Source organism: Dreissena polymorpha, chromosome 8, assembly GCF_020536995.1.
Source record: "Dreissena polymorpha isolate Duluth1 chromosome 8, UMN_Dpol_1.0, whole genome shotgun sequence".
NCBI classification, from domain to species: domain Eukaryota; kingdom Metazoa; phylum Mollusca; class Bivalvia; order Myida; family Dreissenidae; genus Dreissena; species Dreissena polymorpha.
In genome coordinates, this window is record NC_068362.1 from 9,693,548 (window position 1) to 9,759,162 (window position 65,615).

Genomic DNA, 65,615 nt, shown 5'->3' on the forward strand with positions numbered 1-65,615 from the left:
TCCGATGTCTTTAAAAACATTATCATTATAACTTATTTTATAATATTGCTGTTTTTAATTTATTTATCTGTTTTAGCCGGCGTGAAAACCTGCTGTATATTGTCCATGTTTGGTCATTTATCCTTCTATTACTCTTCCGCTCTAACTTGTTCAATGATTTCCTCATTTTTTTTCTCAAAGCAATCAAATTTGATGCAATTTCATTTATTCATTTATCAAGGGTGTATATATCACATTTAATTTATTGTTTAAATTGTGCGTTAATAAAGAATTAAAAGTTGTTTTGCCTAAGTGATACTGAAATACATTTAAAAGGCATTTTGACATTTATTTCACTGTTGTGATGATTTTCTGATTAAAACAATGATATTTATAATAACATCACAAATCACTCTCAAATTTATTGCACTCATACATTAAACCTAAAATCTCAGAAAAGAGAAACACACCAAATTATTAAGGACAATGTTGTTTGAAATCAAAATTGAGTGAAATAAGGCTTGCTAAATCGTCGCAACTCTTACTTATTTAAAGCAGGAACATGTTGCATGCTACATTTTTTGATAATGATCTTTGCAATGTGGCATTCTTAAATATAGATATGTGTAACGAGACCGAATGTTGCATTGTCCAATACTATATTTAAATAGGTGTGTTAACGTAGCGTGTTAACTCAGCCAAATGATTGTGTTAAAATGCCGCGACATTACTTTTTCTAGCAAATAAAAAATCAGGAATGGGAAATGTGTCTTTACGTATGTATCTTTATATGGGAAGTACCGTTGATACGATTCTGTGAAGCCGTTTACAGCTCGTTTGCATTACTATTCAGTATTTCATGTATTTCAATTAAATGTCAATTTTCATGCTGTCCTCGTACATTGCTAGCAACAACATGATGGCTAAACCGAAAAGGAGTCCGAGGTTTTCGGTCACAAACATTTTAACGGTCGGCGTTTTCTTGTAGATTTCCTTACATTCTGGTATCTGAAAAGCACAGCATCCCATAATTGACTACGATTTTCAACAAAAAAAAAACGATCGTGACATCAACAAGGATTTCAAACGTCTTATTATTTCAAATTTGGTTTTGCTACACTTTTTGTATTGCTCGTTCTTGTTAAAGGCTTCTGTTAAACGTGCTATTTAATGGCGCTGTATTTCTTATTATCCATGAAATAGTCACACACAATAACGCTTATTTTTGTGTATTTATCTGACGTAACAGTCAATACATATGATGTGAATGCATGAAAATTGTATTGATGACGTGATAAACATAAAATTAAGTCAGGCAAGTAAACAAGGTAGATGATTTATAAACACGACTTTATAATGTTTAAAAATTTGATCCATTCAATGCTTCTGAAAGAGATACGAATACCATTGCTATTTAATATAATGTATATGACACTTGTCGAGGAAAGTAGTAGCAAAGACTCACTGTCAATGTTCCTGAACTAGTTAAAAAATATAGACCAAGTAAAAAATGACCATTGATGTCACATCTTTAATTTATAGTTATAAGGCATACTCGAGGAAATGCGGTTAGCTGAAATACGGCGAGAGTCCGAAAAGAGTGCTCTAAGCAATGGTCGCTAAATATGATGACATTTAAGCAATACTTCATCGTTAGAATTAATATGTGCACGTTTGCGAATTAAGTAAAATTGTTTTTATTTGTTCAATATTATAGCAAATCATCAAACTCACTAAGATGGTCAAGGCGACCTACAGAAACATATCGGCATTTTGATTGAAATAATTGAAATAATAGTGGAAATCATTATAGCTAAATATCCTTGAATTCTGAACAATAGACATTAGAAGTGTAGTTTGTATTGATATAAAAAGAGACCTCGTAAAGAGCTCAATATTAAGTATATATGTGTATGCATAATGAAAAAAGCACAAAAGCATACTCACTAAGTCGGTCAAAGCGACATAGAGAAACATGCCGGCACCCACGGAGAATATCCATTTAGACGTCTCCTCCTGTGCCCCTAATGCCAGTCCGATATAGAGGCCTGCAAATGCCGTCAGGCTCGATAGGAAGTTCAGTACCAACGCCTTCTTGATTGACATACCCGTGGATATGAGAACAGCAAAGTCACCTGTCAAAATATGTTAGCCTCGTTTCTGGGAAAACTGGGCATAATTCATGTTCGTCATGTGTCATCAAAGATAAGCAGCGACGTAATATTTTGACTGAAATAGGTTTAAGTTTAGATGATACTTCATAGGAATGATTATTTCCATAAAAGCGGAAAGTGCAGTCCCCAAAGGCTAAACGGGGACGACTCTTAACGCTCATGAATTAAGTCCAGTGTTCCAACAATGAAATGAGGGAGGCTGAAAGTATCGCTGTGCTCCAATACGAAATATTGATTGATATGTGAATGCATACAAAAGGCGTGCACAAGATTAATGCACGGTGAATTAACGTTTGCTGTTACTTACGCGGAACATTAAATAAAGGCCGCCGGATAAATATATGTTTACCGAATATATCTATATATAACGGAACTATTTTGACACTTGTGATTATTATCTTCAGATAAAACTAAACAATATACTACAAGGTTCAAACTTGTATGGCTTTTCTATTGAAATTCCAGTTGAAAGAAGCTAAACGTAGCAGTTTATGTATATTTAATTATTTTTAAACCTAGCGTATTGGTCAACATAAATAGAACGCTGTATTGCACTTGAATTTAAGTCATTATCAATGCTAGTTCGGGCCCATCTAACTAGTGTGTTAACTCCTGACAGTGCGGAGTTAAAGATGTTAGGAAAAAGATCAGTTAGTGAAGGTTAACTGCATACGTGAATGTTCTGATGTATCCGAGGAAACTTTTGCGATGGAAATAAAAATAAAGCCTCATCATTCGGATGTGTGCCCTATTATTTGTAGTAAATAAAATGGATTCTACTGATGTTTTTACTACTTCAGTTATCAATTTAAAATAGACTAAATATGTACTCTTTCCCTCAGCTGCGACTTTATGATTGTATTGGTTACTTCAATATGCAAAGTATTCGATATTGGTACAAAACAGAAGTATGTGTAACGCCTTATTACACAGCACATTAATTGATACCGAGATACCTTTTAGCAAAGATTTCAACAAGATCGACACTTAGCTTTGGAAGTAATATTGAATTATAATGCATTTTACGTAAACTAAACTGAGCAAACCTAGTTCGTGTGGCACCTCGTGACAAAGCACGGTGATGGAGATGGAGAGACCTTTGGTGAAGGTCACAGCATAAGCAGCACCAATGGCGAGACCGTCCGCAAAGTTGTGGATGCCATCACCGATGATTATCATCCACGCAAGAGCTTTAATGTCTGGAAAAGTGTTTTTTTTAGATGTACTTTATTTTATTTTATTTTTTCATCTAAGCGTTTAATCAGTACTGAATATAAACACGTATACCGCTTACTGATAACAGGAATGGAAAAGCAAAAGAAATTGTTTCAAAACCGAATTCATTTATACAGCCCAGTCAAAAAGTACCCGTGTAGACAATCGCTCTTTCAAATGAGCCAGTCTGACCCGTTTGCCTGACGAATCTTTCAAACATTTACATAAAGAGAAACAAAAGACCGTATAAATAAGAAGATAGTTTCCCTTACTAGATGGCGTGTCATGCACACTGATTCGGTCGCTAGCATTCGAATTTGCGGCACTGACAGAGTTACAGCGTGGGTCATCTAGGCTGCTTGTGCGACCGCAGGCTTGTGGTTGGCCTTGATGTGTTTGGTTTGTCTGCTTCGCAGAAAGCACAGGATTGTGGTGAGTTACGGAGCGTTGTGAGCCGTCTCGCTCGAGGTTGTTAAGCTTGTTGCGCTGTGAGAAACAGAAACAAAATACCATGGTTACGTCTTTTACATGTCCCTTTCAAGCATTTGATTTATTACACAACAGTGCTGTTGCATCGTTTAATGACCTCTTACTTAATCTTACTTTATGGCGTTGTATTTGCAATATATAGTTTACAACAAAGTGTAGTTGATGAGATTAAACTGTATCAATAAAAACTAATGTTTTATAATAAAGAATATTACAATTTTCATTAATTCAATATCAATATATCATACACATCGAAATAAATATTATTTATTTAAATATTGCACATTTGAAATAAGTTCCAAAACAAGTACATATAAATTATTTCCCAAATTTTAAACAAAGAGATCAATAATGCACATACAAGGGCGTGTTTAACAGATGTGTTGTGTTTTTTTTTCATTTAAACAATGGTGCCAATTAGTTAGTATTGCTTTTAATTGAATGTGTTTTAGTTTTAGTTTTCTTATACCCCTATCCTCAGAACGGTTAACTTAAAAATGCTCCGGTTTAATGCTTTGGTATTTCCAAAAAGTTTTATTGCATGTTTTGAGGTTTTAGTGTCTCCAGATCCGTTGTTAATAAAGATAGCTTCGTCTTTACAAGTGGCTTTTTATATCAACACATTTGGATAATACCTGTGATTGTTCGTGTGTTTTGTTCATTATAATTTAAAAGTAATTCGATACAGATAGCAAACAAGCATGATGAGAGTGGACAGCAATATTGGACGACATTTTTTTTTAAACTTTCGCATATTTGCAAATTGTTCATTACTATAACACTATTTGATCAGGCTACAACACTTTATTCCACCGAACGAGATCGCCACCGAATTTGAAGTGTTTTACACTTTAAACATGAAATCATCATTCATAGTATCAAATGCTTTTTCAAAAAAGAAGAAATAATAACAGACCGGCTATATATTTGTTTTCATGTTACTCTTATATTTCCAAGTTGACATTACATTCTACCGAATACAGCTTCCTTTTCTTGAAGTCTAAATTTAGACAAAAAAATCGGCATCCGTCTTGTTCAAAGAGATGTATCCTAATTTTTTATGGAATAATAAAGAGTATGAAAATTTGGTTTGATTGGTAAGTTGCCAGTGATGAAATAATAGTTTATTGTTAGTAACACAACTTTGCAATGCGAATACCAGATTGCTTCTCCATTATTTCAGTCGCACATTAAATCAATACGTTTTTTAGTGCATGCCCAACAAAATACGTACTCACCACAGTTAGGTTCTTAGTGTTGATATCATTCACTGGATTTACGCTCTTCAACACGATCTGTAATTGTTGTATACATGGTATAAATTGAAATATCACGTTTAAGGACATGTTTTTCTTTTGTATAATTCAAAGTTCTTTTAAAATAAGTGTTTCGATTTAGAGTCGTCGCTTCAAAGAGTTAATACGAATACAACCCTAACGTAGTTACAAACGTGATAAGGAAATGATTGACTTGTGGCTTAAACCTTGTAAAATCTCATTTCAAAATCTATTACCCAGTGATCAGGGCTAAAATGTAAAACGCCTTTGAACGCACATCACGAGTATGCATATATGTGTAACAGTGCGAACCACGTGGTCAAAAGATTTATATTTAGTTTTAAAATAGACGCAAGTAACAAATTGTATAACCCCAATTACGAGGGTTTAACGAAATACATTTTTTAAATATGACCGGGTTAATAAATTGATATATATATATATATATATATATATATATATATATATATATATATATATATATATATTCAATAGTTGATGAATACTATCCAATAATATTTATATTACGGACTAATGTACATTAATTCACAAAATTGAATTAATACGACCACTCGTTCAAATGTACATGTACCCCGGATGCCAATTCTCACCGATACCCCATGACAATAATCTTGTTATGTATAACCATGTCCTCGTTATTATAGTAGCTTTTCCAAAAAATACATTTTTAAAGTGTTGCATATATAAAAATGATCACATTATTGTTCATGATTCACTTCATTATTTCTTCATTCAGTTTATTCAGTTTATTTTTGGAACGAAATCACCACTCCTTAACAGCTTTTGTACGAAACAAATTGTTTAGTAATACAATTTCAAAAATGTTTACCTGTTGTTCTGCAACTGTACCGTTCTGGTCAGAGTGACTATGCTCGTGCTTTGTTGACAACATGAGCTCCAAGATAAAGAAGGCATAGATACTAGCCAAGAAGGCACACATTTTCTTGAGAGGCGCGGAAAGTAGCTCATCATGTTCACCATCATTTTCCTCCTCTTTCTCTTCTGCGAGTATCTATAATGGCAATAGTGATTGCTTGTTTGCCAAACGATATACCACGTCATCAAAGGTGCAAGGCGGAAATTACCACATCAGAAAAAACTCACTAAAATAGCACAACATAACCATATGCACGAATATTACAACTCATAAGTTTTGTTTTTGTCTTGCACTCTTACACTTTTTATATCATGTAAATATGAAAAACACATACCGGTAGGTTTATTTACATATGGCAATATGTATTTTAACAAGAAAGATTTTCACTATCTAACGGATGGTAATGAAGCTTGAATCTAGTAAGAAAGGTTATTAAATTTAGTTTAATTTCTCAGGAACTACAAATGTCTCACAGCTCGTGCCTGTTAAGGGTTTTAATTGAACTGACCTCGGGTAGTAAATGCAAACCAGCATCTGCAACAAGGCAACCAACGGCGAGGGACAGCATAAAGGCCATGAGATAGGCGCGGATGTTGACCCTCGTCAGTTTCATGAAAACGGCACCGAACATGCTGAACAGACTGATGACAAGTGTGGAAAGAGATCCGAAAATGTAGCCTAAAATTGGTAGAGAAAAACAGGTCGCTATATATATATGTGCATTAGGTTAAGGTGTCAATGACGAAAACATTAACGCTTTTTACAGTAAACTTGTTCAGCACAACACTTAGTGTTGTCCATCAATTCATGCAGATATGTATTTGAAGCAAATGGTTCAACCAGTTACTGAACTAATAGCTCTGAAACCGAAGATCTGTTCGGAAGAAACCAAGTACTGGCCCAGCGCTGGAAACGGACTCTATATTCGACGAAGTAATCCAACACAATGTTCAAACTTAAAAGACAATGTCGTCTTCTAGCATCATTTCATTTATCGTGAAATGTTTTCTTTCTTTGGATCGTAACACCCCAAATCGCTAACAATCTTTTTATCAGATGTAGATAACGCAAGCATGTGCACAATGTTGTGGGATGACCCGTTTGAGGCTCATGCGACTTTTGGATGGCCAAGAGGAGGCGTAGTAGAAGTAAACAAAGATTCAAGTATCAGACCTATCGGATATATGTCATTAAAAAAAATCAGATATAATCCTTTAGAATGTTTGATGTCATGACACTGCTCTTACTTACTATTTGCTTTTGATTTTGTCGAAGTATTGTTTGATAATGTTTCATTTGAAATCGTCGTTTTAGACACTGAAAATGTCGGTATTGTAGCAGGTGTCGTGAGATGAGGCTCGGTGGAAAGTCTCCAGCAATCTGTAGCACCGTGTATAAGTTGGTCCAGAATGGCGGGACACATGTCCAGGAACAATCCCATGGAAACAGAATCTGTGTGCTGGTTATGGTGATTGCCGGTGTATATATCCATTAACGAGCGACCATTGTAACAGTTCTGTAAGTTGACAAATTATATTAAGGCATGACTGTAGAAACAAACCTTTATGCTTTCACATTAAATTTAAAAAGAAAATCCTTAATCAAATCTGTTTCCGCAAGAATTGTGTTATGAAACGTGTAAACATTTCCCCAAAGGATTATGTTTTACTGTGTCTCTAGTATCCGTTCATAGGTATGCCTCAAAATATTATAGAAAGAAAAACGATTCTCGAATATTTTTTTATTTTAGTAATATACTATTACAAAATCGACCTGATCTACACTCTGTTCATGCATACCCGAATTACAACATCGTTTCTGTCAGGTTTAACATCATCATGCAAGAACTGATTGCTATGGGTACCACCGTGATTACTACTACCACCAGTGGATGGCCATTGTGGACCATGAGCTGACGGGTGATCGCGATCGCCATCGATGTCTTTCTTAGCTTGCAGTATTTTCATTGATGGATGATATTTGGATATGCTTTCGTCCCTCGCGAGCAAATATTTTGTTGATGGAAATTCTTGCATAGAAAACATAGCCCGCCTTAATGCGTTACTGCGTTTTAGACTGTCTCCTTTAGTCAGCGTAGCGGCGTTGTGTAGGATTCTGTCTATTACTGAAACTACAAGTAGGCAGTGCTGCTTATGGCAGTGCTGCTTATGGAAATATGAAATAAATCAGAATTACTTTATTTAATAAGCATGTTTTTTTCGCCCAACTTCGATGTGTCAATCTTCCATGTACACAGTTATACAGCACACAACGTTAACTTTGGGCACCGATTTCAGACGTGTTAAAGGATATATTCGTAAATCTTGTTATTGAACTAAAGATTGTTCAAATGTATTTCAATAACGTGAGATATTTGCAAATTTAAAGTTATAAACCGTATGATTACATTCTGTCCAACCCGTTTGTAATCCCCTGAAACCCCGTTGATCCTGCAACCTGTTATTTCTATGAAATTGCTCATTTTTGTTATTATATGATATTCTTATAACAGTTTAACGACATAAACTTAATTATAGAGCATTAATGTAAATAAGTACATCGCAGTCGGAATTGAGGCGTTTTTTATCATAGTCCTTTCAAGGGCTTATGTCTAATTTTTTTTTTTTTTTTTTTTTTAAGATTTTTTTTTATTCAATATCATACATACAATGTAAAAATGTATATGATCATACAACATAGTGATTGTACAAAGCAATAAAGTTCAGACATGTTATACAAGATATGCTAATATAATTTATATTTTTTAGAGAGAAAAGAAAAGAACAACAGAGGAATAGTTATGAAAAATGATGAGTTGTGTAAAGGCGGAAGAAAGCATACTGGGCTTGTGTGTTTTGTGTTTGTCTACATTTTTTATTAGTTTTTATTCGCGACATATAGATCGATTGACCTCAGTTGATATTTGTTTGGCTTGTACACACTTCAAATCATTAAGGAGCCAAGCTCTGTAGAAACGTGGTTTAATGTACGTAAAATGTCGACCAATATTAGCCTGTAAAGTCCGCAAAGCTAATCAGGGACGACAATTTCTTGGATATCTGGAGTTTTCCTAAGAAGAAACTTCCTTTAAACAAAAAAATACCATAAAAGCTGAAAGTATCGACCCTGATCATCCATAGCGGGCTGCACAGGCTGATCTGGAAAGATACTTTACGCACATACATTAAACCCACTTTTCACAGAATGCAGCTCAAATGTAAGTAAACTGGCACAATACTATGGTCATGTAAGCCGCTCCGTCGTTGCAGCGTGGAATACGAATCGTGCAGAAAATCCATGGGACATAAGTCACTGTTGTTGATAAAGTTTAATCCTGAAAAATGATGCCTTATCAGACAAACTATTATATAACGAAACAAGACAAGCGTTTTTTTCGAGATAAGTATGTTGTTGGATATAATCTAGAAAAGTATGTGCTTAGAAACAAGAAAGCATTTGTAAGTTTGTTGAGTGAATCTATTTAACAAAAATAATACAAACAACGACGTAAATACGATGTACAGACTTTGAAGCAGGTACATTAATATTATTAGTTGACAGTGGTTAAAGAATGTGTTGTCAGTTTCATTTAAGACCTTTATATGTATAGGGTATATTTGTTATCGCAATTTCACTTGATACAGAATTAGCCAAATCTTTTTTTTAAGAGCAAAATAAATAAATGATGTACACGATATAGACATGACAATGATACGAAGATCTGTCAGCGCTGGAATAATATTATATCATGATGGCTTACGAGCAAAAGTCTCCAAAATTGTGTCTGCCAAAGTTTTACCTTCTAAAATTTTATGGACGACCAAGACCACCGCGTTACCCAAATCCGCGTGCGCTCCTCTGTTCAAATTCGTCGCCTCTGATACATGTCTGTCGCGTAAACACTGTAAATATATTAAGTTTTTTTTCTCGAAGAATGCAAACCACACACGTGATATTAGCAAGTTTTCAATGATGACGATGATGACAATGATGACAATGAAGATGATGAAGAAGATGATGATGATGACGACGACTATGATGACAATGATGACAATGATGATAATGATGATGATGACGATGAAGAAGAAGAAGATGAAGATGATGATGACGACGACTTTGATGATGATGCTGATGATGATGATGATGACGACGACTTTGATGATGATGATGATGATGATGATGATGATGATGATGATGATGATGATGATGATGATGATGATGATAATGATGATGATGATGATGATAATGATGATGATGATGATGACGACGATGATGATGATGATGATGATGATGATGATGATGATGATGATGATGATGATGATGATGATGATGATGATGATGATGATGATATGATGATGATGATGATGATGATGATGATGATGATGATGATGATGATGATGATGATGATGATGATGATGATGATGATGATGATGATAATGATGACGAAGAAGAAGAAGACGATGAAGATGATGATCATCATCATTATTATAACCACTTTACATACTAATAATCGATTTGCATATGCTTCCGTTTCGAAAACTATATTCAGCGAAGAAGCCCCTCCATGCCCATTCGAAAAGGATGCATCCCTACGATAGTGTCTTCGAACCGACGTCATCAACATATTGACATCATCGAATTCATCCGAAGACGTCCAGTTTGCATTGCATATGTGTTCCGGGAATAAGGCGCTCGTCAGCGTCAGTTTACAAAACATCTTCAAATATTCTGGCGACCGTAGAATATCCTTAAACTTACAGTCACTGTGTTTGCAAACTTGTTCCACAATGGCGTGCTCTACCTGCAACGAAAAACATGTTCGCGTTATCTTTACACGATACATTAGATTCAAACTCCATCATCGGTAGTCGAACGGCAATCTATTGTTGTTTTTATTTAACAGAACATAACAATTTAGCCAATAGCGCGAAGCTTTTTTTAGCGAATAAAGTGTCATTGTTTCGATCAGCGTTTGCAAAATCCGAAATTCTAAACCACGATAAATAACATACTGCCTTTCACAAAAGATCAAAGGGGACAAGTTTCGATGACTACTGAAACCACCTGTCCCTCATAGTATGGGCACAATAATGCAACAATGCGATAATGACACAGCGTTATGATTCCTACCGGATTATTCAATAAAATATAACTACTCGTTATTTCGTTTAAAAAGCCTTTTTAATATATAATAGTTTATGACGATGAATAAAGTATAGCATATTCATCGGAAGAGAAAGAATAACCGTAAATGATAACACGCGTTTACACTGAACTCAACGCATATACGGCATATTATCACCGGAACGGGCGACAATTTTGATGAAAACGTTTGCGCATGCGGGTAATAAAATCATATATTCGCTCTTGTAATAATATAACGCATCTCCACAGCGAATTAAAAAAAGAAAGACATTTTCCTTATGCTACAAGCAATCTCATCAAATACCACGTCCTCACCCTATCTAGATGATTTGAATTGTCAGAGCGAGCATCGGCCCCACCGCCATGCCTGCCGCACGGGATTTCAGAGCGAAGCGTGTTCAGTCTTGCGAATACGATTTTTAGAAAGCTTTTTAATGCCTGTGGGTCCTCCAGCGACTCCGATGAAAACTTGTCGCTGACCCAACTCTGGAAGTTCCTCAACACGGGGTGCGTGTGCTCGTGATCTTAAAGTGGTACAAGATAAGTATTGATGCAAAGCATCAAAGGGCGTCGGGAATTTCAGTGTAAAAGGCACTCAATGAAGTTACATGGAACGATTTTTTTTCTTCTGTAAATATTTATATATTGGCCGATAATTTAAAACAAAATAGAAAAAGAGACTGGTATAACCATTATCTATGATTTTGTGTAATAGCCCCCAAATAACTATTATCTATGATGTTGTGTTATAACCCCAAAATAACCATTATCTATGATTTTGTGTTGTAACCCCTAAATATTTCATAGTTCATTTGTATTTACATTGGTTTCCTTTTTTTACTGGCATCTGTGTGCAGTTTTCATTAATGGAACAGAACTGTGTAGGTTTTAAAAAATCTGCTTCATCTTGTAAGCGTTATTTCATAGTTTTCTCAACTTCAATGGGAGATGATTCTGAACTAATTCTTACGTTGCTCATTTACGATAGGGGTTGAGTACTCATTGATATGAAAACACTGTACAAGTTTTAATGTGTTTACGAACCCGCCACCCTCTCACACATATATTTCATGGGCATAATAAAAACAAAAAAATTGTTACAATAAAACAGCATATTTATTAAAACTAAAATGTCTACATCAAAACAAAAAGTTAACATAGAACACAAATAAAATAATTTGATTCTACTGGGGCTCGAACCTTGGGCCTCTCACATGTGAAGCGAGCGTGTAACCACTACACTACGGAACCGCTTGAAAAAGCATCTTCTAACTAAAATATTAATAAGCTATTAATAGTCGGTTTAAATGTAAACCCGGAAGATTAAACGCTGTATAGTGAGCGGGGTAAAAGGTCCATACCAAAGGGTCCACACCACTGGCAAGATACGGGTCAGGCCTGCGGCCTTCTATATGTGCTTCTTCAAAAAACAAACTGTGGGAGGACTTGATAGTAATGAGACTGAGGTGCTGTGATGGTGCTCCTCATTGATAAGCGGCTGCTTCCTTTATCAAGATTCATTATTACAATTGATAATACGTGTCGCGCTTCGCGCTCTATAGCGCCTTTATTAGTAACTAGGTGGTTGCTAGGATAGTGGAACAAAGAAGTTTTGTTTTTATACAAAACCAGAAAGTTTCACCGGTTTGCGTATTTGCCCAGTCCCTGTGATCTTTTATTATTGCCCAGTCCTTGTGATCAGTAATTAATTAAAAGAATTAGCTTTGCATTATTGGCAATAAATGTTGTAGTAAATGTAAAAGGCACAAATGCAGCACTTATTTACACTAATTTACACAAAAATCACCACTATGCAAGATATTCTGACTACAAAAATATATGCATTTATCCATAAAATAACTTCTCCTCCCATAAGCGAAAAAAACATATTACATACTAGTCGCCGCTATTCAGTGCGACGCCAATAAGAAGTGTGTTTCAGTTCACTCATTGTCGTTGAATGTAAATTAGCCTCGCACTTTTAAAACGGGGCTTCATGCATGTTAGGACAGACTAATCAAGGAGGACACTTTGCACCTAGACTGTATTTTCGGTAACTTCCTTTTCACGAAAAATGTCATTAAAGTGGAAAGTATCGTCCCTGGTTATCCAGTGCGTACTGCGCAGGATTATCTACGACGAAACTTTACGCACATGCATTAAGCCCCTGTTTTCCAGATCGAGGCTAAATTAATTCAACGTTTGGTCGACATATTTTCATATCTGAATATCACAGGTTTTTAATCGTCGAATTAAAAATACATCATTTTGATTCTATCACATCTGACATAACAATTGAAATAAAAGCTATATTTTACTGTGCTGTGCTAAGGTTCTGTTCTGAGTGTTTTCATCATTCATAAGCAATGTTAAATCTAAATGTAATTCTAACGTGACATTCGCACATTTAGATACAAACTAGATAATATGTGAGGTTTTAAATTACCCTTGATTTACCCCCTATTAGTTATTAGGCAAGAAATTATGACCTACTTGAATCACTTCGTAATTATAAAACGCTAATTGTGTTCCTTGTGAAGAGGAAGATTAAGAGCATATTTTTCTGTGCTATGGTATTAGATTTTAACAACGAATAACAAAATCTAAACGGACCTGAAGACACGTCCTCTATGCGGCAGACAACGAGAAGCATCATCAGATATTCCAACCCTGGGCTTTGCATGGCTCCAAAATGAAATCTTCTCAACCTACATTAAAAAAATAAATGAGCCGTGCTCTGTGTAAAGGCGGTTTAATGCATGTGCGTAAAGTGTCGTCCAAGATTAGCTTGTGCAATCCGTACTTGCTAATCAGGGACGATCCTTTCCGCCTTAACTGGATTTGTGCTACAAAGAGACTCTCTTTAAACGAAAAAGATCATAAAAGCGGAAAGTGTCGTCCCTGATTAGCAAGTTCGGACTGCACAGGCAAATATTGGACGACACTTTACGCACATGCATTAAACCCTTTTTTCACAGAACACAGCCCATATCTAAATAGTAAACTATCACATTTTTGACAGTATATTGATAATTCATATACATAATGTCACGATGCAAATCTTTTTCGGTTTCAAAAGCATACCTGAATAATCTCTGGGGTTTTAGTATGTGTGTTTAGGTTTGTGCCAAGCTGATCACATATAGAATTTACACATACAAGTTTTACATTAAAAACGTGCTTAACCCTTAAAGCGCTGGAGCTGAATTTTAAAGGCCTTTGCAAACAGTTTGGATCCAGATGAGACGCCACACAACGTGGCGTCTCATCAGGATCCAAACTGTTTGCTATTCTGATAGTATTCTTTGAAAAAAATAGAAGAAAATGCTAATTTTAGAAATTCTGCAGACGACATTTTAGCAGACGACAAATTTCCCAGCATGCAAAGGGTTAAAAATTTAACGATACAACCTCTGATAAAGATTCAAATGACGTACGTTATATCGTCGGCGTTCAAAACTACTCCCTTATGCAATATGCTTATTGTTCTAAGCGTATTTCAATATTCATATCAAATAATTTACAAACATTAGAACACATTGTCAAACGAAATAAGTAAAATCTATTAAATATGTATTTAAACCGCTAAAATTATTAAAGACACACTGGGAGGTACACGTTTACCCAAGTGGCTAATAACATAAGGGTTTACTACTAAAGCATAAATGCGATGGTTATTTTGATATTTTATCGTGAAATATTTTCTTAAATACAATACGGAAAGTCCCATAAATTTGACTGAAGAATAAATGCAGCAATGAATGGATTATAATCAATGAAACTAAATACTTACAGACTGCTTTAGAAACGTATATCTCTACGACAAAATATGACAAATAAATAAACGTACGACACAAGATGAAAAATAAATAAATGTACGAAAAAATATGAAAAATAAATAAATATGTGATTAAACAATCCAAGTCCAAGAAAAAATTAAGAGATTTTTAAATAACCTTCTATGTGCAGTTTCATTTGTTCATTTAAACAAGACAATGCCAATTTGTTCGACGTTTAACGTCCTCGGACAGAGTGTTTTCGGATTGATGTGTTTTCGGTAAATGTGTTTTGACTCATATTTGTAAGCAATATAAGATTTGTTTTATCCGATTGGATCAGAATTATGAAGTCAATAATATGTAGCTGTGCAACTTATCACTCTTCACATAGCAGTTCAAATAATATACTCACAAACTACAATTAAAATTTTAACCGTTTAATTTCTGTATGACCGATGTTTCTCAATAAGAAGATGTCCTATTTAATCATATTTATTGTATTTGTTAACCCTTTGCTATGGCAAATCACATGTGAACTGATTGTCAATCCCATTGTTCGGCGGATATCTGCCTGGTTGGAATGTTTTAACATAAATCACATCATTCACATGAACGCTTATAAGGAACACACTCTCTAGGCTTAATGCTGCTGATTATATATATTTAAATAAAACCATTTGTATGGACTAAAATGTTTGTTTTGCTGTTAACTAATTAATTATCTGGTTTAACACAATTCAACGGGACTCGAAACATATAATCAAATTTGTTAGGTGTACTGTTGTTCCTTATTAACTTTTATCTGTCTTGAGCACTATGTGACTAGCAGTTGCCACATTTAGACATTTCACAATTTCAGTTTCTTATCTAGTTTTGGCAGTCACGCCGTGACAGAGATTCACGAAGCCCCCATTCCTTAACTACCGCTTTAATATGGAACGCTTCAGCTGTCTCGCCTATATACTTTTATTTTCGTTGTCTGCATGTCTATGGTCGTTACGTGGGATTCGAATATCGTTAGGTACAAGCAACAAGTTGTAGAGTGAAATCTGCATTGTGTTATATATAGTTCATCTATCGTTCTGTACAAACAAAATTCCGTCTTGTAACGTTCGCATTTTGTTTGGTGCAATTATCATTGTATAATGTTCAGAATTAACTTTGCTCTGTACAAAAAACTTTTTGTTGTGTGCAAATTACACATCGTTATGTGCTTTAGATAATGCGTTATGTATGTATGACGAGTTTTGCTGTGCAATATACAAATCGTTATGTACATATTTTAATTGGTTTTATTCGATTTTATTGTTGTTCTCTACAAAGCGCACTTTGTTCTGTGCAATACACACTCCGTTATGTAGTTACACTGTAGTGTTTATTACGTTATTAAAACCGCTCTCTATGAAAAACAGTTTGTTCGTTGAAAAGTAAAATTCGTTCTGTAAATTCGGCAATTCGCTTTGTAAATCTTAAAGTTGTTCTGTGTTTACAAATGTTTATTATGTGCTTATGGCATTTCGCTATGAACAAGTGTTTTTCGAGTAAGTGAAAAATTGTTCTGTATATTAGACTGGTCGTTTTGTGCATTTTACCGTTGTTCTATATAGACTATGTTGTTCTATGTGTGCAACTTTGTAACGTATCCTTATCGCAGTTCATTGTGTACAATCCTTACCGTTATCTCGAAATGACTACACGTTCTGCGAACACAACCAACTGTTCTGCAAATACTGTAATGTGTTCTGTACATACCAATTATTTACCAGTATTTGTACATAACCTTCAACCAAAATATTAAAAATGGAGGCAATGGAACGTGTTTTAAGAAGCGTTAACTTGGATGCACATTTTTTTTTAAATCAGGAGCGAAAAAATAACCCCTGACATTAATTGTAAACTGACAAGGAAAGACTTTGTTAATCTTGGAATTAATAGCAATGCAGATATGATGAGATTACGTGTTGAATGTATCCGATTTGGAAAAAAGAACAAGGTGTTTAAGTTCGAAATAACAAAGGATATTATTCATACATTGTTGGAATCGGGCTTTTCTGTAAAAGGTATGGCTAAAATGTTGGATGTATCAGAGAGAACAGTGTTTCGCCGAATGATTCAGTTCAACATATATGTGCACAGTTTTACTGATATTGACAACCAAACGCTAGACAAACATGTCAGAGAGCTTATTTCTGAGTATCCTCGCTGCGGAGAGAAAATGATAGGACAGATACTTCGTGTGAGAGGAATAAAGGTACTCGTACATTTCACTTACTTTCATTTACGTTATTTCTCAATATACTTACTATACTTATGTTACCTCTATGACCCTCTGTGCATGTTGGAAAGCAGCCTATGACCAGGAAGTCTTATATTGATTCCGAGGAAATTATTTACGTGTGCAGCTATAATGTAACTGAATAACGGATACCCATCAAGTACCCAAAGCTCTGCCCATACTTTCCAGGCCCGTAGGAATAGTGAGTGCACCTAGCCCAAAAATGTACTATCATAGATTTTAGAATTAATGTTAATTTGAGTTGATATGTTCATAGATTTATGTTTCTATTTTACCTTTTTGGAACGCGGGAAACATTGTCAGAGCACACCAGAGCCATCTAGGAATAGACATTTTCTTGAGAGACCCACCCCCTAGAAAGACTGTGCCCCTTCAATTACATTGTTCTTCCTACGGGCCTTCTTTCTACTAAAAAGCTATGTCTAGTAAATATGGGCCATTCCATGAGATAATCGGATATAGTGACATCTGAGTAAAGTGCATTTGTTTAGAATTGTGTTTGAACAGGTCATATACAAAAGCATTCTAGTAATAATACGTCGATCACTCTTTCTATTCCTACATTCACGTACTCTCACCATAGTAGGCCCACTTCACACAATTGTTTTCAAGCTACTGACTGCTTTCCCATATGAAACCTACCCAATGCAGCCCGTGGTATATACTTATTCTAGACACGCATCAATAGCTCAGTAACTTTTGAGTTTCTTTGCATAGGGTTTTACATCGTGTCTCCATTATTTCAGTTATATTGAGCTACCCGGCTCATTAGTGACTAGATTGATAATCTGGATAGAAATATCGAACTTCCGCAAGTCAGCCGGAAGAATTCTTCTCACGAAAATCCGAAATGGTCGCAAGCGGGCATTGCCTTGTGATTTCAAATCAAGTACTTTAATAACTAGTGCACGGAGGCCTCAGGATCAGTCGGTAGTGTCTGAGTCTAAATACATGGGTTTGATGTTCGAAATACGACTTGGCCGGCCAACATTCTCTCTGACGTTTAATGACGGGATTTATTCGTCTAACACCACTAAACTTCTGTATTCACGTGGAAAAAGCAGTCAGTGTCTTGGAAATAATATTTTGCATTACTGGTAATGAAATACAAGGGCCATTGATAGGGGTACTTGTCGCCGTGATATAACCGATAGAATCTCCACAAAGGCGTAACCCCAAATCCCCTTTCAATATTAATATCCGTGTGTTGCTATTCCTGATCCATTATCATTCAGTTTTGCTTGGAAAAATTTGCAAAGACCGTTGTCAATGCACATAGTATTTAGATGATTGCTTGTCGGTATTATCTAGCTGAAAAAAATGCATATATATCCTGTGCAAAAAATATTTTCGATTATGGATTCTTGGATACTTCTGCATATAGTTCAGTCATTTTAGAATATGCATAAGCAAACGAAGCAAACGATATGTCACCATATATTATAATTAGATATATAGTGTTATTCCACTATTAATATATAAAGCATGCGATAAAGGAAAAAATACAGTCCGAAAAGATCCAGTTGCGATCATGACAATTTCAAATTGAACCAGTCATAATTGTCATTGGAAATGCCGACATGCGTGATTGACTTTGGTGAATGTGTTGATGAGGTCAGCAGTATCATATTTCAAATTCGTCAAGTTCATACTGCTTGATCGACTAAGATCCAAAATAGTGAGTTGCCTTCCCTGGAAACAGACTACTGAACCATGTCCCTTATAAAGAGACAATTTAACATCTTTTTTGCAAAAGACAATTTCAAGATAGAGTCGGCTCTCCTATTGTATTGATTTATTTTACAATCATAAGACAGATTATTTATACTGTGTTGCCTTGGTGATTAGAAAGCTACCCATTGTAAATGATAGGTGGAAAAGAAAATGTTAAAATGTCTCTTACTAACAAGACTATTTTGCACTCCGTACAGGTAAAGAGGTCCCAATTAAGAGAACGACTGCACATTGTCGATAAAGAAGGGATTCAAGAGAGACGCCACAGACGTTTGCACAGAAGAATCTACAACGTGGAGGCCCCAAATTATGTATGGCACATTGATAGTAATCACAAGCTTATTCGATGGAGATTCATTATTTCTGGTGGTGTTGATGGCTTCAGTCGTTTTGTTGTTTTTCTTAAATGTATCGATAACAACAAGTCCAAAACAGTATACGGCTGCTTCAAGAAAGCTGTAGCAAAATATGGGATTCCAAAGAAAGTTCGAACAGATCAAGGAATGGAAAATCTTGATATTGCCAGATATATCCTGGATAACGGTTATGGAATGATAACAGGCAAAAGCGTTCATAACCAGCGTGTTGAGAGAATGTGGAGAGATGTGTACGAAGGTGTTCTTTCTTACTTCCATGACCTTTTCTTTTATATGGAAGAGGAAAGTATTCTAGATCCTCTGGATGAACGCCACATATGCGCACTGCATTTTGTTTTCCTTTCGAACATAAACCATAAACTTGACACGTGGAATGAGGCGTGGGCAAACCACAGATTGCGAACTGTTCGTTCTACTTCTAAACGTTTGTTTTTAGCAGGAGCAATAAACGTAAATACAGACCGTCCTTCTCAAACAGCAGACGAAGCAGATACCGTAAATGCTAACCAGCTATTACATGAGTCCAGGCCGATATTTCAGCAATCAACATATATTGTTTCTCAACAGTGTCAGCAGGAGTTGGAACATTTAGATACAGATTTTGAGATTTCTCGATCCGGAGTCCAGATTTTCATTCAAGCTGTACACATTATATTAATACATGACAGTTTTCCAAACTAATAGCGTAGAAATAAATGTATGACACTGTTCTTTTTCATGATTGTAAAACTCAGAATGGTTATTTCGCCAATTGCATTTGTAAACCGTGTATCAAGCACAATGAGGTGTTAATATAGCTAACCAATAATTCCTCAAAATACTCTTATGGTCCAAACAGATCACTGTGTCACTGTAATACTAAACTAAGTGATTGAAAAGTAAACAGCATTTAACTGAGTGTTGCACTGATCTATTAATATACCATTAGCGAAAGGCAGTCGATGGAATTAAGGCTGATGCCGCCTTTATGGTAAATGATCATTGATTATAAAGGTGTACACACACACATCAATGCCAAATTAAAGTACTATGAGAAGGTGATGTTTGAAGTTATTACGGACTCGGTGTTGTTTTTGACAAGACTTGTATGATTTGACGGTTCAGATAAAAAAAACTGAGTATAGGAACATTTGCTCATCATAAGCAAATGCTAATTTCCTATCATTTGCTCGATACTGCAAATAAACATATTTATGGTTCAAACACAGATGCTGTCACATTATAATTATTTAGAAATACAGAGATGGCCCCATGTGATAAAACATACACGATTGCTGATGTATGTTGGCTATGTTTGTTCTTACGCACCCGAACCTTTGGTTCTGGCGGCATATTAAAATCGCACCGTCCGTTAGTTAGTTAGTCCGTCCATCCGGTTTAGTTTCCGCTCAATAAGTCAAGCAATTGTCATCAGAATGTGCAAGGCAATAGCATCTAGGTCAAGTTCGATTGTGGGCAAATTGACCCAGACACTCCAGAGTTACGGCCCTTGAATCATCGTAAAATTTGGTTTGTTCATGTTTCCGCTCAATAACTCGAGCAAATGTCATAGGATCTTCGCCACACTTCATGAAAATGTAAAAGGCAATAACACCTAGTTCAAGTTCGATAATCGGACAAGTTGACCCAGACACTCCTGAGTTACGACCCTTAAATCATCGTAAAATTAGGTTTGTTCTCGTTTCCGCTCAATGACTCAAGCAATTATCATCGGATCTTCACCAAACTTCATTAAAATGTGTAAGGCAATAAAATCTAGGTTAAGTTCGATAATCAGTCAAATGTACCTTGAATCATCAAAGAATTGCGTTTCCGCTCAATTACTCAAGTAATTGTCATCGGATCGTCACCAAACTTCACGAAATAAGATCTACGTCGAGTTACAAAATTCCGCCAAATTGACTCAGACACTCCTGAATTACGGCCCTTGAATCAACGAAAAAAAATGTCTTTCTCGTTTCCACTTAATAACTCAAGCAATTGTCATCGGATCTTCACCAATCTTCATGAAAATCCGTTAAGCCATAAAATCTAGGTCACGTTCGATAACCAGTTAAATTGACCTGGGCACTTCAGAGTTACGGACCTTAATTTATAGCAAAATTTGCCAAATATATAAGCCATTTGTAATGGTACTGATATCATACATTAGTGACAAATATCCTGTTTTAACCTAATGTTTCCATCAAAGCATCTTCCTATTATCAGAGCATCTTCGGGGACATGTCTTATCCTTCGGAGACAGCTCTTGTTTCAGTTTATGTTTCCTTCATTAAAACAATGATACCCTAGTCAGTAACGGATTGTATTAACTCGTAGATATTAAGGGAAACTTGATTCTTTGACATATTTCAGTTTGTTTGAATGTTGTAGTATGGCATTCTTACAATTGTTCAGTTATTCCTTCTCAACATTTCACCTACTCACGATTCTTACGTTGCAAACGTATACTTCAATACGAATACATGCCTTATCAAAGGACACTCTATCGTAAACTGGTAAGTCGGAATCCTTCCTCGATTCATTCCCGTTTTGTAAAATAAATAGCCCACGTGTTGCATATCTAATAGAAAACGATTGATGAAATGCAAATAATAGAATAAACAAATCTATATATTCAAAAAAGAATTTGTAACATTAAACAGTTTGTAACTAAATGTCAATTACAATCAATCTTTGATAGTGTGTGCATGCAAAAATGAGCATGTTCAAACGCTTGTCCTAAAGAAATATATAGAAGGATTATTATCGAAATTTGAAAACTTTGTATAAACTGGTTTTTTAAAGATAAGAAATTTCTATTTTACTGCAATGTTGTGAATTTCCGTCTGCAGTGCCCTAAAGTGCTTTAAATATATCATTTTCGAAGTTTGCGCTTTGGTTCATGCAGAGTCATATATGCGTCTTGCAGCAGACGGTATTTGAAAAGCTTATGAGATAATGAGACATTGTTCATGATGGCGGATTTCTCATTTCATAACATTTTCAACTGCTAATTATGTATAAAACAACCCATCTGTTTTAACGTCTTGTGTTGCAAATTCGTAACAGGTACGAGTGACTTAAGTTTATTGAGCACCCCTGCCTATACGTTTTTTAAAATTATTTTACAGAAAGAATAAACAAAAAGAAAGCATTTTGATAAGCATGCAACTTTTAACTCAATCTAAAACACTACACACGCAAATCTCTCAACAGTCAGGTCAGTGTAATACTATGGTAAGTGCTTTTAAATTAATAAGTACTTACCGTCGTATTGCACTGAATTACAATTGAACAAATATGCAATTAGACATATGCAGATTAATCAAATAGGAACTTGAATAATTGACAAGAGAACAAACAAAACATGGAAACAGAGAACCATATCTGGTTATTCTTCTGAAGAGTATCTTACACTGCAAATACAAAATGAATGTAAAAATGCCAATTTGTTGAAATGCATAGTCATTCATGCATAAAATAATTAAATGTGAAAACTTATACTGAAAACACTATGATTGTCTGGATTTACACCGTGGCTGTATTATATCAAGTAGTTCTTATCCCCTGTCTCACACATTTGATCAAATTTATTGCAGTCCAAAACAGTCATTTGAGAAGGCATAATCATACAGGTTGAACAGCTCGGTGTTATTTGGAATAGCCGCAGTCTCGGAGGGAATGGTCAAATTTAAGCGGTTGATACATGTATTGGCGGATGGCAAAAATGATTGGTTTTCTGAGAAGTGGATGGATGGCTTCAACGAAAATCCCAACACAGGCTCTTCTTTTGTTCCAGTAACAAATTTCAGCACCTTTCCAAGAGTAACTGGCTGCCTACGTCCACCTAGAAAAATAAACGACACTTTAATTTTCCGGATGAAACACGATCAAACAGAACACGGTGTATTTTTGTAAGCGTTCTCCGAGCTCGGTTATTTACTCTTTAAGTATTTTAATTTGTGAAAACTGTTCCCCTTCCGAATCGGGTTTTCTTTTAACTCAACAACGGCCAATGGTCCGTAAAGTCACTTTAATTTTTATTATGCGTGACTGTTTCACGTGAAAATTCCAGTTCATTTACGGACCACTGGTTGTTGTTTAGCTATATAGTCATCTACTTTTCTTTCCCAGCAGACGTTGTTTGAATACAATGCGACAGAAAAAAAAAATCTGCTGGCGCTTTATTATGATATTATATCAATAAACATTTGCAGCAAGTTTCACTAGATCTCATAATATGTAGGCCCTAACTAGTGAAGAAACAAGTTTTCCTTTGCCACACACATTTAAGTAACATTTAGTCTGGTATAACGGTATATCACCATTTGCATTATAAATAGTATAAAACTACCGCTATAACATGCGTGATCTCCTGGTATTCTATCGGAGATTTTCATTTCGCAATATGGTACTGAGATATTTGTATCATGCGATGGGGAATTCATTTCTGTGCATTTTGGTGTAACATACTTGATGTTGTTGTAAAACGCTGCAGTTATACGGGCAGAAAACCATATCACAACACGAAAATCGTAAATTTGACCCTTCGTTCTTAGTGCAAATTAACGACGTCATTTGAATAAATCTCATCCTACAAAGTTAAAGGGGTGTTTACATATCGACGATAGAAAATTGTATTTCTTTGAACATGGTTTAAATGCAATATCTCTAGAACCAGTTGTCCGAATTCAATAACATTTTCACCAGATTAACATAAATTTCGATGCGCACACACTGATACCATGTGCTTATACAAAATCAAATGCGCGAGTTATGATATTTTGGCGCGAGTTATGATATTTTGGTCCAAACGCAAATTTTCATGATATTTCCAAGTTATATGAACAATTGTACAGATAACCTAAATATTTGTATATCATTTTGTAGGAGCTATTTTGCCGAACATTTTGATATATGTGGTTGGAAATGTATTTTCTATTTCTTCGTGATACCAGTATTATACTCGCAAAACATAGTCGAAACAAGCAAATCGAGGTTGTCGCTTTAACACGGCAAAACATATCGACCTACGTCATATTAACAATATAATTTACAAAATTCTTAGTATCCTGAATTGTTGAAGGTCATGATGAAAAATAAATGGACCGGGGGGATTCCGACGGGTTTTTTCTCTGTTTCGTTCAATGTTTAAAAATCTCTTAGCATTAATTCCACATTAAAAACTGACCATTATGATTTTTAAAATATAGATTATCTAAACAGAATATTATGACAAATGTCATCTTATTTGTATTGTTTAAGTCCTGTGAGGATATAAATCTACATGATACATCGGCTCGGTAAACCTCAACATGTTTTCAGTCATGTACCCTTTAGAAGGTCGAAATAATGTGTCACTAACCTTCGCCACTTTCCTTTAATTTTTCCTTTAATCGAACTCGATCTCCTATTGTATTGACGCCTAAGGCGGACAGTTCTTCATCAGTCAACTTTTTGGCTTCTTCTAATGATATTTTATTGGCCCTGAAATTGTGCCACAAATACCAGAGGCCAACTTCTTCAAGTGCAGCCTCCATTGCTGCGCGCTTTAAGACTAGACGGGTCAATTGGGAATCCTCGACTAATTCCATATTTCCCACCAATTTTACCACAGAACGGAGTGTAGTTTGCACATAACCAAGTTAAGAGCAGTCATAACGACCTGGTTTTCAGACAGAACGGTGATACCAATAATGCGAAGAACGAAGTGCGAACATCAGAAGACGATTTGTAATATCGACAGAACGGTTTATTAAATGCAGAAAACGAAAGTACTAATTGCATAAAACAAAGTGGTAGTTTTATAGAAGTATAAGTGCGTACAACCAATTTAAATCTGTACAGAACTTGTTGTATAATGCACAGTACAACACGTAATACGTTCATAACAAATTTGCAGAAGTACAAAACAACAAGCTCTTTGCAAAGAATAACATGTTTTGTGTACATAACACACTAAGCTTTATACGGAATAGACTTATAAACACACAAAACAACATGCACAATATACAGGACGGTATTGTTTTTGTACATAACGGTTTTTGATACGGACAAAATAAAATGCGTTGGCCACTAGACAACTTTCTGTTTAAACACAACGTTATATGAACTGTACATAACGGTTTAAGATATGCAGACAACGGAAATTATAACATAAAGACAACTACATAACGGAGTGTGTATTGCACAGAACAAAGTGCGTTTTGTAGAGAACAACAATAAAATCGGATAAAACCAATTGAAATATGTACATAACGATTTGTATATTGCACAGCAAAACTCGTCATACATACATAACCATTATCTAAAGCACATAACGATGTGTAATTTGCACACAGCAAAAATTTGTTTGTACAGAGCAAAGTTAATTCTGAACATTATACAATGATAATTGCACCAAACAAAATGCGAACTTTACAAGACGGAATTTTGTTTGTACAGAACGATAGATGAACTATATATAACACAATGCAGATTTCACTCTACAACTTGTTGCTTGTACCTAACGATATTCGAATCCCACGTAACGACCATAGACATGCAGACAACGAAAATAAAAGTATATAGGCGAGACAGCTGAGGCGTTCCATACTTTAATATGGTAGTCAATGAAAGGTATATCTAATAATTACACAGAGGGGTAATCACGTGACAAAAAAGATTGCGACGTCCATACCGAGAGAGGTATTTTTTCGCCGTTGTAAACCCTTGTTTTGATTGTTTGAATACCGCACAGCGTATTGATACCGTATCAGCAAGAAAGTGATTAGCATATTTATTTTGTGTTAATATATTCGCTCTTTATCTCGGATTTACTCGCTGCGAATTTTATTAGCGGGAGCAGTTATTTTGTGACCCGCTAAGAAATTTCGCAGCGAGTAAAGTCGCGATAAAGAGCGAATGTAAATACGATATATAAACGCTTATCACTTCTTTCTTGCCGTTATAGCTTGAAAGTTATCGGCATGTTTACAGTTTATATAAGTAATAAAGGGTATACAACGACAACATATGCTTGCCTCGGAATGGACGGCGGCATCTAGTTTATCACGTCTGCAAGTTCAATAGCATTGGTTGCAGTGTAAATAGTTGAAAACTATATGTTTTTTAGATAAATAACCATTAGATTGAGATAAGTGTATTTGCAACATTATCTGTTTTACCTCCTTAATGTGCACATAAGATGATATTAAATGAAAAATTAATAGCCGTTTTGCTATACATGAAGCTGATTAACTGTATATATAAACATATGTATATGTATGCAAACATACATGTAATGTAAATATTAAGTATTTCATGCAATGTCCATATGACATGCAAATTGCATACTTGAATAATTGAAAAGAAATTATTAGTCAGTTAGGAATTCATGTAGTTCAGAAAACCGTTTTCTTCAAATTTCGAAGACATATGGAGATGGCAAAATGGCAAGGTATTTGAATTCGGGTTATGACTTAATGTGTTAATAACTGATTTTCTTATCTAAACTCGGGGCATTCAAGGAAAGGAATGCCATGAGTGTTTGCAAGCTCAGGAAGAACCATTTACTAGGTTAGATCTGGAAATATTATAGTGTTAGTTACTACAAAGGTCAGTAAGTCGCATGTGAAGAATATTTTACTTCTCTAATTCCAATATAATGGTATTTATGAAAGTATGTTGTAAATACAACGATATTCGTCAAATGCGATTTATAAAGCACTAAATGCGCAGAAAGTACTTTATGATATCATCGCAATAAAGGGAATATGGTGTGACTCCTTTTACAAAGCCATTCTAAAACAGGTTCATTGTTTATGTAGCCAAAGGATTTATTCCAAGTTGTTTTTGTCATATATTACACCAAACAAATTTTATATGCATACGTACGTAATGCATATAAGGAAGCAACATGCATTTTGGAATAAATGACATACACTCAAGGATAATTATAGTAGTATGCGTTTAAAGAAATAAAAAAAATTAAGAGAAATTATAGTAGTACGTGTTTAAATAGGTGTGTACTAAAATATCACTTTTATGCATTGTGGCGTTGTTTTACTTATAGATTCGATTAGTATGGGTGGCTTAATATAGCATTTATATAAATACATCATGTGTAAGACATCTATAATACAGAAATACTTGCATCGCCTTTGCAATATTTGGGAACTTTTAAATCATGCTTAAAAACAAAAGGTGTTTAATAAGGATTGTAAGCGGTGAGTGTTTATCAGACTTTGGCAAGACGCAAATCTGCAAAATTCTGTTTAAAATACAAACATTTAAAACAAGTATAAAGTGCCGTGATTATTAATCTCAGAAAGCTTTTTATTTAAAAAAGACGCATAAAGACTGGTATTTCATATATGTACATATTACTTTAGTAAATAAATCCCCGTTTCGTCCACAAGACTTTAACCTTATGAGCGATTATTTGCGAGATTTTTAAATCAGAGACTGCCAGCACAGGCTAATAATGAATGATATTTTCGACACGTCGTTTAAACAAAATATTTCATAAAAGCGGTAAGTGTCGTCCTTGATTAGTCTGTGAGAACTGCAAAGGGTAATTTGGGGCGACAATTTACGCAAATGCATTAAGCCCCGTTTTCCCATAACGTGGCTCATATATAAAGAATACTAGGTTAGCGTTGAATACAGAGAAGTTTATGTTGCGAGGCTTAGAACGCCGGAAGTGCGAGCCTTGGCTTATCCCATTTGATTTTTTCAACGTGACATTTAACATAAATAGATCTAATAACCTTAACAATAATTTTAATTCATTCATAAAAGCGCTTAAAATCTAACAAATGTAACCATGCGTAGTGATATACATGTATTTGTTCTGGTACGCAAAATAGTCTTTAAAAATTCACACACAAACTGTAAAACAAGTAAAAATATCACCATATGCCTACATTCAGTTTTACGCAGTATGCGAATTTTAACACATTACGACCGCGAAAAGAAGATTTTACTTTACTATAATTCATTTTATTTTCGAAAGAAAATGATCAAAATCCAATATGGCGGCGATTGCTCCTGACAAAATGCTGTCGATGTCAACATACATGTACAACATCGACGACCTAGTTCTGGCTACCATAACTTTAAATGTCGCCTTTTATGATGTTTGACTGGCGCGACTATGTACAGGTCTGTCAATACTAAATAAACTGTACGCTGAAGTTTCTTTAGCTATCGAAGACCTTGACAATTTTGACGAGTAAACAGACAATTGCAGCGACTGACACTTTATTTAACAAAATATACAGGGCAATACGTTTTCCGACTTCGGACGACGAATTTAAGGACGCGCAGAACGTGTTTTTTATATAATGTTATGGGTTTGCCGTGTGTGATCCGATGCATCAATGGCGCCCATGTTAAAATCATTTCCCCGAGAGGCGAGAACAGGGAACGACAAAAGTACAAACAAAAATCAAAACACGTAAGAACTAGTATCTTACCTTTAATTATCCTTTAAAATCCATCTAATAATCCATTTAACTCAATAATTGACGATTTTGCATCTAGGGTCTTTAATAATTATTTTACCATAGTTAAATAAAGACCCTTATGGCTATGCCATTCTATCACTTTATTCAAATGAGTTTATGAATGCGATAAACTTTCTTCTTCGTCACACGCTACGTCATGTACTCTACATTACGGCTGTTCAAATAAACCGGAGCAGTTTATCTAATAATAGCCGTTGGTAAAAACGGTTGCATTTGCAGATTTCTGCATACAAACATAATTATGTTTAAACTTGCACAATGTTTTATTTATCTATGGTAAATGCCCTTATTGTACGAGAAAATAATTTAATATATAAATACACAAAGAATGGAAAACATTCCCGTACACAACAGATAAATGAGTAGAAAATACCCGTGTACAAAATGGGACGTTCCCAATTCCAGTGTGGTGCTATTTTTACCATCTTATACTTTACACAGCTCTATGCCTAACGTGAATTTAATAGGAAAGCAAACATAGCAGATTATTCATGAACGGTGCGATATGTGTATGGCTAGTTGTACATTCTTAATATTTAAGATAAATGTCAAAAGTATATGCTTTGGTTATAAACAATGCGCATTACACGAAATAAGGAAAATGTGATCAATTGACAATTCAGATATGTCGACATACAGTACATGTAGAAAACATGTGAAATAAGTCGCGTTTATAATAAATCGTCAAAAAGGGGAAAATGACGCAATAAGTATGTCATTTTATGACGCCATCAATCAGCTGATTCATTAATCATTATACGGATGGCGAAAAATTATGTCATATGACTAGATTTAAAGGTTGAAGGTCGTATAATTTTGAAGCTTAAGTTTTGCCTTCCACAGTCCCGGACTGTAATACACCACTTCAATACTAAGCGTTTCCAGCTGTGTGAGCGATGACAGTGACTGCGACTGCAATTTTACATGTTCCGCGTTCAAACCGTCCCACATACATATACCTGTCAGTTAACATATTTTAACTAACTCTTTTGAACTGCTCATTCTTTTCAGCTCAATTCAACAGTGCACAAAATGCCCATAATATCACTTTAATTCAAGGCAGTGTAAGTATTTTAGTGTATGTGCTTAGCAAAGAGTGTAATATATAATCGAATTGTCTTTGTAGGTTGAACGACCAATATGTTTGTCCTTTCTGAATCTCTTTTTTACGATGACAAGATTATTTTTTTGTTCTTGAAATAGACCTGATTGGTATTACATTATATAAACAGTTTACAAAAGCATCTTTAGGAACTCGTTTTAAACATTCTCCAAAACTACTTTCACAATATTTTGTTAAGCTCATAAATATTGAAGAATAACATATATGAAATATACTTATTTAGCAATATCGAAAACAAACCATGCATCACGTTAGAATTCATTATATAATGCTTTATGTAGATTTGCTACACCCGCATACCTTTTATCATTTTATCTTAAAGTGCCATGAAAATGGTTCCAATAGAAACTATACCGTTCTATGTTGCTATGAAAAGAAGTTGCCTACCTTTAGTTTTGATACAGGGTTAGTTTATTTTAGGGACTACTATAAGTCTAAAAAATGAAGACCTTATACATATTTAAACACGCACGAGGCATGTTTATTTTAATTGATAAGAATTTAAATAGGTGTGGGAAAAGCATCTCAATCAAAATTTATCACAAGTTATTTTAACACGTTTTAACACGCTGGCAAAGATTCATGTCAATTTATCAATTGTTCATTTAACAAAATACGATATTAACACACACACACACACACACACTGCTGATGTCAATACCACGTAGTGACTTAATAGTTTCTTACATCAGTCTATGTAACACTGTTCAGTCAGTTATACTATGTGAATTAGTAGATTATATTGTATTTGTAATTTCTGTTTATATTTTATCATTTATACCATAGTCAATCAAAAGTAATAGTTAATCCTTACTGCCTTTAAACTTAAGTATATTACTTTAATTCCATAATCGTTGTATTTCTCTTCTCTTACTTTGTTTTAAAATTTCATTGAATTGAATGTTCTGCTTGTTTGATAAGGACAAGATAAAAGACTGCCATCATAATCAAACAACGCGAGGATAACGTATATTAAATGCCATATACAACCTTTTAAGAGGGCTGTCCCGTTAGCGTAGTGGTTGGTTCACAAGTTTCTCACATAGGCGACCCGAGTTCAAGCCCCGTTCCCGGAAGCACGTGGTTTGGGTAATTGGTTACCACACCGGACAGTTGGGGCCTCCTCCGGGTACTCCGGATCCTCCATCCACCGACGGATCAACATAACACAACTTAATTGAAAATCGTTCATAGACATTTAAATACAAGTAACTGGATATTTCAGCTCTTATTCATAATTCTTGTCACTTCAGTATAGTAAGTTAATTATGTTTGAGTGCTTCTGCACACTCTGGGTCCGCACAGCCGGCAGACTTATGCGCAAGGACCGCATACACTTCGAAATACATACACTAGTGGTACTTTTAACCAACGTTTAATACGCCGCTTGACAAAATTAAAACAAATCCCTACTGTAGGCCCCTTTTCATTTTATCCCATTTTCACCGCGACATTGACGGTATAACACGTTTTGGAATATACTTGCTTGTATTCAACACTGTGGAATATACCTGTCGCGTTCACGGACTACTTTTTAAATGACGTCATGCGATATGCGCTAAAATTAGGTCGATATTGTTTGGTTCATTGATCGAATTTTAAGGTCATCCATGAGAAGAAAATGTGCATATTTTGCAGAAAAAAATATATATGACATATTCACCAAAAGAACTGTTGAAATAAAATATAAAATTACACGATTTTTTTTTTTATTTATATTTACTTTACCACTGAATGATTTTTCATAAGAAACAAAGTCGACAAAACTTAAGCTTCAAAATTATACGATATTCAACCTTTAAATCTAGTCATATGACATAATTTTTCGCCATCCGTATAATGTCATAGGGCTGTCACGATTCACCGGTATATCGGTATATCGCGGTGCATGTCGTGAAAAAAATCGCACCGCGGTACGGCGTTGCTGCACCGGTTTTTTTAATATTATTATATTAGCACAGATATAAATACATTACATAATTATTTTGAATAGATATCGTTTTGAAAATTGTAGTAGCGATTCAAAAGGGCTAAATAAACAATCCGTTAATATCCAGGTCAAGCAAGCGCTTCCACTGGTAGATGTTTAATTTTCACGTTTAAAATACGGCGATGTATAGGTCCGTACCTTTTTTGGAATTTGGGACAGATTTCCCTTGCAAATAAATTCATAATTATCCAAAGATGTTTATTCTATTTCTTATTTTCTTTCTTTAGTATATCGATCGTTCAAAGCATGGAACTTCCGAATCATGTTATCTTAAGATTCTGAATAAGTCGAGGAAGAGTCAGAACGCTACGGATTTTCAATACTGGGCCTGCTGACCCCGCATTTTAAACATGCCCTTGAAGCGTTCGATTTACACAGATCGTAGTCACAGCTATTGTAAACAACATGGCGTACATTTTAGAAAAAGACGCGAATAACAATAACAATGACTACTTCTATCAAGTTTATTACAGTTTCTTTTACAGTTTCTAGTCATACTATGATACCAATGTTTTCTGATAATTGAGTTTAATAAAGTTTGTAAAACTTGTTATTCTGCTGTTTTATTCACAGGTAAATATTCTGTAAAATACCGCGGTACGTACCGCGATACAGTGTTGCCGTACCACGATATACCGCGGTACGCTAACGGCGTATCGTGACAGCCCTAATAGACACATACCCATTTAAATTGACATCACATGAACTATTAGCCCAAGATTCGTACAAGAAAACATACATCATGATAACTTAACATATTTACAAAATTGGAAGATGACTTTGTAATAACAGTTAGTCCATTGATGTTCCACGACAGGATGGATATTTCACCACCGCCGTGCTTTAAACACATCTTACAACAAAATGTCGATGACGTACATAATTTGTATCAGAACCCAGATGCAAATCTTAATACAATTTTTTTATACAACCTGAACCGAAGAAAAGAGTCTGAATACACCAATTTGTATACACTTTATCGTTTTTCGTAATAGATAAATAAATGTTGGTACATGGAGAGAAACTATTGACAATCTAAGTCAGCTCTCAATTTTAAGCTTTGAAAGCACAAATAGATAAATGTCGTACTATTTTTTCATTGTCAGTCAGTAAAAGTTCAATAAACTTGATCATGTTTGTGTTCTTCAATTAATATCTATTGATATACTTCTCACGTAATTAACATTTTGTTTTCAACTAAAAAATAAAAATCGTCCTCAAGAACGTTGCAGTGGTTGCATTTTTATGTTTTTAAAAGGTATCTCTTCAGGCTTGTGCCATCTCCTTGTTTACACTTCAAGTCTGTGGGAGATACTTCAAAACGAGTTGACGCAATTCCAAATTTTGAAACTTTTACTTTATTTAAATATTGTTGGAACTGAATGCTATTGTAAAGGCTATACTTTTTACCTCTGGTCGTGTTTTGCATTTCAATTGAGAAGATTTGCAAAAACATATCAGATATTCATTGTATAGATAAAAAAATTAATATCTCCTACCACTTGACAAAAATATAATTCATTAATCTGTTTAATAACTCTTTGAGAGATTTTACCCAATGCATTTTTTTGGATATATCATGATCATGTAATACCATATCAAAAACGATGTGAATGTACTTGACATAATCATATTGTAGTATTTTAAACCAGTACTTTAAAAACAAAGATGATACGATTATTTATAAACGGAACACGTCCTAGTATCCCATAAACAACATTATTTTGTGTTTGCAACCTCACACCTAACACGTGTTTACAGTATATATATTATTTCGATCTAAACACTATTATTTAACCCTCATACTTCAATGCCATAGCTTAGAATAGGCTCAACAAGTTTATTAAAACGCTCAAGTCTAGCATTAATTGATATATCTGGGTATTTAACTTAATCTGCTTGCAGCTTGCATATTGTTTTAAGAGCCTGTCCTGAGAGTGCGCCATATGTGACAATGAAAAAGAACCCCAGTGGATAATACGATACCTTTGTATGTAAAACTATTCCTTACTTTTACAATGTGTCCTTTGTAAAACAAAATGATTTTGTCTATTCTGTCCACTTTTTTTAAATCAGTATTTTTGTTTTATTCACATTAACACATAGCTTCAATTTAGTACAATATTGCTCTAATAAATCTAATCCATTTTGTAGTCCAACTTCCGATTCCGCAAATATTACAATATCATCAGCATATAACACTTTAATCATTTTTAACATACACATATTATCTTCTTTAAACTTATTAACCATAAAATGTTCATCAGTGTCAATTAAATACATCGAAGACAAAAAGAAGTATGGCAGAAAACAATATTTCATACTTAAAAAGTGATGCAGTGTTTTCAATTGGCTTAATGTGAAACAAGAAATGATAAAGAAAGTATTTCAATAAATGTGTATGTGATCATTAAACGTTTACTTAAGCAATTGGTCGCAACGTCTCTGAGAAAAGCCCTCCAAATATTAAAGTCAATTTTGTTAACAATAAAGCAAGCAAACAAGTCCTTATCTGACCATTGAGAAATTCGATACACCTTTTTCGCGCTTAAACGGAAAATGTAACATTCCGTCGAATTAATTTATGTGCACCTCGTGTCACTACAAATAACATGAAAACGAATCATTACTGATTTCATTATTAAATTTAATTTTCGATTTAACAACATTGCACATCGATTGTACGATATTAAACATTTTACCACGTTCCCCTAATTGTGTCAATTTATTCCATATTACATATCTAACTATAAAGTCAAATGCCTTCGTAAAGTCCACTAATGCTGTGCACAGTTTTTTATTTTGATTAATAACAATCTTGATAATACCTTGCAGTACAAAAATAGTCTCAATAGTACCCATACCTTTCGGTACCCTGCTTGAACTTCTATATATACATTATAATCCCCCTCATATATTCAATCGACTATTAATTACATTACTAAATAATGTTCCTTTAATACTTAAAGTTTTTTCTCTAAAATTGCTCGGGTCGTCTAAATCCCCCTTCTTATGCAGCGGAACAATACGTCCTTCGCTCCAAGTTTCTGAAGTTAAAAATTAAATATTATCCCTCAGAAAGTGTCATTTCGTGTTTATATATCCTTTTAAAACCTCATCAGAACCATCAGATTTACCATTCTTTATAGATGTGCATGCCTTTTTAATTTCGTCTTGTGATATTTCAATATTGAAATTATCAAACATTACCTGAAATTTCTCATTAAGGTATATTTCATTAAAATACAGAATGTCGTCATCTGGCTGATAAAAATGTGTATCTGGATCATTATTGGATTTAAAGTATCAACAAAAATCATTTTAATTTAGCTGACTTGCAAAACTGTATCCATCCCTTTAATAACGTCCAATATGTGTTTGCATCTAAAAATCGATTAGGTTCAAAATCTTTGTCTGCTCTAAATTATAATTATTTTTTTTTAAATAAAAATTTATAGTCGCTCCAAGGCTAAACTATCAACATTTCATTTTCACCAGACCTGTCCTTTCTATATAAATTCAAGTTATTATAGAATTCAAAATTTGCCCTTTGACACTCTATTAAACCATCTATCATTTTAACTTGAGTGTTTATGATCCTCTTGAATAAAAATGAACAAACATTATCAATTAAAGAAACAAAAATCTTAACAATTATATAATGACGCCGCACTATTTGTAAGATAGATAACATTACATATATTAATCAAAGATTGAATAGTTCCTGCAATATTAAGAGATTGTATATAAATATCCTTTTTTGTCATTATCTCATATGTGCAATACTTTATCGAACTTATTTACCTGGCATTAAACAACTATAATTTTCTAAGTCATGTGTATTTGTACCACACATTTGTCAGGAAATAAAATCGAATCAAGAACTTCAAACTGATCAATAAATTAAATTAGCAAACGTGTACACATAACCAGATTAAGAACACTTGATCCTCTACTCGTTATACAAGTAAACTTTCCTATTTTACTATCCACCCCTACCATTTAACACTTTAAAACCGGACAAAACCAAGTAAACATTTAACATTCTCGTTAACTTTTTTTATTTTGTATTATCTTCGGTAAAATAATATCTACAACATAATCATCTTATAAGAAGTCGAAACGTTGTAAATCATCATTTTTTACATAATCAGTTTTACCACCAATTCTTGAATTACAGTCACCACAACAATACTTGAATTATATCGGTTAAATAAATCAAATATACTTTCATTTACAAACATTTGTACTACTTTCTGGCACTACATATGTGGCACATTGTATGGAACACAAAAAAAAAACATCGCTCTTTCTTCAAAAAATTTGGCCTTTTAATTGAATCCATATTAAACAGCCATCGTGATTAAAAAATGAACACTTTTTTCCATTGATCTCAGTGACCCATTCTCTAAATCACCTGATTCTCCTCTCCAACCTAACAGTAGCATATCATCCCATCCTTAAATGACTTCATCAACTTGTAAACAGAAACATAGCCTGCAAAATCAGCCCCAACAATCACCTTCCAGGACCATGGTAGTCAACGTTCAAAGCATTCTGGCAAAATATCAACCATTACTATCAGAACTTAAATCCGACATCATTATAGAAAGTGACACCTGACTCCATAGTGACATCTTTGTGAGACATGTTATACCTGTGGGCAACCATATTCTGTGAGACAAGACCGACACAGCGACTCACATGGCAGAGTCCTCATAGCTGCTAAAGACATTATAGCGGGCAATGATCTCAAAATCGAGACAAACACAGAACTAACAGCAGTCCGTATAGAATGCAGTGGGAACCAAATACTCATCGTTGCAGCCATGTATTGGCCTCCAAGTAGAGATGTAAAGTTCTTGCAAGAGATGAGAGAGGCCGTACACAGCTTACACATTCGGCATCCAAACTCCACCATCTGGTTCGCAGGAGACGTAAACCTTCCCGAACAAAGACTGGAAAAGCCATCTCCTCAAACTACATCAGCAGTATAAATCAGAACTTCCTAGATCTCCTTTATGACACAGGGTCTGAACAAGTCATCAATTTCTCCACAAAAAAAACAAAAAACACATTAGACCTATTTGCGACAAAAAAAGCCATATACAGTTTTACGCAGCAAACCACTACCAAGAGACTATGACATCGTATTCCTAGAAATAGCAACAACATCTCTAAGAAAGCGCATACCAAAGCGTAAGATATTCCTATGGAACAAAATGAATATCGAGGATATTAGAGCTACTACAAATAATTTCATCTGCACCTTTAAACAAGAAACTACTACAACCTCTGATATAAACCTCATCTGGGAGACCTTCAATGACAGCTGTATCTCTATCATGGACGAAACGATACCTTAAAAAATGATATTGAGCAGATTCGACCAACTCTGGATTAACAGACAGGTAGAACGCCTCTGAAGAAGAAAACATAAAGCCTATAGAAAGGCTGAAACAACAGCACACATGCGGACATAACAACATATAAGCAGCTCCAGAAAGACAAACAGCAGGAATGAAAAACTTTGTCAGTGACCTCGTCACCAACGACGAAAATCCAAAGAAGCTCTATTCCTTTATCAACTGCAAACGTTGCGTGAGTTCCGAGGTCCACGTTCTAAAAACAACTGTGTTGGCTTTAGTGACCCAAAGACTAAAGCTGAGATCCTAAACTCACATTTCAGCAGCATCTTCACTGACGAAGACCTAACCAACACCCCATCTATTGACAATACCCAACATGAGTAACCCCTCGACATCAATGAAAATGGTATAAGAAAGCTTCTGCTAGACCTAAACCCCAACAAGGCACAAGCACCAGCCAGGCTGCCACCAAGATTCCTCAAGGAATTCGCCAATAAGATTGCTCGTGCACTAACCCTCTTGTTATAAGCCTCCCTCACGCAGGGTCGAGAACCCGACGACTGAAAGCACGCAATGGTGATTCCAATTTTCAAGACGGGATATCGCACAGCTGCTGTAAACTACAGGCCGATATCACTTACCTCAGCCTGTTGCAAGACCATAAAGCATGCCATCAACAGTCAGGTTATAAAACATCTGGAGAGCCATTGTATCCTCACTGACAGTCAGCATGGTTTCAGGAAAAGAAGTTCCTGCGAAAGCCAGCTTGTACTCACAATACAAGACATTGCCTCATGCTTGAAAGACGGTGACCAGATTGATGCTGTGCTACTTGATTTTAGCAAAGCGTTCGACAATATAACCCACAGGTGACTCTCCATCAAACTGGACCACTATAGGATCCGCAATTAACTGCTGAACTGGATCAATAGTTTCCTTAGCAACATAAGCCAGGAAGTCCTTGTCAAAGGTCACACCTCATCCTCTGCACCTGTCACATCAGGGGTCACCACGAGCTCTGTCCTGGGTCCCCTACTCTTTCTAGTGTATATAAATGACATCCCAGGAAGAGTTGCCTTCACCACACGCCTCTTTGCAGATGACAGTATACTATATCGAAAGATCACAACAACTGAAGATGCAAACATCCTACAAGAGGATCTGAAAACCACAAGGCCTTGTGCGCCCAGTCCTGGAATACGCATCTACAGAATGGGACCCGTATACAGCAGCAAATATATCTCAGTACATCGCACAACTGCCAGATTCTTCAAGGGAGACTACAGGACGACACGCAGCGCAAGCGACATAATCACCTCCCCGGGATGGCAATACCTGCCGGCGTACTAAATACCAGACTGGTACTTATATACAGGATAAACCACTAACTGGTAGAAATACCAGCAAACCTGTATCCCTACTGAGAAGGAGAAATATATGCGACCTCGTCCCATTCTGGCGAACAGATCTTTACAGACACTCCTTCTTCCCAGCAGCCATCAGACTCCAACTGGAATTAGCTGCCGGCAGCAGTGTCCACTGCCAGGTCCTTGGGCAGCTTCAATGCAGGCCTGGTCACTCTGCATTAGATCACAAGCACAGTTGTTTTTCTGGTTTTATATCTCACTTTGTTTTTTTTTACATCACAACGACCTTGTACAGTCACAATGCGTCGATGCTCTAGATGAGCCCTGCACTTAATGGGATGAAGAAGATCAGAGATACAGATAATTATCACACCACTATTTTTTGTGAAGCCTTTTAATTTAAAGTGATATTATGCGCATTTTTCTCTGTTGAATTTTGCTGAAAAAAATAAACAGGTCAAAAGAGTTATTTATAATGTGGTAACTGACACATTATCTATAACTTATCTTGCTACCAGTTGTTTATAAAAAATATACATTATATTCGATATTTAACATGACTGTCCCAGTCCTCTAAGCCGAAATGGTCCGTAAAACAAAATTATGTATTTGTGTCGTATGAAACAATCTGTACTAAAACTACATTTAGATTCACATCGTACATCGAATCATTTCTGTCGTCGGTGGTCAAAACGAGAGTACGATTGATTTTCAAATGCATTATTATTTTTTTCCGGGATATTGTTTTAGTATGTTGATGCTGCATTAACAAAAATAAATGTATATGAAGTAAAAACTCCAAAAATAAACTACGGTTGAGATAGACACCTATAAACATAGCATATATTGTTAGTAAATAACAATATGTCATTTTTTGCAAACACTTCTCTCATTTCAATCGACTGTTATGTATTATACCGTTTACCAACAAGTCCCTGTACATTAAACATGCTAAGTCTAATCTCCGTGTTCTCTCCCGTCTGTCTTATTAATGGTCCAATTCATCGCGCTTGACTGCGTGCTGTGACCGATTGCTATTAGTAACAGCTCAATTTAAATTTTATTTAACACTGTGTATTTCTGCTCGATTTACCACGGTTATTGTTTAACTGTAGATGAATTATTCGCTTTTTGCGTTTGTTGTTGCGAACTGTTTGTGATAATTTCACTCGTTATTGATGTCCTTCTATTGGATTTGCCACCGCTTTTCGGTAAGTAGCCGTTATCGTTATTCATGTTTTATATAAACAGTGTCGATTTTATTGCCTATATTCCATGCGAATTGTGTCTGTATGTCACTTTTTAGCAACGGTTCATTGCATTGTCTATGCTCCCTATCTCATCAAATAATGGTCATCATATTAATTAGTTTAAACCGATTTATTTAGCTCGATTGCATCGAAAGCCTCACGCTTATTGAAACACTCTCGAGTTATGATTGACATCGTGATCCAATCTAAAAAAATATAGTACCAACAGAACGGCATCACCAGTCGTTCTTTTGTCTATATGTTCACAATGTTCGTCTTTTTTGGAGTTTATTTACACATGAAAGCATTTGCTTACAATTAAGTTACTTTATAAATTGCATGGATGTACGAGGATTTTTTGCCGACGGAAAATACAGAGGGAAAACATTTCCTTTCCAAACTGTGTATCAATACAAGCTTATAAAATGTGTAAATCAATGCAGTAACAAACATGTTATTTGACAGAAAATAAGCACATACGTCTTTGAAGCGCGTTCTATTGGATCTGTGTCCATGTTATTATGTGTACTTTTTAAAAAGTTTGCTTTTTCAAAAAATGCTTAAATCAATTTTATATTTGGGAATGGGATTATACTTTATCTTAATAGCTATGAAACCAGTTGATTTGTGTTATCAAATTGAGTCTTTAAGTGTTTACTGTGATATAAGATGACATCAGGAAGTGGAGGTAGATGTTTATGAAAGCGATGATGTTGATATTAAAAATAGTGACGAAAATGAAAATAATTGTTGATGGTTATTGATGCTAGTTTGACAATGTTTATAACAATTATAATGGTAGCGGTGATTTCGGTGATTTTACTATGATTGATAGGATGAGAATATTGATGGAAATGCGTCCGATGAGACCGCTGCTAATGCAGCTGATGCAGCTGATACTTATGATGTTGATGTTGATGATGATAATATGATGATGATTATGAACATTATGATGGTTATGATGATTATGATGATAATGTTGATGATTATGCAGAGTAAGAAGAAGAATAAGAAGAAGATGATGGTGATGATGATTGAGATGATGATGATGGTGATGATGATGATGTTGTTGATGATGATGATGATGATGGTGGTGGTGGTGATGGTGGTGGTGATGATGATGTTGCTGCTGCTGCTGCTGCTGCTGCTGATGATGATGATGAAGATGATGATGCTGCTAATGTTGTTGATGATGATGATGATGATAGCGATAGACCGCTTTCAGGGTTATGCAATATATACAATCTACATAGGAGCCTGCAGCGCCGTTAAATGTCGCATCACCGTTACATGTCGCAAGTTACGAGATTTGTCGCAACGTTGACGATAAATGTCGCAAGAAACGATATATGTCGCAAATCCTATTGCCGATATATGTCGCAACTTTTAAGATAAATGTCGAACACCTTAAGGCATTGTAAGTCATGTAAAAATGAATAGTTGAAAATATAATTTTTGACTCGAGTAGCCAGTTGTTGATTTATCGGTGCTTAATGGGCTTCTTTCATCAAGATTTGGCAAGTTTGTAAGATGTGATAAAACTGTAACATTATTACAGCAACACACATTACGATAACATTGAATTGAATATTGTATGCATGACTGTAGAACATACAAATATTTTAGTGAATGTATAACTATTTTGCAGAATCACTGGCATATGCCGGAGCTTGTACTGCAATAATGATGAACCGACTGACACATACTATGTTCTTTTTACTTTTTCAATATCGTTGCCTTCAATTAATTCTTACCATGTAGGCAGCGGTATTCGCCGATTCATTGACTCGCTGCAGACTATCAATCTAGTGAAAAAAACTTCATCATCGTTTATCAGTGAACTTAGCCTTTTTTAGATATTTCCTTTACTCTCGTGAATATTTGAGTATTTGGTAAATAACAGTGTCAAAGATCATACTCCGTACACAGTATAAGATTTCCGATCATGTTGGAAATTTGAACTCGTACTCTTTAAACTAACCAATCACGAAAATGGCCGCATGTACATATAAAATATATATTTTATCTGACACGAATTGTCGTTTCATACCATTTTGTATTAAACAATTTCAAAAATTATGTTAGTAAGCGAGCTTCTGGCGAATTTATGGTATGGAATGACAACTCGTGTCAGATCGTTTTTTGCTGTTCGCTTGCCAACAAAAAAGTATAAAATATACTTTTTGTATACATCAATATACGCAATTACAAAATATATCGCATATACAGTGAATTCAAGCATCAAACCATGACTTAAAGTAAACACACTTATTTCCTATCAATATATTTGGATTATAAAAAAGTAGATAATGCATCAATTCTTCTGCTTTTACTTCTAATTTACTACAATAAATTGAGAAGCTTTTAAAACATCTACCTAAAAAGGTTTTGACATTCTTTTGGATATATTTAAAGCATCATGATAACTGCAATTGAACAGTTTATAAGTATCAATTGTGAGATATATATCATATTTCCTCTAAATAATTGATTTTTTTACAACCAGGTAAGTTTCAATTCTAGATTTAATGAATCCAAGTTCATCATTGTTAAACATTCATCACTATATTCTTTTACTATTGTTGTAAACTTTACTAATCCCGTCCCAAATAGAAATCAGAATATAAGATTTTATTGAATTAAAAATGATATTGGGTTGGTAAGGCAGTGATAAAAACAGGTGATTGAATAATGACACAGTAAGAGTTTTCACAATGACAATTTTTTCAATGGGTGTTACAGTTCTTCTTTTCCAATTTGTCAGGGTATTTTCGATTTTAACATTTTGTTCATTGTAATTTATATGACATACTTAGACAGGTCAACGTGGACATTTATTCCGAGCAGTTTAAAGCTGTGTTGCATCCAGTTCAATTTCCATTTTGAGTAATGCAATAAGAACTATATTTGTGTTTGCCAATCCATACAACAATTGTTTATCAAAATTAACATTTAGACCTGAAATGTTGGAAAAACATGTACAACAGTTATTCTTATACCATTTTAGCTCGAATATTATATATATAATATATATAGTTGAGCTATCCTGCTCAACCCGGCGTCGGCGTGAGCGTGAGCGTTAGCGTGCAATGTTAAAGTTTTCGTACCAACCCAAATATTTCCTATGTCCCTTGACACATTGCTTAAATATGTTGCATGCTTCTTTGCCAATATGACCCAACCTATTTACAAGAGCAGACAACTGTATCAATCAATTTGTAAGAATTGTGGCCCTTTTTCACTTAGAATATGCATATTATTAATGATAAAGTTTGCGTACCACCCCAAATATGTTCTATGTCATTTGACATATTGCTTTAATATTTTGCATACTACTTTGCCAACATAACCCCAGCCTATAAACAAGAGCGAACAACTATATCAAGAATTTTGAGGGAATTATGGTCCTTTTTTCACTTAGAATATGCATATTATTGATACATTTATGTTGAAGTTTGCGTACCACCTAAAATATCATCAATGTCCCTTGGCATATTGCTTTCATATTTTGCAAACTTCTTTATCAGCATGACCCCATTCTATAAACAAGAGCAGACAACTGTATCAAGCATTTTGTAAGAATAATGGCCCTTTTTTGCATTAACAATATGCATATAACTTTAGTTACATCGCCATTACTTCTTTATTTATGATAAGATTTTATTAATACTTTGACAAAACAACACTTACCTGAATACCACATTGGATTCCACCCAAACAATAGCCCACGCCCCAACACAGAATCCCTGCCCCCCTCCCCCCCAAAAAATAGTTTTTTCCCTTTTGTATTTTTGAAAGATCATCTAATAAATGACCACACCCCACATTATACCCCCTCACCCCCCCCTACATCCCCTAACAAAAAATATATATGTTTTCCTTTTTCATTTTTGAACGATCGTCTGATAAATGACCACACCCCACATTAAACCCCCTCTCACCCCCACCCAACCCAAAATGAATAGTGTTTTCTTTGAAACATGGTTAAAAAAACAACAACATATATCTTTTAACTTTATTTTTGAAGGACCGTCCAAACTTTCCACCCACGCTATTGCTATCAAACTTGACATAACATCTTATTAATTGTTTTATGTCTTTACAAATGTTAAATAGATTGTGGAAAATATACATGAACTATTACCTTGATATTATTGAATAATTTGAACAATTACCTCATGATGGCTTACGGTTTACTGTCAAGCACTCGAATAGTCGAGCACGCTGTACTCTGACAGCTCTTGTATATTCTTATTATCTCTCAATACAAGTGACAACACTTCAGCGCAGAGGATAAATATATAACATGAGAGAGGATCTCCTAATATGTAGCCCCTTTCCATGGGAAAAAAAACGATAATTAACCACAATACGAAACAGCCGAATTATAATCGTTATATAAAATCTGAAACAAACTCTTAATGCCTGGACCAAAATTAAAGAAATAAAGTGTATTTTGCGCAAACGACCACGACAATGAATCGAAGGCCTTTTTTAAGTAAAAACCTTGTATTTTCCCCTATGTATATCCCTTGAATGAAACCAGTCTGGTCGTTATGAATTAGCTTAATAAATAATTTAGATATATTAGCTATTACTCCCGAGGCAATTTTATAAACAGTATTTAGCAGAGTAATAGAGCGCCAACTTTGTATAAAAAGCTTTGATTTATTTTCTTTAGGAATATAGGTTATTATGCCTTGAGTTTGTGTTATAGATAAATTTCCACAATTGAAATTTTTTTTTAAGGATCTGACAACCAAAGTTCCATTTATTTCCACAACATTTAAAACAAAAAGCATTGAAGCAAGAAGTTCCTGTGCATTTTTTAGTTGACAATTGTTTTAAAACTGCAGAAGCTTCATCTTACAATATGAAACCTTGAATGGAAGAGGCCTCAGTGCTTCATCTTACATTATGAAACCTTGAATGGAAGAGGCCTCAGTGCTTCATCTTACATTATGAAACCTTGAATGGAAGAGGCCTCAGTGCTTCATCTTACATTATGAAACCTTGAATGGAAGAGGCCTCAGTGCTTCATCTTACATTATGAAACCTTGAATGGAAGAGGCCTCAGTGCTTCATCTTACATTATGAAACCTTGAATGGAAGAGGCCTCAGTGCTTCATCTTACATTATGAAACCTTGAATGGAAGAGGCCTCAGTGCTTCATCTTACATTATGAAACCTTGAATGGAAGAGGCCTCAGTGCTTCATCTACATTATGAAACCTTGAATGGAAGAGGCCTCAGTGCTTCATCTTACATTATGAAACCTTGAATGGAAGAGGCCTCAGTGCTTCATCTTACATTATGAAACCTTGAATGGAAGAGGCCTCAGTGCTTCATCTTACATTATGAAACCTTGAATGGAAGAGGCCTCAGTGCTTCATCTTACATTATGAAACCTTGAATGGAAGAGGCCTCAGTGCTTCATCTACATTATGAAACCTTGAATGGAAGAGGCCTCAGCCTGTAGGAATTTGGACAATTAATTCCTCTAACAAAATTAGTTAAGTCTATTACATTCATTATGAAACCTTGAATGGAAGAGGCCTCAGCCTGTAGGAATTTGGACAATTAATTCCTCTAACAAAATTAGTTAAGTCTATTACATTCATTATGAAACCTTGAATGGAAGAGGCCTCAGTGCTTCATCTACATTATGAAACCTTGAATGGAAGAGGCCTCAGCCTGTAGGAATCTGGACAATTAATTCCTCTAACAATATTAGTTAAGTCTATTACATTCATTTTTTGCTTACATAAATACTTAAATAATAAGATGCTATTTTATTTAATATACATGTTTTTTTCAGTTATTTCCCTATCATCTTCATTTTTTTTTACTTTATATATGGTTTTTGTTATTGCATGTTTTGTTTTCTAGGCTGCAAAAATAATTAGATAAAAAAGTCTCTTCCAATTCTTTAATTCTTGTTACTATTTTGCGTCCTCTAAGCTTTGATTCCTTTTTTATCAGACGCATATAAAATAGATTTTCCTCTTATTTCCATAAGGAGGGTTTCTATAAAAAGTTGATCACTTATAGTAAACTGTAATTCGTTGTTAGGAACTTCATTACTATTTTGATTATTGTAAATTGGTAGCGCGTATTGATATTTAATATCATCAATTTTTTCGAGTATTTCTTATACGTACACAATATCTAACAGTAGAGAATTATTATGTTAGCAAAGACCTGATTTATGAGAAAAATTGATTAATATATATTTTATGTTATTATTGAGTGATTCGATTGAAGACTTGGTTCAATTTCAGTATTTTTAAAGTGTTGCAAAAAGTCTGATATGATACAAAATAAGTCTAGCCTGGCCTGTTGTATTGGGTTTGTTCTACGCCGGGTAAATCTCTTTTTTGACTGATTTTGATGTCAGAAGGAATCTACAAGATTGTATCAATTAATAAAATATCAAATTTTATTGCGGGCTTTATGGTTATTAATAGTTTTGTAATTATAATAATCTACTACAGGATCTGACAAGATTAACATCTCCATCAATGATAAACAATAATTTTCAAATCGTTCAATAATTTCAAAGATATCAGTAAAAAAAGGTAAATATTTGGCCCATATAAAGTCAGCAATGTAAAGCGATATTCACTAACAACAATATCGATTGCAAACAAATAACGTTGGATTCAGCAGCAGATTTATGTACTTTATAATCTGTGCAATTGGATATAAAATACATGTTCCCCTTGAATAAGAAAATACATAGCTCAAAAAGCATTCCGATACGCATTCCGAATAAATGGTATTGTACATATCAGTGAAAAAATGAGTATCCTGCAGGCAATATATATTAGCATTTTACTTAGATCTAGTGAAGGTATGACATTTTTTTCTAATGGTTTGTGCAATCTTTAATCGGTCCATATAACCGCTTCAAAATTTATAAGTACAATGTCATCTCACTCTTAAAAGTGCTAAACAGGAAGATAACACGGGGCTATTGATTTACCTGTGCAGTATTACTTTGCATTTTATAAACATCTAAACATAGAGCAAACACGAAATTTGTTTAAATGTAACAATGCTATGTCGTATGGTGTATAAGCTATAATCATTTATTATTTTAGGATTATTTAAACAAATTTATACAATACAGTATTCTAGTACTTATTGATTTACGTCGGTAGTAGTACATTGCATTTTATTAACATATAAGCATAGAACGAAATCGGAAATTATCTAACCATATAAGGTTTAACTCATAATACACATTTCAAGCGGTGAATATGCGATTTACAAGTGACAAAAACAACAACAATTTAAACCTTTTCACAAATTAAATTAATTTAAAACGTATTTTTTTAAACTGTATTTCATGAGAAAGTATTGACCTATTGAAACTATAGAAAAATACGTCAATTTACGGTACATTCGAAACAAACATATTGGTTACCAGGGTGGAAGGGTTGGTAGATGTGTTACACGTTAATGTTCACGGAGTAACCTTGACGGAATAACCTTGTCTTTTTAAGGGCAACAAGGCACGAATTGTCTTTAAATTTTATGCCAGTGCACATTAAGGTCTATTTGGATCAAATTTATTTCCTTGGCGAATACCCGGACAGCCGGGGTAAATTCGACAAGCCACAGTACAGTCATGTGTGTTGACAAAGATGCGTGACGAGAAATTCTCAGGATACTTTCTAGTCGCGAAACCTTATTTTTACCGTCCTATCGGTTCCTAGAATGCTTATGAGGGCGGGGTTAACTGGCAACTATTATTTTTGATTGACGTCGTTCGATTAAGTAAGCGTATATCGCAGATTGTTTAACAAATAATGATAGTTTTACCATATACGTAATATAAAACGGTTATTAAATCAGTACATTGAAGACAATGTTGGAGCATCATCCTCACAACTTTTAACTGTAGTATCTTATGAAAAGTTAAAAGTAAATGGTGAGCAATTAAATCCTCATGGCGTGTAAGTTGTGAAATCAACAAATTTTAAAGATTCTACGCGGTAGCAATTTAATTTCAGTACATGTATGTATACTTTTGCTGATTAAAGTTCCTTCGTACGCATCTAAAAACCGGTTTTTATAAGAGTGCGAAATTGTTATTGTCATCTGTCAAGTTTCACGCATGGAAAGCGTGCGTGTGCAACAGACCAGGTGTTGTTACTAAATATAGAAGTGCAATTCAGTACCTGAAGTATTTTATGATGAAAACAGTAAATCGGAATACATGCACACGATGAGAAAGTATTGACCCATTGAAACTATAGAAAAAAAGCTTGAATTTACGAGTTAAACATTGCAGTAGATAAAACGTTCATATAAAAATATTGGTGACGGTTGGGAGAGTAGAGATGTCAGTACATAAAAATGAATAAACATAGAATGGCAATACATTGAATGAAGCATTAAATTTCAGTCGAAATATATTGAATATTTTTTTAAATCTGGTTTAATTGAGAAATTAATAAAATGCTCATTGAAAGCAATACATTTATTATTAGAATTATGTTGTGGTTCATTCTTTGTTAGACTCACAGATTTTTCCTGAACGCCTTAGATATACGTTGAATTTCTTTTTTCATCTATGTAATCATAGTGGAGTTTATGATTAAGATTATGAAAGATTGTTAATCAATGGCATTTTCGCCTTTTTTCAAAATCTCAACACCGTAGACAATTAAAAGTAAATTAAATTGGTGTTTGAATTTTTCGTGGCCGTTCGATTGGCCTACGTTACAAAGTCGAACTTAAAGTCCTGTGAATGTAAGTAATACAAAATACGTTCAAAGAGCGAACAACTGCAGCACCTTCAGTGATTTGATATGCGAAGTTTGCGTACGCTCTGTTAAAAGCTAGTGGAGGTAATCGCTGCGAGTAATTTGACTTTACCTGACCAATTCATTACATCCGATTCTCAATTTAAAGTATCCTTTAATAAACTTACGATATAGAGCATGGTTTTTTTAAATTCTACCGCGATTGTGCTTAAAGACTTTATGGAAAGCACATATAAACTTAACATTTTTTAAATTTCAATTTCTTTTTATTGCATATTTTGTTCTAATGAAATACTTTATAAAACGATACTACGTTTGCGAACTTATTTATAATCTTAAAACGGTAATTCTTTCCGCGTTAAAGATTGTGTAAGTATTTTACAGATTGATCACGTGACTATGACGTATCGTATCTTTTTAATTTACTGTATTTTGCATACAGTGTATTCCTTCGCAAACTAACGCGTACTTTGTTTATGTTTTCATTGAGTGTTTATAAGCTTCGCTCAAAAGGCTCATTAAAGATAACATCTTATTGACATTGAATTTAACATCGAACTGAAGAACTGAAACAATCTCTACTCGCTTTAAACGGAACTTCTTTTTTTAAGTATGAACAGCATAAAGTTATTCGCAAGCGAACAAATTATAATCTGACCCAGCGTGTGTGTCGTTAAATTGTGTTAGTTATTTAAAAACTACCCATGAAGTCTGCAAATTTGTAGCTTCTACTGTCACTTAAGGCATAGTTGTTTTTAAATCATGTCCACCATTCTGTCAGTGTGTTGTGGCAAAAGAAACAATTGTTTTATTTCAAGATTTATCTATTTATTTCTAGCAACTTCTGCCACATCACGACGTTTTAAACCAACGTTGTTATGAAAGCAAACTTTCCTTTAAAATGAAACAAGGTAGAGTACGAACGTGAGCAATAAAGCCGCCATTTAAAGCGATCTGATCGAAAGATTATTTTCTTAAAATAAATTTCCATTAAGTTTAATGACCAGGATTGCGAGAGAATTTACATATTTTACTTGCATACATTACTTTTACCCTTAAATTTTATGTAGTGTCATTTTAATATTCAGCGTTGCTCATGCGTTGGAGTTTAGTTATTTAAACACGATTTTAAGTGGTTTTGCAAATGTAACTTTATATCTTGAGGAAATATAGACTTTTAATTTTTTATGAGTTTTCACAAAATTAAATCTTCAATGCAAGTCGCAATATTTAGCTTACTATGATGAGATTTTTTTAATTTTATAAAAGCTTATAAAATCGTTCCCATGGTCTATTTATAGAAATATTGATTAATTAATTTACAAAATCCGTGTTTTTTAGGACGTACAATACTAGTTTCACAAAGAAATTTAATTAATAAACAATTAACGTTAGGCTTACTATGTTTTGAATTTATAACAAATACATACATTTACCACAATATAGTGTGCACTTTTTAAAGTAATACACGCGTATTACTGCTGGCAGACAATAATTTACTTTTGTTCTATCAACGTTATGATCGGTTTGAGCCCCTTCGCCAGATTCTTAATTGATATTCGTGCATTATTCATCGAGGCCAAACACAATACTCATTTCATTATATGAACGCCATTACATTCAAATTATTCATTATACATTCACAGTTGATCATTTATAGTAAACTGTAATTCGTTGTTAGGAACTTCATTACTATTTTGATTATTGTAAATTGGTAGCGCGTATTGAAGTTTAATATTATCAATTTTTTCGAGTATTACTTATACGTACACAATATCTAACAGTAGAGAATTATTATGTTTGCAAAGACCTGATTTATGAGAAAAATTGATTAATATATATTTTATGTTATTATTGAGTGATCCGATTAAAGACTTGGTTCAATTTCAGTATTTTTAAAGTGTTGCAAAAAGTCTGATATGATACAAAATAAGTCTAGCCTGGCCTGTTGTATTGGGTTTGTTCTACGCCGGGTAAATCTCTTTTTTGACTGATTTTGATGTCAGAAGGAATCTACAAGATTGTAGCAATTAATAAAATCTCAAACTTTATTGCGGGCCTTATGGTTATTAATAGTTTTGTAATTATAATAATCTACTACAGGATCTGACAAGATTAAAATCTCCATCAATGATAAACAATCATTTTCAAATCGTTTAATAATTTCAAAGATATCAGTAAAAAAAGGTAAATATTTGGCCCATATAAAGTCAGCAATTTAAAGCGATATTCACTAACAAAAATATCGATTGCAAAAAAAATAACTTTGGATTCAGCAGCAGATTTATGTACTTTATAATCCTTGCAATTGGATATAAAATACATGTTCCCCTTGAATTAGAAAAAAACAAAGCTCAAAAAGCATTCCGATACGCATTCCGAATAAATGGTATTGTGCATATTAGTGAAAAAATGTGTATCCTGCAGGCAATATATATTAGCATTTTACTTAGATCTAGTGAGGGTATGACATTTTTTTCTAATGGTTTGTGCAATCTTTAATCGGTCCATATAACCGCTTCAAAATTTATAAGTACAATGTCATCTCACTCTTAAAAGTGCTAAACAGGAAGATAACACGGGGCTATTGATTTACCTATGCAGTATTACTTTGCATTTTATAAACATCTAAACCTAGAGCAAACACGAAATTTGTTTAAATGTAACAATGCTATGTCGTATGGTGTATAAGCTTTAATTATTAATTATTTTAGAATTATTTAAACAAATTTATACAATACAGTATTCTAGTACTTATTGATTTACGTCGGTAGTAGTACATTGCATTTTATTAACATATAAGCATAGAACGAAATCGGAAATTATCTAACCATATAAGGTTTAACTCATAATACACATTTCAAGCGGTGAATATGCGATTTACAAGTGACAAAAACAACAACAATTTAAACCTTTTCACAAATTAAATTAATTTAAAACGTTTTTTTTAAACTGTATTTCATGAGAAAGTATTGACCTATTGAAACTATAGAAAAATACGTCAATTTACGGTACATTCGAAACAAACATATTGGTTACCAGGGTGGAAGGGTTGGTAGAGGTGTAACACGTTAATGTTCACGCAGTAACCTTGACGGAGTAACCTTGTCTTTTTAAGGGCAACAAGGCACGAATTGTCTTTAAATTTTATGCCAGTGCACATTAAGGTCTATTTGGATCAAATTTATTTCCTTGGCGAATACCCGGACAGCCGGGGTAAATTCGACAAGCCACAGTACAGTCATGTGTGTTGACAAAGATGCGTTACGAGAAATTCTCAGGATACTTTCTAGTCGCGAAACCTTATTTTTACCGTCCTATCGGTTCCTAGAATGCTTATGAGGGCGGGGTTAACTGGCAACTATTATTTTTGATTGACGTCGTTCGATTAAGTAAGCGTTTACCGCAGATTGTTTAACAAATAATGATAGTTTTACCATATACGTAATATAAAACGGTTATTAAATCAGTACATTGAAGACAATGTTGGGGCATCATCCTCACAACTTTTAACTGTAGTATCTTATGAAAAGTTAAAAGTAAATGATGAGCAATTAAATCCTCATGGCGTGTAAGTTGTGAAATCAACAAATTTTAAAGATTCTACGCGGTAGCAATTTAATTTCAGTACATGTATGTATACTTTTGCTGATTAAAGTTCCTTCGTACGCATCTCAAAACCGGTTTTTATAAGAGTGCGAAATTGTTATTGTCATCTGTCAAGTTTCACGCATGAAAAGCGTGCGTGTGCAACAGACCAGGTGCTGTTACTAAATATAGAAGTGCAATTCAGTACCTGAAGTATTTATGATGAAAACAGTAAATCAAAATACATGCACACGATGAGAAAGTATTGACCCATTGAAACTATAGAAAAAAAAAGCTTTAATTTACGAGTTAAACATTGCAGTAGATAAAACGTTCATAAAAAAATATTGGTGACGGTTGGGAGAGTAGAGATGTCAGTACATGAAGACGAATAAACATAGAATGGCAATACATTGAATGAAGCATTAAATTTTAGTCGAAATATATTAAATATTTTTTTAATCTGGTTTAATTTAGAAATTAATAAAATGCTCATTGAAAGCAATACTTTTATTATTAGAATTATGTTGTTGTTCATTCTTTGTTAGACTCACAGATTTTTCCTGAACGCCTTAGATATACGTTGAATTTCCTTTTTCATCTATGTACTCATAATGGAGTTTATGCTTAAGATTATGAAAGATTGTTAATCAATGGCAATTCCGCCTTTTTTCAAAATCTCAACACCGTAGACAATTAAAATTAAACTGGTGTTTGAATTTTTCGTGGCCGTTCGATTGGCCTACGTTACAAAGTCGAACTTAAAGTCCTGTGAATCTAAGTAATACAAAATACGTTCAAAGAGCGAACAACTGCAGCGCCTTCAGTGCTTTGATATGCGAAGTCTGCGTACGCTCTGTTAAAAGCTAGTGGAGGTAATCGCTGCGAGTAATTTGACTTTACCTGACCAATTCATTACATCCGATTCTCAATTTAAAGTATCCTTTAATAAACTTACGATATAGAGCATGGTTTTTTAAATTCTACCGCGATTGTGCTTAAAGAGTTTATGGAAAGCACATATAAACTTAACATTTTTTAAATTTTAATTTCTTTTTATTGCATATTTTGTTCTAATCAAATACTTTATAAAACGATACTACGTTTGCGAACTTATTTATAATCTTAAAACGGTAATTCTGTCCGCGTTAAAGATTGTGTAAGTATTTTACAGATTGATCACGTGACTATGACGTATCGTATCTTTTTAATTTACTGTATTTTGCATACAGTGTATTCCTTCGCAAAATAACGCATACTTTGTTCATGTTTTCATTGAGTGTTTATAAGCTTCGCTCAAAAGGCTCAATAAAGATAACATCTTATTGACATTGAATTTAACATCGAACTGAAGAACTGAAACAATCTCTACTCGCTTGAAACGGAATTTCTTTTTTGAAGTATGAACAGCATAAAGTTATTCGCAAGCGAACAAATTATATCTGACCCAGCGTGTGTGTCGTTAAATTGTGTTAGTTATTTAAAAACTTCCCATGAAGTCTGCAAATTTGTAGCTTCTACTGTCACTTAAGGCATAGCTGTTTTTAAATCATTTCCACCATTCTGTCAGTGTGTTGTGGCAAAAGAAACAATTGTTTTATTTCAAGATTTATCTATTTATTTCTAGCAACTTCTGCCACATCACGACGTTTCAAACCAACGTTATTATGAAAGCAAACTTTCCTTTAAAATGAAACAAGGTAGAGTACGAACGTGAGCAATAAAGCCGCCATTTAAAGCGATCTGATCGAAAGATTATTTTCTTAAAATAAACTTCCATTAAGTTTAATGGCCAGGATTGCGAGAGAATTTACATATTTTACTTGCATACATTACTTTTACCCTTAAATTTTATGTAGTGTCATTTTAATATTCAGCGTTGCTCATGCGTTGGAGTTTAGTTATTTAAACACGATTTTAAGTGGTTTTGCAAATGTAACTTTATATCTTGAGGAAATATAGACTTTTAATTTTTTATGAGTTTTCACAAAATTAAATCTTCAATGCAAGTCGCAATATTTAGCTTACTATGATGAGATTTTTTTAATTTTATAAAAGCTTATAAAATCGTTCCCATGGTCTATTTATAGAAATATTGATTAATTAATTTACAAAATCCGTGTTTTTTAGGACGTACAATACTAGTTTCACAAAGAAATTTAATTAATAAACAATTAACGTTAGGCTTACTATGTTTTGAATTTATAACAAATACATACATTTACCACAATATAGTGTGCACTTGTTAAAGTAATACACGCTTATTACTGCTGGCAGACAATAATTTACTTTTGTTCTTTCAACGTTATGATCGGTTTGAGCCCCTTCGCCAGATTCTTAATTGATATTCGTGCATTATTCATCGAGGCCAAACACAATACTCATTTCATTATATGAACGCCATTACATTCAAATTATTTCGGTGGCACTAAGGTGACATCTGCGGTCACAGAAATTGTGTTTTCCGCTCCAAAAAAGACAGTTAAACAGAAATTGTGGTTTCTGCTCCGAAAAAAAAATGGAAAAACGGAAATTGCGTTTTCCGCTCCAAAAAAGACACGTAAACAGAAATTGTGTTTTGCGTTCCAAATAAAAAGAAGACAGGAAAACAAAACTTGTGTTTTCCGCTCAAAAAATAAAAAAGACAGGATAACAGAAATTGTGTTTTCTGCTCCAAAAAATAAAAGACAGGAAAACCGAAACTGTGTTTTCCTATCTTTTTCATTTTTTGGAGCGGGAAACACAATCGCTATATTGTGCGCACAGGATAATCGGCTAATCACAGACGCGAGTTATATGGAGGGAACAAGATACTATCTACTACTAGTACTTCTTCTACTACTACTACTACTACTACTACTATTATTAATACTGCTACTGCTACTGCTACTGCTACCGCTACCGCTACCGCTACCGCTACCGCTACCACTACCACTACCACTACCACTACCACTACTACTACTACTACTAATACTACTACTACTACTACTTCTACTAATACTACTACTACTACTACTACTATTACTACTACTACTACTACTACTACTACTACTACTACTACTACTGATGTTGTTGTTGTTGCTGCTGCTGCTGCTACTACTTCTACTACTACTACTACTACAACTACTACTTCTACTACTACTTCTAATACTACTACTACTATTACTCTTACTACTACTACGACCCACGACGGATGACGAACGACGACGGACGACGACGGACGACGACCGAGGGACGACCTAAGGACGACCAAGGGACGGTCGATGGACCACATAATGACGACCGAGGGACGATCAATGGACGATTGATCACGACCGATGAACGTCCGATGGACGTCCAAGGGACGTCCGATAGACGACCAAGGGACGACCAAGGGACAACAGAGGGAAGACCGAGGGACGAACGAGGAACGAACAACGGATGACCGACGGACAACTGAGAAAAAAACGACATATGACTGACTGACGACCGACGGAGGACCGACGGAGGACCGAAGGACGACCGACGGACGACTGACGGGTGACCGACCTACGATCGTTCGAAGACCGACCGACGACGAGCGACAGACACGGACGATGGACGACTACGACTACGAATACGACTACTACAACGACGGCGACTACTACTACTACTACTACTATTACTTCTACTAGCAACAGCAGCAGTAGCAGAAGCAGTAGTAGTAGTAGGAGGAGACGGAGGAGTAGCAGTAACAGCAGTAGAAGTAGTGATAGTAGAAGTAGTAGTAGTAGTTATAGCAGAAGTAGCAGTAGTAGTAGTATGTTATGTTATATCAGAGCACTGCCTTTAGGGCGTTTTCATTGGCTGATTAATTTGAGGCGACAAGATAGTATCTTGTCCCCTCCATATAATCCGCGTCTGTGATTGGCCGATTATCTTGTGCGCACAATATAGCGATTGTGTTTTCCGCTCCCAAAAATAAAAAAGAAAGGAAAACACAATTTATAGTTTTGTTACGTTTTATTAAAACACATTTTTTTATTTCTTATGCGTCGGCTCGACGGTTAAAAACACCATGGTCTTAGGGGAATATGGTAGATTTATGCATAAAATACTGGTGTCATTTACTACAAATGCCTTATAATAGATATCCAGTAAATTGTTACAGAATGCTGAAGTCATTAGAAGATATTAGAAGGAGGGCAACATATGTGAGGGATCTCTTATTTAAATATGGTTTTGGTTTTGTTTGGGATGCCCCGGACGTAGCGATATGAATATATTTTTACAATTTTTTTTTAAACTGCGTATACAATACTGTAAACCCCAAGACTGGCACAATATGATTAATGCATCAGCGCGCTGCGACACTTACAAACAGTTTCAGTCACTTTAAACTCCGGAGAAATATTTAACTATAGATGTATTATTTAAGTCACGTTGCGCATTTTTCCGTTTTAGGTTTTCTAATCATAAAATGAACAGGCATTTTAACGTACAGCGCGAAGACTGAACATGCTTATTTTGTTTAACAAGATTTGACGTACTTGTATTGGAGAACGAATCCCATGCGTTCTGTGAGTGTCCCCAGTACACAGATATACGAACAAGTTATTTGTATAATTAGTATAACGGCCAAAGAAACGAAACGTAATTTAATATCCTAATGAGCAGCACTGATATTTCTGTTATAAAACCGTTAACATTCTATGTTACGAAATTAATGAATGCCATTGGATATATAAATTTACCTTGATAACCAATTTTGGTATGTTAATTTCTGTTGTATAATAGTTTCATAGAAAGACTCTTCTATTGTCACAAAATGCCGAACAATAATATTTTTGAGTCTCTCATATATAAATGATGGAACTATATACGTGTTTGCACTGGTAACACGGATCTATAATTTTGAAAATGTGTATTTTGTCAAAACAAAATCCACCAATTTTACAAGGTGGAATTTATCATTATGAAATTGTAAATGAATGCTGTATTTTGGGCCAGAGGCCTTTATTTACATGATATCTAATAAAGCTTGAAGCAGATAAAAAGCACCAGTTGCATATAGGAAACAAAACCAAAATATTACTTTAAAATAAATGTCTAGTATAGTATGACTTAATTTTTTGAAATGAAGCTTAAATTATCTTTTCTATAAATGATTTGAAAAAACATACAGATAAAAGTAACTTCAATGTAACCTCGCTTACAAGGCAAATAAACAAAATCGCTATTAAATAAAATAAACAACCAATGAGTTCTAAATTTTTACCTTGTGGCATTTTTAAGTAAACATCTAAAAGGGACCTTTTCACAGTTTGTCATTGAATGCTTAAAAAAAATTAATAAATTAAAGCAGAAAAAGAAAAGTTACCCTCGACTGGTTTGGAACCACTGACCCTGGAATAAAAGTCTATCGTTTGGACCACTCGGCCGGCCGCGCTCATTTAATTAGAGATTTATTTTATACTTTATATAAACAATCTTCGTAGTATAAAAAATATAACGACAACAACATAACTCTCCAAATTATTAAATCGTTTAATGTTGTCAATTTACCAAAATGTGAAAATATCCCTTTAATGTCTTCCGACTTGCAAATTGAATGAGTTCAATACACTGTCAGATCTTACATCATGAATAACTTACAGGTTTATTGGTTGCCTGTTAGCCTGGGGCCAGTAGATTTAAGCCCAGGGAACTTAATTTCTAAAGTTTGCTACAGTTTTGCTTAAAAGCAGGTCAACTAGTTGTTTCAAAGCTTGAACAACTCAATCCAATTAAACATAGAATACAAATCTGTGACTGTGGATCAATTAGGCCTAGGCAATGATTCATTTTCGGCTGACAATAAGGCATGATGCATTAAAGGTCTGTCATGTCGGAAACATTGTTGCTCAATAATTTAAAGAACTTGAAGAAAGTATTAGATACACATAACACCACATGTACATGATTTTAGGCTTGTTATTCTTTAGCAACCACAATTCTAAAGATTGTTACCAGTGCAGCAACAAATTGCGTGAAAACTGATTTTTAGTTGTGATAATATCACAACTAAACAACCACGCTCGATCACCGAGATATTATGCGATATTATATAAAATTATTTAGTTTTGATTCTCTTTTTACACGTTCTTGAGCATTTATATTTGAAACAAAGACATGTAATATTACTTTGCATTTAATTACAATGATTCAATGCAGGTATTTTATTTGTAAAGAAAGGGTTTAGCGTAGCAATACCTTGAATTTGTTAAGCAAAATAATGTCATACATCGGAGGTTTTATGTTACAAGCTCGTGAGTTATACAATAACATGTTGCGTGCGCATACTGTATACACATATTCGAAATCACGAGTCATTGCTAAACTCAGATTGACCGCTGCTTTCGTTCTAAGTCATGCATCGCTTTAACAATATGCAATCAAAATGTGATCGCAATAAATTCTCGGATTAAAGAGAAATTACACTTTGTAGTCGGACATTTTGGACAATGTTAACAGCAATTTAACAATTCCAACCAAGTGCGGCGGTCATGGGTGCCGCCATTTATATTCAGCTGTACCTTGCGATTTTCTCACACTGAGGTGTTCTATATGCCTGTGATTTTACAAAACAAGTGAGCCTTACTCTGGCAAAACGGGGCTTAATGCATGTGGGTAAAGTGTTGTCCAGTCCACAAAGGTTAATCAGCGACGAAACTGTCCGCTTTAATGATAATCTATATATAAGGCGAAAAGTATCGTCCCTGATTAGCTTGTGCGAACTGCACAGGCTAATCTGGGATGACACTTTACGCACATGCATTAAACCCCTTTTTATAAAGCACGGCTCAAGTGTAATATTGTAAATCGAACAAACGTGTAAGTCTTCATTTCAATTATTATCGAAATATCGAGCAGTTATGCCCCCCCCCCCTGCGTACGGGCCTGGTTGTTATGCGTAAAAAGTTTTGTTGAGCGTTTCGATGGTGATCTTGGTGTTCTTAAGTCGAATAAGGCAATGTTGAGCAACTGATGATTGTGTTACCGGTGGTGTGTCAGTGTTGTTGTTCGATAACATCGAAATATCTCTGCTGTTCGTAGCGTGATTTTAAATAATGTAAACATTTACATATATATTCCTGCTTTAGACATATTCATGACACATCGCAACATCATGATTCGACATGGAAGAAAAAGTTTCTCATGATGTGTAGTTTCCTCCACAAAAACGCGCACAGATATTATGATAATGGAATATATTACGCAATTGTATAATATAGAAAAAAATAAAGCGAAGATACGTCGCAAATGTTCAACAAATAGTGAAGTCCGCCATCTTCCCACGCGAGTGGGTTCGTTCGGTTGATAAAGAGAGCGTGTCGTATTGCGAACGACACAACTCGGTTTAAAAAAAGACTGGTAACCGAACAGAGATGTGTTACATATATGTTAACAAAACCCCGAGACTTTGTATATTAAGAAGTGAAAGGAACCTTCTTCTCATGGTGACAGTTTTCTTGCAAAAGTGTGTATTTAGAAAAATATAAGAGAAATAAAATATAATATAAATAATACATATACATGTGTAATTATGAATATAAATATATAATTAAATAATCTTAAACTTAAATAAATATCAACGACAACATCAAAAACTGCTACAGTTAATGACATTGCATGCACTATACAATGGTGATTTTATATTTTCATTTTCAAACCAAAACCAACTCACTAAATTCATATAAAGTAATATGTAAACAAGCAATTGACCGATACAATATGATGGTGAAGAAACCACCTGCCCAAATCATGTGATGTAAACAAAGATGCTGCTATGTTAAGGTAGCGCACCTCTAATGATTTCCCGCGATTTATTTTACGATAATTGCCGATCTTAAATGATCGGTTATTTCCGAGAGATTCATTTTATTTTTTTCAAACTTCTAATTTTGATATGTGTTTACCTAATTCATTTATAATACATTATTTTCACTATAAATATTGACTTTGATCCAATTATCATCTGAAAAATACGATTTCACGATTTCTTCAAAGATTGCCGAGCTTTATTACCTGTTTACTTATGGATATGTAATTTAAGGTTGCACTGATGTGATGTTGTCGTGGACGAGTGGTTAAGGCGATGAACTAGAAATCTTTTGGGATCTTCCTGCGCAGGTTCGAATCCTGCCGATATCGCATACTTTTTGCGACGCGTTTTATTTCTTTTCTAACGTAATTTGATTTAATATAGCATATAAGCTATGTTTATTGTCAAATATATTGAAAATTGTAAGAACATCCATCAATTTTTAAAATTAAAACAACGTTATGGCTAAATTGGGTAATTTACTGCTGAAAATGCGAATGATGCATGTTGCATTTTTATTTTTATTTAAAAAAGTAAACGGTAAATCTGTCTATTTCTTGGTATTTTGCTGTATATAGTGTTTATATAAAAATTAGTTTAAAATATAACTTAAATGATACTATTTTAAATTTTATGACACTTTGTTTTTAACCGACCCAATTTTAACTTGGCTGAAATCACTTACATTTCATGGCGCTATTCGAAAGATAAAAAATTGTTCAAAATAAATATCTGTAAAAGAATACTTATTTCATCTTGTTTAAACTTTAAACACTTTTACTGCATCTGTACACACCAACTGCATGCCCATATTTGGAAATCTGAATGAATTATGGAACTTTTATATACCCCAGGGGTGAAAATAAACTGGACAAAAGCCGAGCGTAAGGGTCGTTTTGAAAAAAATCGGTATATTTTTTGTTTAAAGCATGGAAAGCCTACATACCAATTTGCATGTAGTTCAGTGAAATGATGCTGATTAAGAAAATAATTAATTAAATTATATTTGCATTACAGTTACAAAATACGATGTACGGGAACCAGTCTATACGATAAGGGGTTGATACATTAGGAATTCGGCGTTAAAATGAATTTCAGCGTAACAAATTAATGTTTTCTATATATGTCATTTGGTTGTCAAATAAAGTTGAAATGCAACTATAAAGAAATAACAAATACTTTAAACAAACATTGTCCCCCATTGTTCACCCTACGACATTACCCCATCCCCCGACCGGTTCAGTCTTCTTAAGAAGGCTTTGATTGTCAGGTGTGCACGTTTTACCGGCTCTGCGAAAACACCACGAATATAGTTTTTCAAGTAAGAGAAGTTCTTGTATTGCGGAACACTATAACACTACATTTGTCTTGTAAAAGTACCTATTAGCGAACTACGGTATATCCTCACTTGTTGTCACAATAAATGTATCATTAACTATGCGACATGTGTAACAAATAAAGCTATGTTCTGTTTCGCTCCGTACTACAAGAATTTATTTTACATTGTTAAATGGTAACAAAATGTGGAAGCTGTGGTCGTATCTTGCTGACAGAGAACATTGACTTAAATGTTACAGGTTAAATTAGACCAGGGTGTGAAATCACGTGACTGTTTGGGGTTCCACCTTTTAACATTATTGACTTTTTTAAACACATATTTTCTGAATTTCAATTAAAAGACATGTTTTAATGTTGCCTATGGAAATGCAAAATACATCAGAATTACTTTATTTAATAGGCATGTGTTCTTGTTCACAAATTCCATTTTTACTGCATTCATTGTACACTTTAAGTTTCATGCAACGTGAAATTTTGTCAACGATTTCAGACATATTCAAGGATTTAATCGTATTCCTTAAGATATCGACACAAACTGCAAGAAAACTGTCTTTTATGCTTTATAGATTTTTGAAAATGTATTTCAATAACTTGAGTATTTGGAAACATAAAGTTCTTAACTGTGTGATTGCATTATGTCTAGCCCGTGTGTAAACCCCTCAAAAACCCGTTGATTCTGCACCCTAAAGACAATCTAAGCGTTCGCCTATAACTTTTCATAACTTTTTTAATTACTCATTATCATTATTTATTTTTTATTATTATTTATAATATTATTTTTTTATTATACTTTCTACGGGGGTATCATGTAGAAAATACTTCTAAAATCACAATTTCTGGCCATTAGAATTAGTTTAAAACGCAATTTATTAATGGTTCACATATTTTTTAATAGAACAAGGGAACTAACTCTAGTTTCAGCGCACCTGAAAGAAGCACGCGGTTCTTTCCCCGGAATACTTAAAATTAAATATGTTAAAAAATACAGCATCGTAAGGTTTCTGTATTGCATTTGAAATGTTTTTAAAATAAGAATTATAATCTCCCTTATTCGAATATGACGAAAACCCCAGCGTAAAATACAATAGAAAAAAAATACACTGATGAACTATATTGTAAGTATACAACGAAACAGGTGTCACCGTCTGTGTGTGTGTGTGGGGGGGGGGGGGGGGGAATTGGGGTTGGGGTTGGGGGGTGGGGGGTAATGTCCAGGAGGGTGAGATATTTTCTACGGGAGTATCATGTGGGAAATACTTGTAAAATCAGAATTTCTGGTTATTGAAATTCGTTTAAAACGCAATTTATGAATGTTTCACACAGTTTAAATAAAACAAGGGAACAAACTCTAGCTTAAACGCATCTAAAAGAGTCACGCGGTTCTTTCTCCGGAATTCAACACCCTGTCTGACGCACTTCGTAGTGATCCCGGTGTCAATCTCCACGCAGAACGCTCGTTGTTTTCACAAAATATCTGCCATCACAAGAAAAATTTACCAGATGTGGTAAGAATTTATATGCTTTTTTAGGTATTATATTATGAAAAGTAGTATTATTTTCTTTTATATTTTGAAAATAGTGTATAATTTTGTATTCATAAAAAAAACGAAACAAAAAATGTCAACGGTACAATAATTTTACCACCTGGCAAGCCTATCATCACGTAGTTGGTTATGCGAAGAACAGGTAGGAATTTGATTCAGCTATGCTAGTTACAGTCAAATCTCTGCGCGGGGGTTGACATAATGTGTATAATAACGCACCTTAGATACAGAACCTTTTGAGTTGTTTAAAATTTCAGTATTTGTTGCTTTACATCGCATTCATGTTAAAATTTACTTCGATTCGCAAAGTACGATCACTCAACAGCAAACGCAAAGAACAATTGCCTCTGCCAAAATGTTCGGGCCAAAGCAAGTAATAACAAAATGTTAGAATATACAAAAGTCTGTATAATAATATGGCCGTTGACGCATATTTACATGATTGGACATGTAAGGAACTTTCTGTGTCATAATTTATGATGTAATCGATAATCCATATAAATTGCTCATTGTTCTTATCTGAAAATTGTTTTGTTCTCGAAATTTAGTTAAAAGCAATGGACATAGGAAACATCGATGTCGTCATTCAATCTATAACTACGCCACTGAACGATGTTTACTGAACCATATACAAGGAAAAACACACATAGCCAGCCGAAAGTTCAATCGTTGAAGTCTTTCTTTAGTATTTCAGTAAATGTATTACGCTGTTATCAATTCATACATTTATTTGCAGGGTGATATGTATGTTGGCCATTATCTGAGTAGACGCAACAGTAGCATATTCTAGTTCCACCTTTTATTTAAATATGAAAGTATTTTAAGTTTAAATAAATTCATATAGCGATGTGATTTGAGTATAAGTGTGTTTCATTGAGTCTAAGCTGGTACTCTATTTGTCTTATTAGCCTGTGTTGTAAAATCTCTTATACACTCAAGACACTGGTATGCGTTACAATTGAACCCATTGGTTCTTATTTTGAATTAATGTCATACATTTCTTCGATTTTTATTGTTACATTGATGACGGAGACTTAAACACTGCACGACGTGACTTACCTGAATTTTAAGAACGGTCTTTGCCAGTTTTCTCGTCTCCAATGTCAAGCGTTAGTTAGCCCTGCCTTGCTCTAATTATATTTGTTTTGTGAGGCTTTCTATATTTAGAACACGAACAACGCAAGTCGAGCGAATAGTTCATGGCGCATCAATAATTTTACGAAGCATTTTAACAGTATGCATTTGTAGGACGGCGACAATCTGTTTATTATTAATAGTATGGTGAATTTTTAAACTCCTCTTCTACAGCAAGTTTTTCATACACAGTTTTTCGAACTAATACTTATCAAGTCATATAAGTACTTTTTTCATGCGTATCTTATCCGATGCATTATTTTTCCCTTACCGGAAGTTACGAAGTTTTGACCATTGGATTCCTTTTGTCACTTCCGGTCCAATTGCGCAAACTCGATTCCAATTTACGAAATGGGTCTGCCGCATCCGCACGAACAAGATATGTATACTTTATGCAAGAGGTTTGAGTTCTTCAACTATATGCATTCACAAATGGAAACATAATGTGAAAATCGTCTAAAATGGAATATTTTTAACGGATCGTATATAGAAACAAATCAATAAACAATGTTTGTATTATACGTGTCGCGGACGAGAACGTTAATGAATGATTAAAATAGTCCACTATCTGCTGCGTCTTAATGACGTAGTATTTTTGCTCAGCATAGTCATTCATAATATGAGGTTATTAATAGATGCGGGAAAATAACATTTCTGCTGATAAACATTGGATGTTTCGTAACGTCGTTCATAGAGCATGCTACTACAGCGGGACTAAATTTGATATGTCTAGGAAACGTTCATTTGTTCTCAACAGATAGCGGCGATCTTTTGTATTCACGAGTGCTAACAACGAAATAGTAGAAGGTTAAGTTTGTTTATATTCACAGTTCTCAATATATAAAACGTTGAAGATGAGATCATCGATTACTACAAGTATACTATAGACAACATCAAAAATGCTTTATAATCGCTAAAACCGAATATAAAAAACACAACTGAACCTCACAAGAAATATCTTTTAAACAGGAAGTCGGCCTAAATTCTGACTTTGAAATAAAGTTTGCAATTTACGTTTCTAAATAATTAAATTAAAAGCAAAGTTTAACTATTCTGTTTTGCACTTGTAAGAAGCATATTCACCGCATTAAATATGTGTTTTCATGTTCAAACCACGCATTAGTGTAAGTATATTCAAATTATACTACGGGAGTGCACATCATATATGTCCTCCCGTGCCTTATTATGAGTGTATTTCTTCACCATCAAAATATTGTATGTTAATATTCGATTTTCACAAAGTTTTCTTTCGACATATTTAAATCACAATTTAATGCGAAAATGGATCTTATGCGTTTCGGCCAGCCTATCTTAAGCCCAACCTGTGCATTTGCGCAGTCTGGTCAGAGGCGATGCTGTTCGCTATAAAATCACCCAAGGTGTTATGGTTTCATATATCTCCTTACCAGACTGAGAGATGCGCAGGCTGTGTGGGCTATATATGTGATTGGCGCACATGGAAT

The 65,615-nt window shown here is 34.4% G+C and overlaps 2 protein-coding genes across 3 annotated transcripts; one reads left to right on the forward strand and one right to left on the reverse strand.

The window, feature by feature from the left end:
* Window positions 1-401: 401 nt before the first annotated feature.
* On the reverse strand, window positions 402-15,175 carry LOC127841835 (zinc transporter ZIP12-like). Of its 2 annotated transcripts, none has more exons than XM_052370956.1 (15): window positions 15,134-15,175; window positions 13,791-13,885; window positions 11,493-11,701; window positions 10,537-10,833; window positions 9,832-9,934; window positions 9,271-9,366; window positions 7,832-8,163; window positions 7,284-7,548; window positions 6,541-6,710; window positions 5,985-6,167; window positions 5,096-5,152; window positions 3,641-3,854; window positions 3,200-3,352; window positions 1,927-2,114; window positions 402-987 (listed from the first exon to the last, which is right to left on the reverse strand). In XM_052370956.1, exons 2-15 carry the CDS (start codon window positions 13,858-13,860, stop codon window positions 850-852), a joined length of 2,475 nt encoding a protein of 824 aa, XP_052226916.1. In that variant the 5' UTR covers window positions 13,861-13,885; window positions 15,134-15,175; the 3' UTR covers window positions 402-849. The 2 variants fall into 2 exon arrangements, with proteins under 2 accessions (XP_052226916.1, XP_052226915.1); XM_052370955.1 differs by lacking the exon at window positions 15,134-15,175 and adding an exon at window positions 14,971-15,118.
* A 1,114-nt stretch (window positions 15,176-16,289) lies between these two features.
* On the forward strand, window positions 16,290-20,113 carry LOC127842604 (uncharacterized). The gene is made up of 2 exons (XM_052372194.1): window positions 16,290-17,207; window positions 19,184-20,113. The coding sequence occupies exons 1-2, from the start codon at window positions 16,902-16,904 to the stop codon at window positions 20,042-20,044; spliced, it is 1,167 nt and encodes a 388-aa protein (XP_052228154.1). The 5' UTR covers window positions 16,290-16,901; the 3' UTR covers window positions 20,045-20,113.
* The last annotated feature ends 45,502 nt before the right edge of the window (window positions 20,114-65,615 follow it).

Excerpts from the sequence above, each read along its gene's own strand:
- LOC127841835 (XM_052370956.1), bottom strand. The coding sequence starts at position 13,860 with ATGCAAAGCCCAGGGTTGGAATATCTGATGATGCTTCTCGTTGTCTGC. Across the intron at positions 11,702-13,790 it reads CATAGAGGACGTGTCTTCAG|ATCACGAGCACACGCACCCC; the intron begins GTCCGTTTAGAT and ends TACCACTTTAAG. Across the intron at positions 988-1,926 it reads ATGTCGCTTTGACCGACTTA|ATACCAGAATGTAAGGAAAT; the intron begins GTGAGTATGCTT and ends TGTGCTTTTCAG.
- LOC127842604 (XM_052372194.1), top strand. The coding sequence starts at position 16,902 with ATGATGAGATTACGTGTTGAATGTATCCGATTTGGAAAAAAGAACAAG. Across the intron at positions 17,208-19,183 it reads TTCGTGTGAGAGGAATAAAG|GTAAAGAGGTCCCAATTAAG; the intron begins GTACTCGTACAT and ends CACTCCGTACAG.